General features: G+C 33.8%; 1 protein-coding gene across 1 annotated transcript; it reads left to right on the top strand.

Moving 5' to 3' along the window:
• Window positions 1-18,096: 18,096 nt before the first annotated feature.
• Window positions 18,097-40,580, top strand: LOC118190591 (uncharacterized). The gene is made up of 4 exons (XM_035361344.2): window positions 18,097-18,349; window positions 20,171-20,655; window positions 37,059-37,124; window positions 40,375-40,580. Exons 1-4 carry the CDS (start codon window positions 18,241-18,243, stop codon window positions 40,555-40,557), a joined length of 843 nt encoding a protein of 280 aa, XP_035217235.1. The 5' UTR covers window positions 18,097-18,240; the 3' UTR covers window positions 40,558-40,580.
• Window positions 40,581-60,948: the final 20,368 nt, after the last annotated feature.

Raw genomic sequence — 60,948 nt, 5'->3', positions numbered from 1 at the left:
TGATATATTTTGTGAAACTTTAACAAATCCCTTTCAACAGGGCAAGATCTCGTGATCCATAGCTGGCTAGAGCAGTCAGGATCAATGGATCACGATGATTCCATCGCATACTGATATATTTTGGGAAACTTTAACAAGGCAAGATCTCGTGATCCACAGCTGGCTAAACTAGTGAGGATTAACGGATCACGATTTTATCAATCGTATACTGATATATTTTGTGAAACTTCTTTAACAAATCCTTTTCAAGAAGGCAAGATCTCGTGATCCACAGCTGGCTAGAGCAGTCAGTATAATCGGATCACGACTGTTCCCTCGTATACTGATATATTTTGTGAAATTTTAACAAATGACTTTCAAGCAGGCAAGATCTCGTGATCCAGAACTGACTCAATCAGTCAGGATTAACGGATCACGATAGTTCCATTGTATACTGATATATTTTGTGAAACTTCTTTAACAAATGACTTTTAAGAAGGCAAGATCTCGTGTTCCAGAGCTGACTCAATCAGTCAGGATTAACGGATCACGATTATTCCATTGTATACTGATATATTTTGTGAAACTTCTTTAACAAATGACTTTCAAGAATGCAAGATTTCGTGATCCACAGCTGACTAGACTTGTCAGAATTAACGGATCACGATAGTTCCATTGTATACTGATATATTTTGTGGAACTTTAACAAATTGTTTTCAACAAGGCAAGATCCTGTGATCCACAGCTGACTCCTTCAGTCAGGATAACGGATCATGATTTTTTTCAATCCTATACTGATATATATTTTGTATATTTTGTGAAACTTTAACAAATCCTTTTCGAAAAAGGCAAGGTCTTGTGATCCACAGCTGACTCCATCAGTCAGGATAACGGATCACGATGGTTCCATCTTGTACTGATATATATTTTGTGAAACGTTAACAAATGACCTTCAAGAAGACAAGATCATGTGATTCAATAGAATTGTTCAATCGTATGCTGGCATATTCTGATAAAACAACAGAATGATCCAATTTTGAATACGATCCCAATATGTTTTTATAAAATCCATTTCATATTTTGTAAAACGTGAACGACTGACTTTCAAGCTGGCTGCATGGGTGTTTTTTTTCGTGGTTTTTCCCCATGTGTAACGTGAATACGAGCCAGTTTCCCTTCCAAAGTCCTCCACGAAGGCATTTCTTAAGGCAAATAGCCCTCAAATGCTTTACCGTCCTCCGAATCGACTTGACCTCTCTCCAACTTCCACGGTGTCATTTGAACGATCGAGTCGGCTGTTGGAAAAAAATGTCTGACAGCTGAAAACAATATCTCCGAACACCTTCACAAAACCTCTTTCCAGGAAGAAGGAGCGTGTATTCAGCTCCAGTGCACAGCACAGACTGATTTAAAGCTGAAACGCGAGTGGCTTAAATAGTAGATGAGAACCCTCTATAGAAATAATTTGAATATATCTGGTTTTGTGAATCAAGCCGACCTTCTAGACATGATAAAAATTAACTCCCTTCTCTTTTTGTCTGGGAATGTTGTCTCACTCTTTCTAAAAATAGACTATGACTCATTCTTGTGGAATTCAGTTGGGATTTTACTTTCGATTGGATTTTGACTTTGTTTCAATTCCCCAGTTATCTATAAAAGCATTCCTTCTTTCTTCGGAAAAGGGAAAAAAACTTTCCCTTTTCCGAAGAAACATTTTAGGGAGGGAAACAGGCATGGTGTGCCTTTTCGTGACACCCATGTGGCTGAACAACCTATCGGTCACCGGGGATATCTCTGGAAGGACCGAAAAAATCTATCCACTGTCGTTGGAACTGTGTTCACTGGAGGGTATTTCTTTTTCGCGATCTCCCTTTCAATTTTCTCTGAGATCCTTTAGGAATGGGTGAGGATGGGTAGCGTGAAGCGCGGGAAACCTGAATCAGCAGAACGAAAATCCCTTTGAACAACTATTTAAAAAGGAAATGTAAAAGAGGACCTAACTTTCGTTGAAAGCATTTCTGTGTAGACGAAAGTAGGAAGAGATTTCGAAAAATATTCTATCCTAGAACGATGAAGTCAGTCCATTGAAATCTTCTTTGATCCATCAATAGCTTCGAAATACGAAAAAGAAACATTCAGCTTGTCTAAGATTCAGGAATCGTAAGAGATTCTTAAAGAATTCTTCTTAAGATCATCATGGGTTCCAGATTTGGGTAAAGAGAGAGGGAGACATGTTACCTTTTCAACAGCCCACACTGTTCTGAACAAAAACGTGGAATACTTTTATAGAAAAGAGAAGAATTGAAAGTGAAAGGTCGAAAAACGAAATGGGATCGGCTGGGAAAAAATTTTTCAGAGCTCAGGAAAAATTCTGAGATTGAAAAAAAAAAAAACTCTTCCTTTTTCTTTATTAATTTGATGTCTTCACTCTTTTGACCTTGTAGAATGTCAAAAAGTGAAGACATCATATTAAAAAAGAAAAAAGGAAGGGTTATTATTATTATTATTATTTTTTTTTTTCCTGACTCAGAATTTTTTCTCGGCTCAGAAATTTTCCCAGCCGATCTGATTTCGTTTTTTTACTTTCACTTTCAATTCTTCTCTTATCTATAAAAGCATTCTACGTTTCTGTTCAGAACAGTGTGGGCTGTTGGAAAGGCAACACGTCAATGTTTTCCCCCTCGACTCGATGAGTCAAACGAGACCTATCTAAAGTGTTATTAGAACGAATTCATACTTGTGTATTGAAATCACTCCAGTTTCGACTTAACATCAGCCTGTGCTCTGTATACTGCTTGGATACATACTTTTCCCTCCTAGAAAGAGCTTTTGTGAAGGTAGGCCATCCATTCTTCTCAGCTCTTAGACATTTATTTACAGCTAATTTGATCGACGAGACATCACCTTAGTTTTAAGCATCCACTCTCTGGGATCTATGAAAGTTTTTATCGTTTTGTTTCTGTTGAGTCTGTGCTGTAGAGCCCCCAAATGTCTACAAGGGTTCTTATTCTAGAACGTGTGCACTGTTTTGACGTTTCATTTCATAGCTGGGGTGATGGGTGGGTCACCTTCCTTTCAAACTGCACCGTGGAGGTAGAGATGTTAGAAAGTTTCGAGCCTACGTGTTTCATTCATGGGTGAACCACGCTTCGTGAACAAAAGAGGACCCTTTCGTGGATCGTCCCTAGGAAAAAGCATAGAACTGAAATGGCTACTCGTGTTTTGTCTATTCGACTTTATTCAAAAGGATCTCTACTCTCTTTTTGGTTCGAAGTATGTCTCTACCTGTTGTCTTAGGTGTCTAAAGAAATTAGCTTTTCAGGAAAGGAGTTGTCTTAGGTTTCTAAAGAAATTAGCTTTTCAGGAAAGGAATGTTACTTGAGAAACAGGACGAGATAGGTTGAGAGAGGTTTCAAAGAAAAAAAAGAGAGATGTCGTTCATTTTTATTATGTCTGAAGACATGATAAAAATGAACAAAAAGTATTTATAATATATATTATATAATATATATATTTTTTATTTTTAAAATTTTTTTTCAAATCTCTCAGAAAATATTTTCCAGCTCATCTCAAAATGACCCTCCTACTCAGTTTCGAAAAAAGAGACTGTGTCTTACTACTCTCCATTTTTTCAACTTTCTAAGAAAAAAACTATTTTACCACCTCATCTCTCACCATGAGCCACCTTCATGCTTTCTGAAAAACGACACGTTGGTATCGTCTTCATGGGTGTTTCTCTGAGATCCTTTAAAAATGGTTTCACAATCCACTCGACAGGATTTGTCAAAGTATTCCGAGCTTCACTTCAGAGGGCGTGCGCTGCTAAACATACCTCATTTCAGGGAAAAGAGTTCCACGAGTCGTTGGAGGAGATATCCAAAAAAATATAACGTGGTTGTGAGTCAAAATAAACGAACCCTTTTCACTTGAGCCATCACGAGATTTCAGCGACCACGAGAGGGTGGAGAAGATATCCAAAACACATCTCGTGGAGATGACTATCTCGTAAGAAAGAAAGCTAACCGTCCCACCACACCTACACAAACACACATGTTTTTTTAAAAGGATCATGCTTTTGGAAAATCATTTCAACTTTGAATAGGAAAATCATGTTTTTAAGAGAGGGTCTCATCTAAAACGTAGAGTAAAACATAAGAATCATGTTGGGTATAGGTAGCCCTAAAACTAGGCATTGAAATTTTTTAATAGATTCATGATCAACAAAAAATGATACAACGTCTTACTTGCAACTATTTAAAAGAATCCTTTGAACCCATACTTGAAAAAGAAATGAAGAAATATCCAGCTAGCTCTTCTAAAGTTCAGAAAGGTTAAGAGATTCTCAAAGAATTCTTCTTTAGAACATCTTGGATTCCCAATTAATGTAGAGAGGGAGACGTGTTACCTTTTCAACAGCCCACAGTGTTTTGAACAGAAACTCGAAATACTTTTATAGAAAAGAGAAGAGTTGAAAGTGAAAGTCGAAAAACGAAATGAGATCGGCTGGGAAAATATTTTCAGAGCTCAGAAAAAAATTCTGAGATGTAAAAAAAAAAAAAAAAAAAAAAACTTTTTGTTAATTTTTATCATGTCTTCTAGACATGATAAAAATTAACTCATCCCCCTTTTATCTGGGAATGTTGTCTTACCGTTTCTAAAAATAGACCAGAACCCAATCTTTTCTTGGAATTCTATTCTTTAGAAAGGATGAGTCATAGTCTATTTTTAGAGAGTGGTAGACAACATTCCCAGACAAAAAGAGAAGGGAGTTAATTTTTATCATGTCTAGAAGACATGATAAAAATTAACAAAAAGATAGTTTTTTTTTTTTTTTTTTTTTTTTACATCTCAGAATTTTTTTTCTGAGCTCTGAGAAATTTTTCCTAGCCGATCGCATTTCGTTTTTCGACTTTCACTTTCAACTCTTCACTTTTCTATAAAAGCATTCCACGTTTCTGTTCAGAACAGTGCGGGCTGTTGATGAGGCAACATGTCTCTCTCTACCCAAATCTAGAACCCTAGTCACGAGAGAATATGAGACTAGAAAAATAGTTTAACTTATTGATTTAAAAAATGTCCCATGCTAGAACTCAGAATTATAATCAGAGCGGGGCTTTCCAGTATCCACTTCCAAGATTTTAGATTTGCCATGGGTGACATGTTCCCAAATTCATAAATTCTTCAATTATAGTCCCCTTCTTTGACAAATGGCTAAGAAATTCTTAAAGAATATCATGAGATTGGGTAAAGAGAGAGACGTGTTGCCTCTTCCACAGCCCACACGGATCTGAAGTGAAACGCGGAATGCTTTTATAGATAACTGGGGAATTGAAACAAAGTCAAAATTCAATCGAAAGTAAAATCCCAACAGAATTCCACAAGAATGAGTCATAGTCTATTTTTAGAAAGAGTGAGACAACATTCCCAGAGAAAAAGAGAAGGGAGTTAATTTTTATCATGTCTAGAAGGTCGGCTTGATTCACAAAACCAGATATATTCAAATTATTTCTATAGACGGTTCTCATCTATTTAAACCACTCGCGTTTCAGCTTTAAATCAGTCTGTGCTGTACACTGGAGCTGAATACACGCTCCTTCTTCCTGGAAAGAGGTTTTGTGAAGGTGTTCGGAGATATTGTTTTCAGCTGTCAGACATTTTTTTCCAACAGCCGACTCGATCGTTCAAATGACACCGTGGAAGTTGGAGAGAGGTCAAGTCGATTCGGAGGACGGTAAAGCATTTGAGGGATATTTGCCTTAAGAAATGCCTCCGTGGAGGACTTTGGAAGGGAATCTGGCTCGTACTCACGTTACACATGGGGAAAAACCACGAAAAAAAAACACCCATGCAGCCAGCTTGAAAGTCAGTCGTTCACGTTTTACAAAATATGAAATGGATTTTATAAAAACATATTGGGATCGTATTCAAAATTGGATCATTCTGTTGTTTTATCAGAATATGCCAGTATACGATTGAACAATTCTATTGAATCACATGATCTTGCCTTCTTGAAAGTCATTTGTTAACGTTTCACAAAATATATATCAGTATAAGATGGAACCATCGTGATCCGTTATCCTGACTGATGGAGTCAGCTGTGGATCACAAGACCTTGCCTTTTTTGAAAAGGATTTGTTAAAGTTTCACAAAATATACAAAATATATATCAGTATACGATTGAAAAAAATCATGATCCGTTATCCTGACTGATGGAGTCAGCTGTGGATCACAGGATCTTGCCTTGTTGAAAACAATTTGTTAAAGTTCCACAAAATATATCAGTATACAATGGAACTATCGTGATCCGTTAATTCTGACAAGTCTAGTCAGCTGTGGATCACGAAATCTTGCCTTCTTGAAAGTCATTTGTTAAAGAAGTTTCACAAAATATATCAGTATACAATGGAATAATCGTGATCCGTTAATCGTTACTGATTGAGTCAGTTCTGGATCACGAGATCTTCCCTTCTTGAAAGTCATTTGTTAAAATTTCACAAAATATTTCAGTATACGAGGGAACAGTCGTGATCCGATTATACTGACTGCTCTAGCCAGCTGTGGATCACGAGATCTTGCCTTCTTGAAAAGGATTTGTTAAAGAAGTTTCACAAAATATATCAGTATACGATTGATAAAATCGTGATCCGTTAATCCTCACTAGTTTAGCCAGCTGTGGATCACGAGATCTTGCCTTGTTAAAGTTTCCCAAAATATATCAGTATACGATGGAATCATCGTGATTAATTGATCCTGACTGCTCTAGCCAGCTATGGATCACGAGATCTTGCCCTGTTGAAAGGGATTTGTTAAAGTTTCACAAAATATATCAGTATACAATTGATAAAATCGTGATCCGTTCTTCCTGACTAATGGAGTCAGCTGTGGATCACGAGATCTTGGCTTCTTGAAAGGAATTTGTTAGTTTCACAAAATATATCAGTATATGATGTAACAATCGTGATCCGTTTTTCCTGACTAATGGAGTCAGCTGTGGATCACGAGATCTTGGCTTCTTGAAAGGAATTTGTTAAAGTTTCACAAAATATATCAGTATATGATGGAACAATCGTGATCCGATTACACTGACGGGTCTAGCCAGCTGTGGATCACGAGATCTTGGCTTCTTGAAAGGAATTTGTTAAAGTTTCACAAAATATATCAGTATAGGATGGAACAATCGTGATCCGATTACACTGACGTATCTAGCCAGCTGTGGATCACGAGATCTTGGCTTCTTGAAAGGAATTTGTTAAAGTTTCACAAAATATATCAGTATATGAAATAATAGCATGTTTTCTATAAAAACAGCTATTGAGTAAAACATTTCTAGCCTTGAAAAACAAAAACAGTAGCAGGGGGAAAAATATTACCCTACCTCAAAGTATTGAAAGGAAATAAGAATACATTTCTATAAAATGGGTGACTCAATAAATATTTGTAGTCTATGAAATACAAAAGAGCAAGAAAAAAATGTTCACATACTTTCACAGAAGCTCTTCCCAGGAGAGTGAGAAGCGTGTATCCACGTTGAGTGCACAGCACAGACTGAACTAAAACTGAAACGCGAGTGGTTTAAATACATTAACGAGTTGCTTCTAGAAACCGACTGGGAAAAATTCTCAGAGATCTGGAAAAATTTTAACACAGTAAAAAAAAAAAAAAAGAAAAAAAAACCTTCCTTTTTTCTTTCTTAATTTGATGTCTTCACTTTTTTTATTTCTACGAGGTCAAAACAATGAAGACATCAAATTAAGAAAGAAAAAGGAAGTATTTTTTTTTTAAATCTTTTTTCAGCTTTGAAAATTTTCTTCCCAGTCGTTAACATTTCGTTTTTCGACTTTCAGTTTCAATTCTTGGACCCATGATGTTCTTTTCTTGATGTTCTTGTAGTATATTCCTATACAAATTCACTCCTTTTCCCCAAAAAAGATATCTTTTTTAAATTTTTTTTACCTTCCTATTTGTATAGCTATATACTGAAAACAGGCATTAAAGTCAGTTTGTAGTATATTCCTATACAAATTCACTTAATTTCCCAGCAAAAAGAGGTCTTTTTTATTTTTTTACCTTCCAATTTGTATAGCTATATGCTGAAAACAGATTTTAAAGTCCGTTTGTAGTATATTCCTATACAAATTCACTGCCTTCCCCCCCGAAAAAAAAGATGTCTTTTTTTATTTTTTTTACCTTCCAAATTGTATAGCTATATGCTGAAAACAGGCTTTAAAGTCCGTTTGTAGTATATTCCTATACAAATTCACTGCCTTCCCCCCCGAAAAAAAAGATGTCTTTTTTAATTTTTTTTACCTTCCAATTTGTATAGCTATATACTGAAAATAGGCCTTAAATTCCGTTTGTAGTATACTACAAACGGAATTTAAGGCCTGTTTTCAGTATACAAATGTACTCCCTTTTCCCCAAAAAGATGTCTTTTTTTTAAATTTTACCTTCAAATTTGTATAGCTACATACTGAGAACAGGCGTTCAAGTCCGTTTGTAGTATATTTGTATACATGGTCTATTTTTAGAAAGGGTGAGACAACATTCCCAGACAAAAGGGGGTAGAGTTAATTTTTATCATGTCTAGAAGACATGATAAAAATTAACAAAAAGATTTTTTTTTTATCTCAAAATTTTTTTCTGAGCTCTGAGAATTTTTTTTCCCAATCGACAGCCAACAGAAATGTTTCCAGCAAACGCGATTTACTTTCACTTTCAACTCTTTTCTATATAAGTATTCCACGTTTTCTGTTCAGAACCGTGCGGGCTGTCCAAGGTGCAACATGCCCTTTTTTCTCTCTCTCTCTCTCTCTCTCTACCTCCTCTAGACCTAGGATGTTCTTTCTCAAGAAGAGGAATTCTTTTAGTCAATTGCGAGGGAGGAAGATGGATTTCATCCAGTGCGTCTTTGAGAAACAACACACAGAAATAGAATTCAATACCCACGAGCCTCCTTCACGGAACTCTGTAAGGGAAGCTGGGTGCACTGGATGCTGGAAAGCCACTCCTTTCGTGATTTGTGAGTCGGTAAAAAGGGATTGAATGTGATATCCCTTCCGACAACACCATAGACGAGCGGTCCAATAGTTCCATGAGGAAATATCGCTTTAATCTTTTCAGCAACATTATTGAGGATATTTTTCTTGTAAAAGAGAAAAAAAGGTATTGTTTTCTTTCATCTAGGGAAACAATCATACCTTGGATGTTTAGAAGAAGATCCGTTTAAGTAAAAAAGATTAGCCTCATCGCACAACATCATCATGGGTTCTCAATCTTATCCCAACAGCCCTGTGATCATTGTTTTTTTTCAAACGTCAGGCCAAAGTATTCCTTTTAAAACATTTTCTGTTCTTCCTGGGTGGGGGATTACGTACCGAGAATGTATTTTCCACAAACCCTACGGATTAGAACAGAAATATATTATAATCATCACGCCATCGTGGTTTTCGAAAGCCAAAACAATTCCTCATGAAACAACATCTTTTCTTCCTGGTTGTGGGATGAGGTAGAGATGTTGCATCGTCAACAACCCACACTGATCTGAACAGAAATGTGGAATGTTTTTATAGATATAAGAAATTAACTGAAAGTGAAAGTAAAAATGAAATCGTGTTGGCTGGAAATATTTCTTGGCTGTCGAATGGGAAAAATATTTCCAGAGCTGAAAAAAAAAACCTCTTCCTTTTTTTCTATTAATTTGATGTCTTCACTTTGTTTACTTTGGAATGGAGAAACCCAAAGACCATGACTCATCCTTTCTAAAACATAGAATTCCTAGAATGAGTCATGGTCTATTTTTAGAAACAGTGAGACAACATTCCCACACAAAAGGGGGTAGGGTTAATTTTTATCATGTCTGGAAGACATGATAAAAATTAACAAAAAGTTTTTTTTTTAGTCCAAAGGGGCATTGTCCCCGAAGGACTATTAGTTTCGTTTGGGCGTTTTGCGTTGACAACTGTAGACGGCGAATCACTTTTCAAAATAACGCAATTACCCTGATCCACTATCACCTCCTCCTCGCGCTCTTATCCTTATCCACTCTCTCCTCCTCCTCTTATCCTGCTCCTCTCTCTTATCCTCCTCGCTCTCCCATCCTCCTTCACTCTCTCATCCTCCTCGCTCTCCCATCCTCCTCCTCTCTCTTATCCTCCACGCTCTCCCATCCTCCTCCACTCTCTCATCCTCCTCGCTCTCCCATCCTCCTCCTCTCTCTTATCCTCCTCGCTCTCCCATCCTCCTCCACTCTCTCATCCTCCTCGCTCTCCTACTCGCTTTCCCATCCTCCCCCAAACTCTAATCCTCCTCCTCTCTCTACTCATCCACACTCTCTCATCCTCTACTCTTGTCCTCCATTTCCATATAGTTCCCATTTCCCGTTGTATGAAACAATAGAATAGTAATCATTCTCAATAAAACGGTAGTCAAGCAACCGCAGTAAGAAGAAACCATTCAAATAGACCTTAGTAAAAAAAACTATTGTAAAAATCATTTGCATTGAAAAACAAATATCATATCATTAATCACAATCAAAGTCCTTCGGGGACAATGCCCCTTTGGACGTAATCTAAAATCTGAATCCTTTCAGATTTTTTTTTTTCATCTCAAAATTTATTTCTGAGGTTTGAAAAATTTTTCCCAGTCGGCAACCAAGTGAAAATTCTCCAGCCAAGACGATTGGCCTTTTACTTTCACTTTCAACACTTTTCTATAAAAGTATTCTACGTTTTCTGTTCAGAACTGTGCGGGCTGTCCAAGGTGCAGCATGCTTTTTCTCTCTCTCTACCTCATCTGGACCCAGGACCACTGTTCTAGAAAGAGCTTCTGTGAACACAAGCTTTTTTCCAACTTTTCACGTCTTACAGAATAGAAATCATTCCTCCGTTTAGGGAAAAAATGTTTCCCATTTGAAAAGCTAGGACCCCTCGTTTGGATTTCATCAGCAACCGTTTATCAGGGTCTAGCGAAATTGGATGATCCATCCATGGATTAGAATTTCCCATCCGTGGTTTTTATGCATCAAGATTTCAACATAGTTTAAGAAAAATCTTTCAATCCTATTTGAAAGGAGATGACATGATATTGAAAGACATTTTCCCATGACGGACATTGAAAGACATTTTCCCATGACGAAATCTCTCTATCCCACACCTTCTTCTAAATTGAAGTTAAAGAGATTTTTCATACCGGGTTTTCAATTTTCACCTCAAATCATACCGTTGACGACGTGTGACACACAAACCGTGACATAAATTTCAGTTTCCATGACAGCTAAGAGTCTTGAGGTTTAAACAAATGTATGAAAGAATTTATTTTTGATCCGTTTCAGAGATTGAGTGGGCTGGGAAAAAAAGGGTCTTTCCATGACAGCTAACACGCTTGAGCTTTAAATATGTATGAAAGAATTTATTTTTAATCGATTTCAGCGATTGTGTGGGCTGGGGAAAAAAAGGCCCTTTCCATAACAGCTAACACGCTTGAGCTTTAAAAATGTATGAAAGAATTTGTTTTTAATCGATTTCAGCGATTGAGTGGGCTGTGAAAAGAAAAAAGCTCTTTCCATGACACCTAACACTCTTGAGCTTTAAAAATGTATGAAAGAATTTGTTTTTAATCGATTTCAGTGATTGAGTGGGCTGTGAAAAGAAAAAGCTCTTTCCATGATACCTAACACTCTTGAGCTTTAAAAATGTATGAAAGAATTTATTTTTAATCCATTTCAGCGATTGAGGGGGCTGGGAAACATTTTCTTTGAGCTCAGGGAATGTGTCTCCAGGTTGAATGCACAGCACACACGGATGGGAAGTCGAAACTCGAGTGGCTTAAAAAATAAATATACGAAATTTGTGTCATCGAGTGACTAAGAAAAATTCTCAGATCTCTGGAAATAATTCTGAGTTCAAGCATCGGACATGAGAACAGAAATATATTTCAATCATCATGTCCTCGTGGTTTTCGAAAGCCAAAAGAATTCCTTATGAAAGAACATCTTTTTTTCCTGGTTGTGGGATGGAGAAGACTTGCTGCATCTTGAACAACCCACACTGATCTGAACAGAAATATGAAATGTTTTTATAGATATAAGAAATGAACTGAAAGTGAAAGTAAAAATGAAATTGTATTGGCTGGAAATATTTCTTGGCTGTTGAATGGGAAAAATATTTCCAGAGCTGAAAAAAAAAAAACTCTTCCTTTTTTTCTATTAATTTGATGTCTTCACTTTGTTTACTTTGGAATGGAGAAATCCAAAGACTATGACTCATCCTTTCTAAAACATATAATTCCTAGAATGAGTCATGGTCTATTTTTAGAAACAGTGAGACAACATTCCCACACAAAAGGGGGGTAGGGTTAATTTTTATCATGTCTAGAAGACATGATAAAAATTAACAAAAAGTTTTTTTTTTTTTTTTTTTTTAATCTCAGAATTTTTTTCTGAGCTCTGAAAATTTTTTCCCAGTCGGCAACCAAGTGAAAAATTTCCAATCGGCTTTTACTTTCACTTTCAACTCTTTTCTATAAAAGCATTCCACGTTTTCTGTTCAGAACCGTGCGGGCTCTCCATGGTGCAACATGCTTTTTCTCTCTCTACCTCATCTGCAGCTAGGATGTTTTTCCTTCTTCAAGAAGTGGAATTTTTTGGGAATACCTTACAATTTCACGAGCTAGCTGTTTCTTATATTTCGAGGAGATTTCAATGAAATTGTTTATAGATGTCACCTATTGCAGATGGGGAAAAAGTCTATACTGGATCGCTGGAGACATGTCATCGAGGTAGGTCACGTTATATTTTTTCCCACACCTAAATAAATTGGACATGAGCCATCCTTTTGTTTTCTCATCCAACAAAGATAGACACTACAGACCGTTTTGGGTTTTCACTCTTCGCGAACCGAGACGAGCCGCAGCGACACTTTGCGTTTTCTATGAGCGCAATAATGGATCACGTGAGCAGCCATTTTGTTTCCCATCTCACCCAGATAGGTCATGTTGTATTTTGTTTCATGCACCTAGCCAATTTTGGACATGAGCCATCCTTTTGTTTTTTTTTCTATCGAACGAAGATGGACTCTGGAGACAATTTTGTTTCTCAACGGAAAAGTAAATTTTCTGAATGGGTGCCGGTGTTCGAATATTTTTGTGACCGACTGTACGATGTTTGATCTGCTCGAAAAGACATTGGGGTGTCATGTGTCCGGATTTGCCCACCAATCAAAAGAGCAATGATGAAAAGAATAAAGAAGAGGAAACACAAAACGTATCACTTGCGAGCACTAATTTCCTAGACGAAGTGTTTCTTCAAACACTATTAATTAATATAGACGCAAATAAAAAGCAGAAGACAGTAAGTGCACTTATCGATATAGGATCGCTACGTTCATACATATTAAAGGAGACTGCTGTAGACATAGGGTGCCACGCGATTGGATTTGAATCTTGAATCCATTAACTTTTTGGAAGAGTAACAACAAAGAGAGAAATTCACAAACGCTATGAAGTGAACGTTAGAAGCCTAAGAGGTGATTTTTCTAGACGACTAACCTTGTTGGAAGAGTCGAAGATTTGTGGACCAGTAGTCAGTTTACAGCCTGGGCCATGGATAGAAGAACTAAGACAGAGGAATATCCATGCATCTGATGTAGCAAAAAAGGATTTGAAAATAGAAGTTCTTATTGGAGCTGACGTCGCAGGTGTTCTGTTAACCTGAAGAATTGAAAAATTAGAAAATGGGCTGACTGCTGTGGAATCACTACTTGGATGGACAGTCATGGGAAAGATAAAAGATAACGTTTCAGAAAGAAACTCCTTGTCCATGTCTTCAACCATAACGTCGATGTTGACTCACAGCAGTGACATAGAAAACTTGTAGAAGCTAGAAGCACTGGGAGTTACAGATGCCAAAGAAAGTAAAACTGACTCAGAGTTAGAAGAAGCAGTGTGGGATCACTTTCCAAGACTCTGAAGAGGGTGGATGATCGCTATGAAGTCAGTTCACCTTGGATCAACGATAAAGAAGCTTTACCAAGTAACAGAGAAGTTGCTGAAAAGCGATTGATTTCCACGACAAAGAAGCTCATGTTGAAAGATAAATTTGAAACATACAATGCAGTGTTCGAAGAATGGCTCGAATCTGGAGTAATAGAAGAGGAACGAGTTAACAATCATTATCTTCCCCATAGACCGGTCTTCAAAGATAACTGTACAACAGCAGTAAAGCCTGTATTTGACGCTTCGTGCAAGCAAAAAGATTTCCTGTCACTTAATGACTGTTTAGCAAAAGATCAAAATTTAATTGAATTAATACCTAGATTGCTTCTTGAATTTAGGCAAGGAAAAATAGGGATTATCTCAGATATTAAAAGAGCTTTTCTTCAAATATCTATTCAAAGATCTGATCGTGATTTCCTAAGATTCCTATGGTGGAAAAACTCGGAACAAAAGGAAATAAGAAAATTTCGCCATTGCAGAGTAGTCTTCGGACTAAAATGCAGTCCGTTTCTTTTAGGAGCAGTGATCAACTCTCATTTAGACCAATGTGAACCTTCTTTGAAGGAAGTGGCTACAAAATTGAAAAATTCCTTGTATGTTGACAACTGTGTCACTTGTATGTTGACAACCGTGTGAATTCGAATGAAGAAGCAGAATACTTTATTCCAAAATCAACTCAGTTAATGGCAAGTGCTAACTTTGACTTCAGAGGGTGGGAGCAAACAGAGCTGAACAGTGGAAAATCTACAATGAGTGAACCATTGAACGTACTTGGTCTTCTGTGGGATAAATATGAAGATTCTTTGTTTTGTGACATCCCTAATATCAACTTGATTGATCTCTCAGTGACAAGACGAAACGTTCTATCGATTGTACAGAGAGTTTTTGACCCAATAGGTTTTATACTCCTTCCAAATACCCTTTTACACTCCTTCCAAAGTTATACTTGCAAAAGAGCTGGGAAACGAAATTGAGCTGGGATGCAGAGCCACCTGAAGATATTAAAAGAAAATTCTTGAAGTGGGTCAAAGAATTGCCCTTGTCATCCTCTGTGAAGATTCCCAGACTACTTTCATTGACAGAAGGACAATCTTTTAGTTTGCATACGTTCGCAGATGCTTCACAGGGATCTTATGCAAGTGCAGTATATTTGAGAAGTCAAAATAAAGAAGTGACCCTAGTGCAAGCCAAAGCACGAGTAGCTCCTTTGAAAAAAATAAGTATACCACGACTTGAATTGCTTGCTTGTCTTATTGAGGTGCGATTAGCATCATTTGTCAAGAAGAACCTTAAAGTCGAAATTTCAAAGGAATCTAACTGGACCGATTCGTCACCAGCACTGTTCTGGATAAAGAACGTAGACGTTTGGAGCACTTTTGTGAATAACAGAGTTTCAAAAATTAGAATCCTATCAGGTCGTGAAAATTGGCATCATGTACCAGGTGTGGGAAACCCAACCGATGTGCCATCAAGAGGATGCTCTGTGAAGAAACTCATTGAATCAAGATGGTGGGAGGGCCCACCTTGGTTGGCACAGCCGGAAGAAGAATGGCCTCGTTCTATCCCAATCGATAATAAAGAAGAGATTAATACTGAAAAACGCAACGCAGTTATAGTTTCATTAAGCAATGTTTGCGATATGTCTTCGCAATTCTTTGGCGAAAAAGTATAAGAAAATACTTAAATGATTGAGTGGATACACAGATTCATAGGAAATACCCGAAAGAGGAAAGAAGAAAGAGAATCAGGAGAGTTAAAAGTTTATGAATTGATAAGGGCTGAAAAATCTATCGTGAAGATTATTCAACACGATTCTTTTTCATCTGATGATATTAAGAAGCTGAAGTCAAAAAGTGTGTTCAAAGATTGCGAAGGCATTTTACGTGTCAGGTCTAGGTTGACTGAAAGAAAAGACCATGAAAATTTTATTTATCCGATGTTACTTCCGAAGAATCATAAGATTGTGGAGAAATTGATAATTGATAAACATCTCTCTATGTCTCATGCAGGAATTCACGTACTGATGTCAACACTTAGAGTGACGCTTTGGATCCTGAAAAGTATAGCTACAATTGGAAAAGCTTTATATGCATATGTCAGGTGCAGGAGACATGGACGTAAACGGCTACAGGCTGTGCCTGCTACTCTACAAGAAAACAGAGTTAGAGAGGCTCGTGTTTTCGAGATTGTCGGCGTTGATTTAGCTGGCCCATTAATTTTGAAGGATAAAAGAAAAGCTTGGATTTTACTTTTCACATGTGCTGTTTTCAGGGCGGTCCATTTGGAACTGATTTTGTCCCTCTCAACTCAAGGATTTTTACTTGGTCTTAGAAGATTTATTGCTTGTAGAGGGAGGCCATCGATAATTTATAGCGATAAGGGAAGCAATTTTGTCGGATCCAATAATCTCTTGAGTTCGATTATTTGGAATACCATTGAGAGAGAAGCCGCCACAAACAAGATCGACTGGAAGTTCAGTCCACCCACAGCACCATGGTGGGTTGGTCTTTTGGGAACGACTAGTTCAAATGATTAAGAAGCTTTTGCGTCGAGTCCTAGGCCAGTCATGTTTGAATTATGAAGAATTGATGAGTGTGCTGTGCAACTGTGAATGCCAGACCACTCACTTATGTATCAGAGGACTCAGATGACCTCATCCCTTTGACACCATCCTTGTTTTTAGGTGAAATTCCAGTCTTTGGAGTTCCTGACTTGGATCATCTTGATAAAGTTGATTTCAACAAGAGACTGAGACATTTACAGAATTTACGAGAGCTCTTGAGAAAGAGATTTAGAAATGAATATCTCGGCCTGCTAGTGCAACGTCCATCTACAGTGCCGATTTCTCAACAGATAAAAATCGGGCATATAGTTCTTATCGTATGTGATGACAAACGCAAGGTGTTGTGGCCTCTAGCAAAAGTAATTGAACTATATCCCGGAAAAGAAGGCAACATTCGAGTAGTTCGTGTCAAAACCATGTCTGGAGAGTTAGTTCGACCAATTCAGAGAATATTCCCTCTCGAAATACCTTCATCTTTGGAGTCAGATGAGGCAAATGAAACTGAGACGCAGGGTGAAGACAGTTTAGTCTCAAAATTACCAAAGAATAATTCAGCTGCAGATTTATCAAAGGACATTAAGACTGTCGTGACTAGAAGTTGACTACAAATTAAAATTCCATCTAGATTTCTAACTTGAACACTACTTGAGTTATTTTAGAGTAGAAATTTAAAAACTTAATTTTTTCTTTTGTTTACTATTTAGCCTTAATATTTGTATGGACAGTATTTTTTGTTATATTTTGTTTTGATTGATTAAGTATATGTCATCAATCAAAAGGTGGGATTATTGTTAGAACCCAGCCTCAGTTGTTATTTTTCTTTTCATAGTTTATCACTGTAAGAGTGGCAACCATCTGATCTTTGTTGTAGTTTCTTGTAGTTCTATGGATTTTGAAAATAAATATGACGCTGTAGAATTTTATATGTAAACTTATTTTATTTTAAGTTTAGTAGGAGAAAGGAGAACGGTTAGTTCTTGCAAATCCTGACAGAAGAGGTTCACCTGTCATATAATAGGAAGTGCACTTTTCCCATAATTCCTTTCGAAATGTTACCAGAATGAATCTGGCTGATATCTGAGACACCGACGAAGGGGGTGTACCGGATGTGTACCGGCCTCAGGCAAGTAATCTCAACTCAAGTGCAATTGCCGAATGAAGAGTTATTGTGATTGGCTATTTATCGCCGTATTAGTTATTTTTTCTTATCATACTTTTACGTATTTTGTAATTGCTATGTGAATGGGTTTGGGCGAAGTTCCTTAAAATATACATATGCATGCATTAAAACTGCCGAACCACCAAAAATAATAATTGCAGATGCCGTAAAATTTCCATGATCAACAACAGAGCTTATTTGCATTTTGCAGCTGAAATCTGATGGTGAAATATTGTTCATTTAAAATGTTAAAAGAATTACACTCCCCTACCACAAACATTAACTGGATCAAAACCTTGGCTGCTTTTGAACAATGCACTTGGCTCTAAAATTTATTCTGGTAACCTTAAGTTGTTACAGCAATTTCGAAAGGCATCATGGGAAAAAGTACACATATTCGGTAAACTTCCGGTATCAGGGTCTCAGTTATCTGTGAAATTCCTTTCCTTCACACCTATGCTTGATTTTTCCCCTATCGGGACAGAAAGACTTAGGGCGTGCAATAAAAGACCATTTCGTCTGCTTTGTCTGTCTGGCTTAAATGTAAATAATGGCGGAAGCAGATATTGCTAGACGAAGAGAGATTAGGAGACGTAAAATACTTGAAAGCTCTGAAGCAAGGTTGCAGAGGATAACAGGAGCGACTAAAAGTAGATCTGGTATTTAAGCATATTCTTCATAAGCATTTGAAATGAACATGAATTTTTTAATTAAAAAAAAATTTTAACTTATTGGGCAGAATATATTGAACCGAGAATTTTAAAGTATGTGTTTTAATAATTTTAATGTATTTCATTTATGACAGATGTAAATTTATGCTGGTATTGAAGAAGGAAATTTAATTTTTACTAAACATGTAATAGAATTTGTTTAAAAGCACTTTTTGAGAAGGCATTTTGTAAAAGCTACCATTCTGTAAATATTTTTTTGCAACTCATTTCTGTTAGTGTTGCATAAGGAATGTTGTTAGGTGCTTCGGGAAACATAGCCTCTTTTATTGGTTTTTACTAAGAACTGAAACTGTTTTTCTTAAAAACTGTACTAGAATTTTAGATGGAAATTATTTAAAATCGGGCAAAAAGGCAACCTGAGATTGGCATAATGTTGAATAAAACTCCTAACAATTTTGAGGGCATTCAGACTTTTCTGACGCACACAAGCATTTTAGCAGTTGTATTTACTGTACTTAGTTATTCTTGTCTCTACTCGATTTTTTTTTATTATTATTTTGTGTATTGTTTTGTAATTGTATTATGATATTCATTCCATAATCCAGTTCATTGTGATTCTGTTTTGATTTTTAAAAACATGGAGAAAACATTCTCCTATCTCCTATCCTTTATTAATTTGTCTTTTTTGAGAATTCCAGTTGAGTAACTTAGGTGCAGTGCATTTATAACATCTATTTTTAGTCTTATCAACCTCTTCACACCATTTAAACCTTTTCCTTTTTTTAACTCCAAAAGAATCTCTGCTAGTGTTCATGGTCATCAGGAAAGTATGTAAGTACTATTTGGTTTATTGCAGCTGTACTGTATATTCTTTTTGAGATATTTAAAAAACAAACTATGTGATTTTAAATTCTTTAGTAGTAAGTGTGAGGCAAACTAATTATATTTTTCTTGGATAACACCATATTCTTCATTTTTTTTTATTTAAAAATATGTGTAAAAGTTATTAATACTAGAAGAGAAATATGAGTATATAAAGTTATGTAATTAAGTAGATGATTGGTGAAGATTTGCCCAGCAAACAGTAAAATCACCTGCTAGTTTTAGCCAGGTTCAAATTGCTAGAAATGGACTGGCTGCATGGAAATTTTTTTCCCCATGTGCAATGTGAATATGAGGCAGTTGCATTTCAAGTCCTCCCGGAGCTTTGCTGTAATTCAAATAATCTGGTATGCATTGCATGTTCAATAAAACGGTAAAAGTTTATAATTGGGTGCCCCTTGTTTACTGAAGATTCTTTTTTGACGCCAAAATCGGTGCCAGGAAGACACAATTTCAAGATGGCCGCTACACAAAACCAAAATAAGAAGTCAAAGAATTGTACAAGATCTGTGTCCATGTACACATCAATCTGTTTTTACTTAGAAAAACATCCTAGAATTGCACAAACTAGGCATTGCGCACTGCTTTAAATATGTACATGTACACATCAATCTATTTTCATTTAAATAAAATCGGGAAGCTAAAACAAAGTTAAAACTATTGTGGTAACCAGAAGTGAGGTTTCATCGCCAAAATTTAAAAAAAAAATGTCGCCAATCGAAAGGGCACCCAATTCTACACTAGTGCCAATAAAACTGTTGATTTAAAAAACAATCAGACATGGATCTCTTCTTCAGGAGCTAAGAACTTTGCTTAAAATCTATGCTAATCAAAAGTTTCTTTTCTGCCTAATGTTAATGCTGTATAAGCTGTTACTTTTATTCATATTATTAATATAAAATCTTTCATTTTGTCTTCTCATTTCAGAAGAAAAAAAAAATGAATATTCTGTAAAAAAAACTGCAGTGAAAGAAAGTGTTGAATGCAGCTCTGCTCAGTACCAAGATAACGAGTATCAAGATAATGAGTTTATTGAAAATAATCTTCAATTTAGCAAATGTAGTTCTACATCAGTTGAGAAACAGAATAATAAAGAACCTCATTCTGGCATACCTCGACACAGACCCTTAGGATTAAGTAATTCACAAGAAAGACATTCAACAAATGGAGCTTTGCAACGTCCTAATGTGTCCGATTACTATACATTTCCAAAAAAAGTGTCAGATGCAGAAACGCGCTCTTTTGGCCGAACTCGATGTGACACTCGCCGTAACAGTACTTGCACTCAAATGGTAATGGAAACACTGCAGTTCTCTTTCTCGCTGAGCCTTTTAAGACCGTGGTTAGTTATTATTTTAGGATTTGTTGTGAAAGCATACTTTCTAATGGTAAAAGATGCCTCATTTTTTGAGGTAAGCATTATTATATATTCTTTACTTTAGCTATTTCATGTCTGTTTAATTTATGCTTTCTATGTTGCAATTCTTTCTCAGAAAAGTTATATTATCATATTCAGAGCCTGATTTACAAAGCCTGCTAGTAGCCAAGTGATAAAGTTATTGAACAGTGGCAGTTTGATCTGGGTTCGATTACAGGGGTAGAGGCTGGCTGCATGGGTATTTTTTTTTTTTTTTTGTTTCGCCATGTGTAACATGGATAATGAGTCAGTTTCTCATATAATGTCCTCCACAAAGTCATGCCTGTCTTTATGCAAATAGCCTTTATATACTTTGTAATTATAAAATAAATTAAAACTTGATTTACAAAACTGGAGCCCCAAGCTAAAAGCCTGTTCAGCTTGACCGTCCTCCTTTTATTGGGAGTATAAATAATAAGTCTTTGCTGTTTGACAAAACATGGTGCCACCAATAAGTTATGGTTAAAATTGTCTGATGGAAAATGACATATTGTAAGGTTGGACATCTGCTAACAACATAACCTTGAAATATTAATGGTTTCGTATTAGCATCATATTTTTTTCATGTAAAAATGTTGTTGTTTTGAGCCGAATGAACATCATTTGCGGGAACTTTTGACTTCTATAATTTGAAGAAATCTGCAGTTGAGGCGCATTAATTGCTTGCAGAAGTATATAGTGAGGCTGCCTTAAATGAGATAAGTTGTCTTGAGTGATTTCAAAAGTTTAAAAATGCTGAATTTAATGTCGAAGACAAAGAACATAGTGGGAGGATTAAAGTTTACATATCAAACTTAAGTAGAAATTGCACTTTCATTAGGATTGATTCAACAAATAATTTCACATCATTGAAAATCACTGGGAAATGATTTAAAAGCAAGGAAATAGGTTTCCATATGATCTGAAGCCAAGAAATGTTGAATGCCAGTTTTTTTACATGTGAAATGCTGCTTGCCAGGCATAAACAAAACGGTTGTTTTACATCATATCATCACTGATGAAGAAATATGGATCCACTCCAATAACCCTAAGAAAAAGAACTCATGGGGACCACCTGGCCATGCTTCAACATTGCCAGCCAAGCCAAATATTCATGTAAAAAAACATGTGCATAAGGTGGGATCAACTCGGTGTCATGTATTATGAGTTTCTCATACTGAATGAAATCTTTATTGGGGTTCTATATGGAACACAGTTGATGACATTGAGCTTAGCACTCAAAGAAAAATGTACCCACTACTAATGCAGACATACCAGATATTTCTCCTTCCGATTACTGCTTGTTTCAATTGATGACACATGGCCTGTCTGAGCAGCACTTCACATCATATGAAGATATCAAAAATTGGGTTGATTTGTGGATAGCCTCGAAAGATAAAGCATTCTTCTGACACTGTATCTGTATTGTGCCAGAAAGATGCGAAAAAGTAGTGGCTGGAGATGGTCAATACTTTGAATAAAACATAACATACCGTTCTTTCACAACAAATGCCCAGTTTTTGATAAAAAAAATGGCAGAGATGTATTTATATTCCCAATAAGTCTTTTCAGTTTAGTAGATGTCACTCATATGCATTATATGAAGTATTTTATGAGTGTGATAATATAGTAATTTTTCCATTTAAAATTGTTTAAATTAAAAAAAAGTCATCTTTCTGTATACTTTCTTTTTTATAGTTTGTCTTTATTGTGTGGAATATAAACTTATGCATTTTAAACCACAATGTTGGTTTTCTTCCTCCATATGGCAGGGAAGGTCAACACTCAGATAAAAATAAGAGGTTAATCTTTGGATTATGGTAACTTGGCGAAAATTTGGCGACCAACCCTGCTACACCAACCCTGCTACAGCAACCTGCTAGTTTTTGTTTGGACGCCATTTTCTTTTCACAAAGTAAAGGCATGTTTTTTTTTAATCAAAATTTTTTTTTTTTTAACAATCTGCTAGCCGAATTACGCTTATGCTAGAACTTTTATGGTACAAAAGTGCTTAATCATGACGAAGATTAGGTGCGAAATTGGGAGAAAGTGCAGAATCGCAAACTGCTTGCCGTGTTTTTAAGAATTGCACATACATGGTATCCATGTACACGTCGACCTATTTTCACTTAAAAAAAAAATCCCAGAATTGCACAAAAATGGCATTGCGCACACTCTTGACTTTATCCATGTACACTGCTAAAGTCCTAGCTAGTAATCTTTATCGCCTTATCAAAATGTCGCCAAACTACCTGTTACCATATTCCAAAGATTAGCCAAATAAGAATCTAATAAATTTTTGCAGATTTTGTTACCATAGGTAATTAAAATGCAGATATAAGATCAAAATAATGCAATTACGTTGTTTATAAGTTTAATTATGAAGCATGACTGCATCTACAATATTGAAAAGACCTACATATTTCTGTGACATCATGAGCTTCATATGTGACCACACAATAGCAGAGATTGACTTCACGAGTACGAAATTAAAAATTTTTTCCCTGTTTCTAACTTTATAATTTTTAAACATAGAATTGTTATCATTAAGGTATTCAGCTTTGTTTATCATTAGGGGTCTTTCCATCACAATGGAAGAGAGCTTGGGTTGTTTTGATCCCTAAAAACTTTAGATGCAAGAACTCTTTATCTTGGCAATATTAGATGTATTAGCCTATTACCTACTTTGGGAAAATGTTTTGAAACTCTCTTCATTAATAAAATAAATTGGTTTTTCAGACAGAAATGTTCTTATAGTAATTCTCAGCTCAGATTTACTCAAGTCACCTTAAGATGCACTTATTTGCCTACTTAGTAGAGTCTTGCAGTATGGAAAGCAAATGAAGTTTACAGCAGTTCTTATTTTTATGGATACCAAAGGGGCTTTTCATAATGCTTGGCCATCTGTCTTACAAATTCTAAAAGATGCTGGTATATGACATAATATCTATACTTTGCTTTAAAAGCTTCTTAAATTGGGAGGACTGCTAAGCTTCTGCTTGCGTCCTCAAGGCTGTGTCTGATCCTATTTTTTTAACGTAATAATGTGAGGGTGACGTCTTATCATCAAACAGAGATCACACTCACGATACAAAGCATCAGGTTTTATTCCTTTTTTATAGAAGAAAAGATAAACGGAATGAGTATGTACAAATGGATTAAATATGTTTAGTAGAGTAATCACAAAACTTGTATGGAGATGTAAAAGTCACAGCAGACCACCTATGTGCGGTCCCTTTAGATAAGTTTAAAGTCCGATCGCCTACGCGCGACCAGCAAGCGTCTAGTTGTAGCTCCTTCGCGAGCGTTCTGTTAGACTGCCTCTGTCGGACTTCTCGAACCAACTGAAGATTCTGGAACCTGGAGAGTTCGTACAGAGAAGTGATAGGTAGCGACATCTGGAGCTTCGTTGAGGCACTATTCCCACACGCTCGGCCATCGACAGGTGAGGACCTCCGAACATGAATACATCTGTAAAACACAAAATACAAAAAAAAAAAGAAAAAAGAAAAAGAAAAAGAAACACTTGAAAATAGTTTGCAAAATGCAAAACAAGTTGCGATGTCATCAGACCAAAGCTTCATGTGGTCTGCCGAAGTGAAAGTTGCTTCAGGTCCTTCATGAGATCCTACTTTGGCTACATTGTATCGATCACGTGGCTTAATCTTGATCACTTTATAAGGTCCTAAGAATTTAGGTCTTAGCTTGAGACCGCCTCCTAACTGGGTTCTTTTAATGGCTACTAAGTCGTTGACTTTGTAAAGTGGAGCGGTTCTACGACGTCGATTGTATTGTCGTCGGTTCTCCTCCTGCAGTTTTAAGATATTCGCTTTAGCCTTTTCACGAATAGACTCTTTCTCCTGGATGGTGGAGTTCAGGAATTCTTCAGCGAGAATTTCTTTAATTCTGTGGTCTGCCTTATTTCTCATTTTCACGCCTGTCATCAGCTCGAAAGAAGTGAATTTCGTTGATCTATTGACGGTGCTGTTGATGATTCTTTGGACGTCAGGCACAAATTTGAACCATTTGGCAGGATCATCTACTAACAGTTTTGCAAGCACTGGGATAAGGGTTCCATGAATTCTTTCGTTCTGGCCGTTGGCTCTTGGAATGCCTGTTGTGATTTGTATGTGCTGAATTCCTTCATCTTTACAGTATTCCTCAAAGTCCTTTGAAGTGAAAGCAGATCCCTTGTCAGAGATAATTCTTGAAGGATTTCCGAAGACAGCTTGTTGGATTTTTAGTTTCTGTACAGCTTCTGCCGTTGATGTTGTCTTGACTGGGTAAAACCAGACAAATTTTGTAAAAGTATCTACCTCTGTAAAATATGTCGGTATCTCTTATCTGTAGATGTCAGGGGTCTTACAAAATCTATGTGATATGTGCTTAACGGAATATTGTCCTTTGGGATTGGGTTCAATAGACCTTCTGCTTTGCCTCACTTTTTATTACAGAGGATGCACTCGACACAGTTCATTATAATGTGCTCAATTTTCTTTGTAGCATTCGAAATATGAAAATCTCTTTTCAACAGATCTTCTGTCTTTTGTACAGCAAAGTGTCCTTTGTTATGTATGCCATGTATGATCTCGAATTCCATCGCTTCTGGCACAACGATGAGTTCTCGACCTCTCTCCTGCAGATACAACACATTATCTTTTAGTAGATAGTCATCTTTAAGTCCTTTCTCGACCAGAGTTTTCAATAATTGAAGTCGCTCATCAGCCTGTTGCGCTGCTGTGATCTTAGTAGTGATTTCACTTTGCGAACGAGTGACCATGCACACAGCATGCCTGCTTAATGCATCGACATGTCTCATCTGTGGATTGGGTCTGTGAATAACTTCATATTCGAACTCTTCGAGTAGCAGTGCCCATCTAGCTATCTTTGGTGTCAGATCTTTTTTCTGCATTGTCTTCTGAAATGCATCGCAGTCTGTGACTATTTTGATTTTTGTGCTTAAGAGATAACTTTGAAATTTTTTCAAGGCTTCGACGATCGCTAGCACTTCGAGTTCATAACTTGACATTTTTTCTTGTTGAGGTGATGTTTTCTTGCTCATGTAATGGATTGGATGCAGCTGTCCATCATCTGAGCGTTGAAGCAAAACTGCACCGAAACCATGACTACTAGCATCCGTGTGTAATTCCAAAGGTTTTCCCTGCTGAAAGGTGTTAAGTACAGGACTTTTGGTCAAAAGTTCTTTAAGGTGGTCAAATGCCTGCTTCTGTCTTGGCCCAAATTCAAATTCTACATCATTGTGAAGCATATCACTCAATGGTTTGGCTATTTTCGAATAACCAGGTACAAATTTTCTAATTTCTATTAATAATTTCCTGCAAGACCTAGGAAGCTTTGCAATTGCTTAACGTTCTTAGGTTGAGGAAAATTTTGAACTGCAAGGGTCTTATTTGAAGATGGACGAATTGTACCTTCTTCAATTAAATAACCGAGAAATTCAATTTTTCTTTTAAGGAATTGACATTTTTAAAAATTAATTTCTAGTTCATATTCTGAAGCTACTTTTAAAACTCGTTTAAGTTTTTCTGATCTCTCTTTTTCATAACGGGAAGTTATGATAAAATCATCCATGTAAATTACAACTGTATTATCCCTTATTAATTCCCTGAATACATTATAGATAAATCGTAAAAATACACTAGGACTGGTGGTCAAACCAAACGGTGCTCTTAAAAATTCAAATACACCTGCATGACAAATGAATGCTAAATATTTGGTAAATCTTTCATTGACTGGAACGTGGAAAAAACCATTTTTCAAATCCGAAGTTGAAAAAACTTTCGCTTCCCCCAAATGATCAAGTACTTCCTCTACCTGGGCCATAGAGAAAGAATCTTTTACTACTTTTTTTTTATTTAACTGTCTGAAGTCTATGTGTTTTATCACGTTTCTTACATAACAGAATTGGAGATGCGTATTCGGAACAAGATGGTTTAATTATCCCCTTTTGCAACCACTCGTCTATCCGTTTATCAACAATTTTTTGCTCAGCAAACGGTAATCTCCGAGACCATTGCGATACTGGAATATCATCTTTTAACACAATATTCATTTTTAAATTCGTGTCTTTAGTTTTATTTGGTTTATAATTATGAATCAATAACGATTAATCCTTACGAATGTTCACATCAGTAACATGCAAGAAATCCACATCACATGCGTCAATCACATTTGCAAAATTTAATAAAAAACACTCTTGTAATGATGATTCACTTTTAAAATCATTTTCGGTATCAGGATTAGATGTTTCATGTTTTTCTTCCCGACTTACTTTTAGAAGTTGAGAATAAATGTTTGGTGTTAAAATTAAAGGAACAGATCATTTATTTACGCCTGCAACAATGATTTCTAACCTTGGTGAATTGCTATTTAAAGATAATCCTACTCTAGCGACATCTGCCTCTTTTTTTCATCAAAACATGAGCTAAGTATTATTTTACCGTCCAGCGTTGTCTTTATTTGAATTAATAATTTATGACCGGAACTTCATCGCCTGAATCGATAAGTGCTTTTATTTTCTACGAAAATATCAGCATATTGCAACTCGTGAATAAAACTGACGTTATTAAAACTTGTTTTGTTTTTTCTTTCTGTTTGCCTATGCGATTCGCTTTGTTTACGTTTTACGCAATCCCTAGCGAAATGAAAATTTTCACCCCTTCCCCCGCAGACGTAACATGATCTCTCTGGCATCGACAAAATGACATCCTGTTTATTTTTAGATTTGCTACGACGGAATGAGTCATTTTTAATACTTTGGTTTTGAACACTTGGTACTTTCGATTCATTAGACTGAAGTTTAGGGGTATGTATTTCAGACAATGATTTTCCTTGGGATGAAAAATATAAATCACATTCTTGCCCTAACTGTGTTAAACCATGTTCTGCCCTCGCGAACACCTATGTATTCTTTCATTTTGAAATCCAAAGTTTCATACAATTTATCTGCAACAATTAAATCAAATAACTTTTTAAAATCCTTTTCTGTCTCCCTAACCTGACAGTAGTATTCAAATGTTGCGGTTAATCGCTATGCAAATTGAACATGCGACTCGTTTGCTGCGCGTTGAGCATGTTTAAATGTGTTCAGAATCTCTATTGGTGTCGGCTGAAATTCAGCTAAAAACAACTCTTTTAGTTTTTCTTAATTCGACAATTCTTCTTCAGTTGCATACTTTAAAACATTATTTGCTTTAACCCCTAACAAATTAATTAGTATCTCAGCTTGTAAGACTTTGGTAGCAAAAGCCTTTTCCAATGAAATGAAAAACAAATGCAATGTCTCTGGCCGCTCAGGAACAGAAATTGTAAGCGTTTTAATGCTTTTCAGTAAATTTTTAACACTAGTCTGTGCGTTTCTTCTATCACCCGATAATGATTGTGATTTTAAATTTTCTAGCTCGATTTGCTTCTCAATTTGGGCTAATTTAAGACGTTCGATTTCTAACAGATAGTGTTCATTACTTGTCTTAGGCATCCGATCCTCAGTGATCGATTTCACGACGCCCCGAACAAATTCAATGTTTGTTTTGAAGACATCAGAATTTTCTACAATTTTTCTAATGTCAGCTTTTTTAGCATTTTCTGGAACATTCTCTTTAATTCTTTCGGCAATTAATTTTAAATCACTCTTGTTTGAATTATTTAAGAAACTCATTTTAAAACGAAACACAAGTATCACTATCTTAAAGAAGGTCGGTTTTCACAGTACCTTTTTTGAAGTTCGCCGGCTTGGAGCCCCCATAGTTGTGAGGGTGACGTCTTATCATCAAACAGAGATCACACTTACGATACAAAGCATCAGGTTTTATTCCTTTTTTACAGAAGAAAAGATAAACGGAATGAGTATGTACAAATGGATTAAATATGTTTAAAAGAGTAATCACAAAACTTGTTCCAGTATGGAGATGTAAAAGTCACCACCTACGTGCAGTCACTTTAGATAAGTTCAAAGTCCGATCGCCTACGTGCGACCAGCAAGCGTCTAGTTGTAGCTCCTTCGCGAGCGTTCTGTTAGACCGCCTCTGTCGGACTTCTCGAACCAACTGAAGATCCTGGAACCTGGAGAGTTCGTACAGAGAAGTGATAGGTAGCGACACCTGGAGCTTCATTGAGGCACGATTCCCACAGTAATAAAGGAGTTTTTGAACATTGTTTAAACATTGCATATGCAGATGACTTACTTTTAGTCTTCCAACGAAGTGGCCAATATTCTTTTGAGAGCATGAGCAGTGCTAGATTTTTGTCTGCAATTGGGCAATCTCTCATAATTGCTTTCATTCCTTCAAAAAGTAAAGTTATGATTGTTTCCAGAAATTTTGATGACTAAAATATTGTTGCCTTGACTTTGTAGTGATTAGCCCTTGGACTTTGTAGAAAGTGTTAAGTATTTGGTGTTGTACTTAACCGCAAATTAACATGGAAAAAGCACATTGAATTCCTTTCCATTAAATGCAAAACAATTATTAATGATTTTCATGGAATCGCTAAAAATACTTTTTGAGTGAGCTGTGGGGGATATGAAGAAACTGTTGTATAAGGAGTGTATTTTGCCTTTTATTTCGTAGGATTCTCGTGCTTGGGAACTTGTTTTTGTAAAGAAGATTAATAAAGGAAATGTGAAAAAGATTCAACAGAAAATTCTTCATGTTGCTAGTAGTTATAGAACATTAAGTTATGAGACCCCTTTTTATTCTTACAGGAGTTTCACCTATTGATTTTGAAACTGTATGTAGGAATAATATTTTCAAGGTATTGGCAACTGATACTTTAGAAGACTGAATAAATGGAAATTTCCCTTTGATAAATGGAAATTCCTCATCCAGCTATTTAGAGCCTATAAATTTCTGTGATTATAAAGAAATCATTGAAAAGTGTTTTCATATGGTTTGTTTTACAGATGGCACAGTGGTGTAGTGAGCATAACTGGTGCCCAGAGCAAAATACCTTTTTGGCGCCCCCCCAAAAAAAAAACACTTACAGTAATATAATGCTTGGAATATATTCGTAATAAGAAAATAATGCAAATACAGGGTGATCTTTTGTAAAGTGAGTGTTTGGAGCGCCCTGTAGCACGATCTAACAGCCGAAATGGCACCAAACTTGGTATTTAGACTAATTCAAGACATGGGAAAAAAGATTCCGTAAAAAAAAATTTTAGTTCCAAAATCGCCGCTAGGGCATTTTGTGGCGCTGCTCTAGCTTACAATAATGAGAATTAGCACAAAACACAGGTATCAAAGAAAAATGCAAATGTTGTGCGATGACAGCGCCAGTAATAGGGCCTATAAAAGCAAGTAGTAGACAGCTCCGACAAATAATTTCAGCTGAAGTAAATGAGCTCCAGACATGCCTCTCACGTTACTGAAACGTGTGTTACTGGTGAAGCTGTATTACATGAATCAATGGAATGCATCCGCAGCTTTTTGGGAATTTCGAACCAGAGAAAAATTACGAAAGGGGCCTTTATTGCTGAGTGGTCTTAAGAAAATGATTAAGAAGTTTAAGGAAACGGAGTCACTGATCATTCGAGCTGGGAGAGGATGTAAACCAGTATCAGAGGATGTAATAACTGATGTGGCAACTGCAATTGTCGAAGGATCGCAGGGAACCATTGCTGGTACTAACAGCACCCGGGGTGTAGCTCGATAATTGGACATGAATTCTTCCACGGTATGGAGAGTTTTGCGGTGCGTTATTGGATTTTACCCCTACAAAATCATCCGCTTGCACGAGTTGAAACCAAGTGATTATGATAAGCGAGTAACATTCGCTCTATCGTTTCTTGCCAGGGTAGAAATTGATGATGCTTTCCCATGGCACATTCTGTGGGGAGATGAGTGCCATTTTTATCTCAATGGGTCTTAAACATACAAAATAGCCGAATTTGGGCTTCTGAGCAGCCCCACACCGTGCACGAAATCCCATTAAATTCCACGAAAGTCACTATTTGGTGTGGATTCACAGGTGAATTCATAATTGGGCCATTCTTTTTTGAGACCATCACTCCGACAGGACCCCAAATGTGCACCATAAATGCAAAAAGGTACCACAAAATGCTGCAAACGTTTGTTATTCCACAACTTCAGCAAAGAAACCGTCTTGAACAGACAATCTTTATGCAGGATGGTGCTCCGCCACCCATTAGTAATAAGGTAAAGCAGCTGTTGTGCCAAAACTTCACTGATGATAGAGTCAAAAGTCGCAGTTTAAAGTCACAGTCAAAAGTCCAGTTGCATGGCCACCTCCTTCCCCTTACTTCACGCCATGCGATTTTTGGCTCTGGGGTTATTTGAAATCTCAAATTTATGTTGGTGGAGTGTCAAATTTGTCTATTCGAAAGGACAACATAACAAAAACAGTGTAGAATATTCCTCGTGATATGTAACATACGGCCATGGAGAACATTGTGCACAGAATGCACGGTGTTATTTCTGAGAACGGTGTTCACATTGAATGTGGTCTAATTCCTCACCGGAGAAGTTAATGTAGTAAATAAACATTAATAATTTAACTGTATGATTGTATGTCTTGATTAATCTAAATACCAAGTTTGGTGCCATTTCGGCTATTAGATCGCTTTATCTATTAGATAAAGAGAAAGCTTGGAATTGAAAAAATAAAATTTTATATACGTTAAGTTTTCATACTTTCTGATTATCTGCAGACCCAGAGAAAAGTCACAGATTTTTTGATGGAGTGCATTTATGCTCTCATTTAGTGAAAAATATTTATTTGGGTATCCCTACATCTGATTCAATGATGCATTCAGCAATGGCTATCTTTTTTTTTTTTTTTTTCATTCTTCTTTTTCGGCGGAAGACATGCACGTTTCTTGGAGGTAGTTACACTAATCAGTTTGGGGATGATCCCAGTTTTTTACAGTATTTCAGTGATGCATATTCTTTTATGAAGCAGTAAATGAACCAGCAGTATTTAACCCAGTTTCCTACCTGCTTTTAACTACTTTTTAATTTTTCATATTGCATTTCCATAAAATTCATTTCTTTAAGAAACTTTGCACTTCACGGAATACAAGTCAGAATTTCTGACATAAATTTTTTCATTCTCTATTGTTGGGCAAATTATCATATTTTTGAAGTAATTCAACACTTTCTTCTCATCAGCCAGTAAACTCCACAGTTCAATTAGGATTCATTAGTGCAAAAACAAATGTATTCAATGTTGAAAGAATTACTTATTAAAAAAAAATAACTCGTTGAATTTCAAATGTGCGAATCCATGTGTATTCAAACACACATGTGCATTTGCCAACATGGTACATTGCCGTATCAATACTTTTTCAGTGGGGAGTGAATAATAAAAAAATACGTATATTATATAGAAAAACTGGAGGCTCTCTTAAGTAGAAGGCCTGCTGGCACCTGTTAAAACTATTCTCTGTCCATTTTATGAATTATTGACAAATGTTATTATTTAAAATGCAAAAGTCACCAAAAGCCATTTTAAAGAAGCCATTTGGCTGGTAGTTGAACTGGTCTTCTTGTTTATTAGTAATGTAAATAGATCAGATACGATAAAAAGTGTGTTTTTATTTGAATATGTTCCTTCCTATTATCTCAGAAAAATGCCTCTCAGAAAAAAAGTAATGATTTATCTTTTGACTGTTGAAAGCTTTTAAAATTTTATTTGTTGACTTTTCCTTTTGCTTAATAGTTACATTTAGCAGTGTTCTGTAATCTAACACCAAAGCTTTCATAAGATGTTCTGCTAACAGGATACAGTCAAAAGTCGTTAATTCGGACACCCATAATCCGGACCTCAAAGCTACAAACTTTCTGCGCATGCGTCGCGTTCACGCATGCGCACAGGCGTTTACGAGAGCGCGTAAGACCCTTACGGCTGCGAATATGTTTGTGCGCATGCGCGTTTAATGTGTAACGGAGTTATACGAAGCTAAAGTTATCTAATTCAGTTAATGTTGCAGATTGCGTTGTTCCTTAATCTTCGAATTGGATCCAGCTTATTATTTTTTGCAGACTGTTAGAGCAATTTTATAAAAGTAAGCTTGAACTTTCGATTATGTCAAATAGAATTTCCGATATATATTTACTACAAAGCGAAAGTATGTTTTGAAATCCGAAATCTGTTTATCAATTTCACGCTGCTCTGCGGCAGAGGGGGGGGGCAGAAACGTCATTATTAGATTATGATAGATTAGAAAGATTATGTCAAATAAAATTTCCGATATATATTTACTAATTTGTAATTTGTATCTACAAAGCGAAAGTATGTTTTGAAATCTGAAATCTGTTTATCAATTTCACGCGGCGGATTGGAAGTTAATCTGTCAGCACTATCCTTATCTTCAGGGCAGATGTTTTTATTTTATTTGGTTTATAATTCCGTACTAAGTGTAGTATTTTATCTCGATGTACTCCGTCTTTGATATGATTTAAATCAAGTTCCTGGTCATTATAATTCGCTTCCGATAGTGAAGAAAGTGACCCAGAGGTTATTGAAAACGAAAACATTTCGATTGACAAATTAGTCGGTATTCTCAACACAGCAATTATAGGACTTGAACAGCGGAACTTTGTAACTAAACAAGAAATTATGTCTGTTTAATAGAATTAAAGAGAAAGTATTATCACATGAAACGAAGCAACTTACATTGAAGGAAATGTTTAATAAAGTAAACAAATAAATATTAAGCTTCTTCTTTTTGTAAATTTTGATACCCTTTAGATCATAATTGTTCTTTATTTCATAAATAACGGTTTCATATTTTTAATTTTGTAATTTCTGCATGCCAGCTTACCAGATTTAAACTGATGATCTATAATCCGGAAAAATCGATAATCCGGAATCGCCGAAGTCCCGAGTAGTCCGGATTAACGACTTTTGACTGTAGTACCTATATTTTTTATAATTTTCTTGCCTATGCAAAGTGAACCGGCCTTAACATAATTCATATGTATAAACAATGGATTTCAAATAGACCTTCTGGCATAGCATTTTTTTACCTTGTAGAGGTAGTATTATTAATGGGAAAATACCATCTGCTTTAGTTAAGTGATCTACCAGCTTAGGCTTCTATGCAGCTTCTATAGAGGTTACACAGGTTAAAATCAAAATTTCGAAGACATTTTTTTAATACAGTTCAAAGTCCGTAATCTGGACGTACATTATCCGGACCTCAAAGCCGCAAACCTTTTTTTTTTTTTTTTGGTGTGCTTTATGCATGTGCGTAATGCGCATTTAATGTATAACCGACGGTATAAGCTAGGCTAAAATTATCTTTACTGATTCTAAGGCATTTCAGTTAATGTGGTAGATTGTGCTGTTCCTTGAATCTTCTAATTAGATCCGGCTTATTCTTTTTTGCAGACTGTTAGAGCAATTTTATAAAAATTAAGCTTGAACTTTCGATTATGTCAGAAAAAGTCTCCAATTCTGGAGTTGCCAAAGGATCTACAAAGCGAAAGCATGTTTCGATGTCCATCAAACAAAAAGCGGAATTGCTGCAAAAAATGAATAAAGGCATATCCGTCTCAAAATTATGCGAGGAGTATGACATTGGAAAGTCAACTGTATATGACGTAAGCAAAAAGAAAAAGGAACTGTTTGAATTTTTTGTGGATTCTGACACCCCAATTGCAATGAATAACAGAAAAAGGGTTTGTTATGCTAAAAGTGATGATCATGAAAAAGTGATGATTGAATGGGTCAGACAACATCGCAGTGAGGGCGTGCCATTGACAGGTCCAATGCTAATGGCTCAAGCCAAAATATTTCATGAAGAAATAAACTTAAACACTGAGTGCACATATTCGACAGGTTGGTTAACCAAATTTAAAAATTACCATGGTATAAGACAATTAAAAATTTCAGGTGAAAAAGCTTCAGTTGATACTGAAGCTGCTGAACAATTTGCAGATGAATTAATTCATTGAACTCATTACTAGTGTACAATTATCTCCTGAACAAATTTACAGTGCTGATGAAACTGTTCTTTTCTGGCAATATGTACCAAGAAATACCTTACAGAAAAGGCTCCAACTAGTGTCAAAGATTCCAACATGAGACTAACAAGTTTAGCATGCGCAAATGCTGCAGGAATGCACAAATATATGTAAACTTTTCGAAATCCGAAAAAATACATAACCTGAGGCATTTAAAGGAGTAAAGAGTTTTCCATTATATATCATGCAAATAAAAGAACACGGATCATACAAGTGTTAATGAATGATTGATTTGAAAATCATTTCATATCCAAGGTTCGGCACCATTTGTTTGGTTTACCTGACGACGCAAAAATTGTTCTGATTGTAAACAACTGTTTGGCTCATACTTAATGTTTCAGAGAAAGATAATGTATCCATATTATTCTTTCCTCCAAATTGTACGTCCATCATTCAGCCTATGGATATGGGAATAGTGCATGCGCTGAAATGCAAATATAAAGTAGCATTTTTAAAATCTATGTTAAATTTCTTGAACATTGGCAAGACTATTTGAAATTTTTTAGCATAAAATCTGCTGTGTGGAGCATTGCAAGATCGTGGGATACATGAAAAAATGCTTGGCATAATTTATGGCCAGCTACCATATTTCATGTTGAGGACGATGAAGATGATAGCCACGAATTTGAAGGTTTTCAGACATTGCAAACTAAAGGTGAAATTTCAGTTAATTGGAATTTCACAGTTATTGGAATTTCACAGTTATTGGATTCCAGTTATTGGATTTTGTAAAGAAATGTGGAGAAGCGGTAATAAATGAAGATGATATAACAGAAGTTTTTCATTGCAACGACAATGCCCCAATCATTAATCAATTAATGGACGGCGAAATCTGTAGTATGATTCTAGATCCAGAAAATACCGCAATCGCCGAAGTCCCGACGAGTCTGGATTATGGACTTTGTACTGTATCATGGACTGCATAACTATCTAAAATAATTAAATAGGTTTTGTATCAGTTATTATTGTTACTTAAAGTAATGTAAAATACATATGTTTTAACAAGCAATAATTGCAATGAAATGGTGTTTTCCCCCTCCCATTTCTGACATAAAATATATGGATTATTGATACACACCATTAGCCATTAAAACCTTTTTTTGTTAAACCTTTCTGCTTTGTCTCACAAGCTCTCAATAGATTGACTATGACACTTTATGTCTGGATGAATAAAATGACAACGATTTAAAGTCACAAGAATGATATCCATTGTAAAGAAAAAAGTTATGATTAGATGAAAAATGATATGGCATGAGCATTAGCAATAAAGACAATTGTCACCAACATAGAAGTCAAATCAAATTGGCAATGTTTAGCATCAAAGAAATATACTAAGAAAAACATCAAGTAGACTTTAACAAGAAAAAATCAAAATTACTAGCAATTGTATGTGCTTTTTAGGAAACTAATAATAAGAAACAGGAATTAGTGTAACATGAAAGAATTTGCTGGTCTGGAGTCAAATTAACCTTCAATTTAAAATTGGGAAAAAAGGAAAGCAACTTTAGTTTAGTATAGATTTTGAATAAAATTCTAGTGATTTCAAGAGTATGTAACAGAGTTCTTGAGAAGGGGGAAAAAAAAATTCTCAGGAGGAAACAACTTAGTTTCTTCTATAAAAACATACTTGTTGAGGATTTTTCATAAAGAAATGTCTTTTAGGGAATTAAGACAAAATAATTTGTTGTTGGGCAACACAGGTAAATAAGGTTTCTAACATATGGATAGCAGAAGCATCTTTCGTTAATTACACAATCTTTCTTTGTAGTAATGATGCAGATATTCATAAAAATTATAACATTACAAATTACTCCCATCAATGGTGCTATTAAAAATAAAGATATGAGTTGTGATATTGTTTTTAAATTAGAGTTAAGTAGGCAAGAAGTAGTTTTAATTTATAATTTTAATTTTTAAGCATAAATTAAGGTAAGAAGTAAATATAATAGATTTAAAAAATTGAGATTAAGCTGTAGAATGTAATGCTAGAAATGCCCCAACAGTACCAAATGTTAAAATATATTAAATAATTGTACTTTCAAAAGGGAAAAACAAATGAGACTGATGTTTAAAGAATATCTGTGAAATTTAATAAGGAGGGAAGTAAGACAGATGGAAAGCTAAAATAAGGAAGCAATTTGAAGGCAAACTATGCATTGAAAATCTGAAAAAATGCTTAAATAATGCAGTTGTAATATTTAGAAGTGCTGTATGTAGTTATGAGCAGAGATCATGTTTAAAGTGTTATTTTTCTGATAGATCAAAGCTTCTAAATGTCTAATGTTTAATTATGCTAAAATATGTATTTAAGTATGTACTTTGTGTTTAATGTTTGCCATATTAATTATGAGAATTTTTTTAAAAAATATTATTATTATTAATTTTTTTTTTTTTTGTTTTTTTTTTGTTTCAGAGTATATTTTTACCATATCTAATATTAGAATTGGGATTTTGTTTGTGGACAAAATTTGAATCACAGGTAAATCTGTATTAAATTTTCATATTTTTATGATTAATGGTTTGCACTAAAATATATCGTTTGATATTATTTGGTCTTTCATTAAAATTAAAACATTAGACCCCCAAAGAAAAGTCATTAGACCTCTGTCCAGTGACATCCTCCATCACGGTCACCTTTAAAAATAAAATAAATAGTATTTTTGTATATATCTCAGTTAAAGTAAGAAATCCAATAATAACCAGCTGTTATTAATACTAACCATGCCTTTTGCAAGTATGATAAATAATGCATTATAATCACATTTACTGTATTAATACTGTATTAAGTATTAATAATGACCAAGTTTAGTCAGCATGATTAATTAAGCATAATAGTTTGAAACCCCAAACTCTTATATAATTTCAGTGTCATATGATATGAAGTGCATAACATTTCATACATTAACAGCTTTATTAGCAATGAAATTTGGTCCCTACATTAATAGAAATAGATCAAGTTTCTCATTTCATTCATCTTTGTAGAGCCAAAATATTTTTAGTTCGGTTGTGTTATCTCTATTTTGGGTTCTGATTAGTAATGTAGTTTCTCCAGCAAGTAATTATTTACTACTATATTTATTTATATACTGTTAATCCTGTAGCTTAATTCTTAGCAGCAGTTTATTTTAAGAAGTATAAAAAAAATTAAATAACGATTGTTGTTATTTTAAGATACATTCATTATTTATTACACTAAATAAATTGCATTACACATTAAGTTGTTTGCAAGGACAAAACAATACAAATGAATTACATTACAAATACAGCAGTATTATAATTCTAACAAGCAGAAAATTGGAAACAAATTACATTACAATTGCATTATTAAATTTAAAAAAAATATTTATTTTGGCAGAAACAACCTCTGTGGCATTTGAAATTACAAAGGGTTTTTGACTTTTTACATTTGTAGCAGTTTGAGTTACAACTGCTTTTACAATTGCAGTGTTGGGATTCTTGACCACTTGAGTTAAATTCTCATGACCACATTCTCTTGAATGTATTTTAATACATATTTTTTATCTGGAATTTAACTGACTCAAATTCAACATTTGCAGTGGATATTTTAAGTCGTCAACATATTTTTCACTTTCTTGTTTAATGACTGTTTAGTAGAACTTTGAGCTTCTGGAATATTTTTTGAGACATTAAAGAAGAGCTTTGTTTTCTTTGAAGTCTTCCATATCCACATTTTTGAAGCCATATGTGTTTTCTTTCTATCATTGGTCTTCTTTAGTTCAGAATTATGTTATTTTTTTATTTATTTATTTTTCCCTTCAACACTCTTATTTCTGTTTTTGGTTGGATCTGCAACAATTATTATTTCAATTAAAGTCTACTCCAGTCACCCAGTTCCACTTTCATATTTTCATTTATTGCACCTATATTCTCATCATTAGTTGAAATTATTATCTGAGTTAGGTATCATTATTAGATGGATTTCTTAATATAGCAAGATCTTTGTGTAATGGGAGTATAAGTCAGTTTCCATTAGAAAGGCCTCCATGAATGAATCCCTGCCATTAGGCAGATAGCCTAAATGTTCTTTGCCATATTAAATAAACATAACATTTGGTGATTTGCTAGAACTCTTCTTTTGGCTTTCAATTTGAACATGTCCTATTGATTATTAAAATGTGGCTTAAAATGTGAGCACTTTCATCTTAAGATTATCAGTTCATTTTTTTTCTAGTTGTTGCTAACAAGCTGAAACAAATTCATGTACTCATTGCAGCTGTCATACTGTTACAAATTTTGTGTGTATGTAAAACATTTTAGTGAAATTATATGTAAATTATATACTATCTTTTGTATAATGTAACATACCTCAGAAATGTGAAGCTTAACTAGGACAATATGGTTACAGAGTTAAGTCCATTTAAAATTAAGATAAACAGCTAAGCTGGTGATAGTTATGACAACTAATTTTTGTTACCAAACTTGGTGACATTTGTAATTGTAAACTGGTCTGTTCCCTATGTAACTGTAACTGGCCCTATGTAATTCTATATATACCTTCCAGAAATTTCGAGAAATCAAAGGTACTAGAAATTTGTCAGTGGATGGAGACCAGAGAGAGCATCAGTTTAGTTTAGCTCAGAGTGCTGAGCATATTCAGGAATCACTGTGCGAGCTAATGCATTCTTAATAGTTTGAAGTGATAATTACTGATTGTGCTCTGTCATACTGAGAAGTGCTGTATGAGTACATATACGAAAAGTTCCAGGTACTGGAAATTTCTCAGTAGATTGGAGAAACTATTAAAGACCAGAGAGGTCATCAATTTAGTTTAGCTCAAGTACTGAGAGATCACTGTGCACATTGAGGCTTTTTATATTGTTTAGTGTTTAATGTTCTTAGTACTTTGAAATGGTAATTACCAATTGTGCTCTGTCATACTGAGAAGAGCTGTACATGTACTTTTAGGGAATAATTCCAGAACCATGAAGTGTTTCTTTTGGGAAAATAAATTTTATCAAGCTATTTTTGGTTTTGTGTGCATTCAATCCATTAATAACCATTATCCACATAACAATACAATTGCACATTAATGAGCCATTAATGCAAGAAAAACATATGCATGCATAATGGCAAATATCAAGCTGAACACAATGAAAATTATAACATTTACTAATCATTGTTGGAAATTATTAATAATAACCTGCTCATAAATTCTCAAATTATCCACTTTAGCTAGTTTATTTGGCTGTAAATAATAATTGATTAATGGCATTGACCATAATATATATATTTTTAGATTTCACCATATTGTTGCTAGCTTATATTTTTAGTAATTAAACCAAATAAGACAAAGAAAGGGACTGTTAACTGAAATAAATCGCAGCTTGCACAAAAAAGGAAGTAGCTATAAATAGAAGAGAAAACGTAAGGCAGGCAAAGTACTTTTCATATTCATTGACTGTTTCAGTGGCTGACTAATGGTAAAAACCAATGGATGAAAGAGTAACAGATATTGAATTACCTAGACTATGTTATATTTAACGATTATGTGTATATAAGCAGTATGTTTACAGTTATCTAGTTATTAACAACGTAAGTTGGATGCATTGTTTTATAAAATAAAATATATGCTAGGTAATTTTTGGAAATTTTCCTTGAAAAGCTACTTGTAATCCATCTTAACAGTATTTTTCTCTTTTACTTGAAATTTTCATTGCTTTTTTTTATGCTAAAGAAGTCTGTGTCTGAATAACTTCCTTTGTTCTCAGGTCTGTTCAAGGTCTGTTGTATCGTCTCTCATTCCTGGGTTCCTGTTTATTTGCGGACTACATACATCAGCAATAACAGCATTTAGTTCTGTGTTGAATATTTTGCAGTGTGTTGTACAGGATCTTGCTGTATACATATTTTCATTCATTTTTTTGCATTTTGTTTGTGAAATATGTAAATAAAAATATTTGATTCTTTTTTCCCACCTTGTTGTTGTTTCAAGTTTAATTTATTAAAAATGTTTATTAGGATTGAAAGTGTTTTAGGAGCTCAGGTGTGTAACTTTAACTGTGATTCAAAATTAAATGATGAAATGAGAAGAGGAATGGTTTTACTTAGAATGATTGTCAAAAAAAATTTTTTTTTTGTACAAAGTACTATACTTAGTAGGTATTTTGTCTGCTTTGTCAACTCTAATTGTAAATCAACAAATAATAATGGTAAAGTAGATGAAAGGTCTTTATCTAGGTAAGCATGCTTACCTAAATTTCAATTATCTTTTTGACTTGTCGCTGTATGTGTTAGATATAAATACGTGTGAATAGTATTTTCATATATTATCAGTTTTATTATGATATTGTTGCATTTTACAGCTTTGTGGATTTGGAGTAATTGATAACATGATGAAGGATGATAAACATATAATTAATATATATATATATATATATAACATAAGAAATATAAAATATATGGTGGCATAACAAAAAGCTAACAGGAGCAATTTTTAAGGTTCAGAATAATTTTTTAAAATTTATTAGTGTTATTACAAATAAAAACACTGGTGTTTTTAATTTAAGTTGTTTCTTTCTATAGCTTTTAAACATTGCTTTGGACTGGATTATTTTGGTTATGGCAAAGCATGTGAAGGCTGTTTGCCTAAAGAAAGGAATGCCTTCCTGGGAGACTTTCTAAATGAAACTGGCTCGTATCCACATTACGCATGGGGAAAATCAGGAAAACTCCCATGTAGGAACTTCTTTGAAAATTTGAACAATGGTTGATCTAGCAAATTTTACTGTTTGGCCACTGATGGGTCTTCAGAATTGTTTTAATTATTAAACAAATGCCAGGCCAATAAGCAACAGGCTGTCCAATATAATAATTAACAATGCAATAAAAATTATTTAGTGTGGAACATTCGCCAAGATGAGCATCAGTCATGCCTTGTCTGGAGTCATACATCACGTATTCCGGTTGAATTATTCAGTTAAAAAAGAAACAAATAGGTGCTAAGACAATCATATCCAGTCAAAAGTGGGCCACAGCAGCAGATCCAGAACACTGTAAACACCACAAAGCACAATCCAGGGCCGCCAACAGCAATCTGATAATGAAGGGAGTATAAAAAAGGGAAAATAGATTTCAGAGTTCAACTCCTTGGTTATTTTCAATCTGTATGCTCTGCAGTGGATGGCAAGGGACGAATATCTGTTTATGCATGTTAGCCAGCAGGTGTGCTCGTCCCTTCGTTACTTGTCATTTGTATAATCTACCTGTTCTAAATTTAATTGTAAATTAATAATTGAAAGTTAATTTAACCATACAACCACATTACACAAAAGAGGGTGGAAAGAAGAAGGGAAAAATGATAGAGATAAACTGTACATCTTGAACAAATAGCAAATGAAAATTAGTTAAGTATAAAAACATTACACAAAACTGTAATAGATTTATGTCAAGTGTAATTTTATTGCTTGCTTCTCTTCTAACATGCACACAAAATAAAAAGAATTGTACAAAAGCGCTTTTAGTAGGTCAGTTCTTAGTTCATGCAAGAAAATACTTTTCTCTTTACCGTGTAGATATTTTTCACATAGCAGTAAAAAGTATATCAGTTATCAGGGGTGTAGCTGTCCCCGGGCGCAGAATCCAAGGGGTGCCAAACTGATGTTATGACATTTTAGAATTAAATGTTTTCCATTCTTGGCAAGCAGTAGGGGGCACGAAATCTTCAGCTGTCCCTGGGTGCTGAAAACCCTAGCTACGACTCTGTCAGTTATCAATGTATTACTCCTTTTGGAAGAGGAGCAAAGGCCAAACAAAACAGCTTTTTCAGTAAACAAAAGCATTATTGCTTATCTCTAAATGCCATGTATATATCCTAAGGGGTGTAGGGGCAGTTCAGGAAAAAATAGAACTTGTACAGAAATGCATGATTCTCTTTGCAATTTAAAATGCACATTGGTGCATTAAAGCATCTTTTGATTGCAGAAGCTACTTTACGAACTGAAAATACTCCACAGAATATATGTAATCTCATTTCTTTATATTTTCGTCATCAGATTTTGCATTCTAATTTTTATTTTATTCTTAGGCTTTATATTTTGGCTACTGTGTTACTATTACTATGCTCTAATTCCAAAATGAGTAGATGTGAAGGTGAATCTAAAAGTAATCATGAAAAGAATCTAAAAGTAACTCAGTGCTTTAGAGAAAGGATATTTAATTTATTCTTTGAGAACTTTTTTCTAGTTATCATTATGCACAAGGGAGACACCTATACTATACTATACCAGTTCATTCAGGTTCCAAATCATTATCTCCTGTTCTCCTGAGTTTTGATTTCAATATATTAACTAATGCATATCTCCTCTGAAAGAAACTCTGCGTTTCTTAAAAAGAGTTAATGTCTTCTACAGTATTCTCTGTGAATGAAGAGTACAGTCAAAAGTCGTTAATTCGGACACCCATAATCCGGACCTCAAAGCTAAAAACTTTATGCGCATGCGCCGCGTTGACACATGCGCATAGGCGTTTACGCGTGCGCGTAAGACCTTTACGACTGCGCATATGCGTGTGCGCAAGCGCAGAATACGTTTTCGCGTGCATGTTTAATGTATAACGGACGGTATAAGCTAAAATTATCTAATTATCTATTGCAGTTAATGTTGATGATTGCATTGTTCCTTAATCTTCGAATTGGATACGGCTTATTAAGCAATTTTATAAAAGTAAACTTGAAGTTTCGATTATGTCAAATAGAATTTCCGATGCTGGAGCTCCCAAAGGATCTACAAAACGAAACTATGTTTCGATGTCCGTCAAACAAAAAGTGGAATTGCTGCAAAAAATGGATAACGACATGAAGAAGGTGACAGAGAGGTTAGTGAAAACGAAAAAATTTCGATTAACAAGTTAGTCGATATTCTCGGCACAGCAATTACGGGACTTGAACAGCGGAACTTTGTAACTAAACAAGAAATTATGTCTGTTTTGTTTATAGAATTAAAGAGAAAGTATTATCACATAAAACGAAGCAACTTAAACAACTTACATTGAAAGAAATGTTTAATAAAGTAAACAAATAAATATTAAGCTTTTTTTAAAAAAAAATTTTGATACCCTTTAAATCATAATTGTTCTTTATTTCATAAATTACGGTTTCATATTTTTAATTTTAGAATTTCTGCATGCCATCTTACGAGATTTAAACTGATGATATATAATCCGGAATCGCCGAAGTCCCGACGAGTTCGGATTAACGACTTTTGACTGCATTATGTATTGAAATATGCTTTCAGTTCTTTCAAAGTGCTGAGTCTTAGTGCTCTTGGGAAATTATATTTGAGACTATTTTCTCGTTCTCATTATGCATGAGAAATACGTACATATTGTGCCAGTTCATTCAGTTTCAAAATCATTGCATCCTGTTCTGCTAAGCTTTGATTTTTTTTATTGAGTAACTACATCTCCTCTGCTTCTGAAAATGAATAATCTTTGCTTTTCTGTTAATAATTGATACTTCTAAATTTTGCTTTGCAAATGAGAATATTACACATTGAAATAATTTTTCAAGTCTTCCAAAATCCTGGAACATAGTCCTTTAGAGAAAGGATATTAGTTCTTTGAAACTTTTCTTCACATTTTCATTATGTACAAGGAAAATACTTATCATCTGCCACTTTCAGTTGCTAAATCCTTACAACATGAGGTTTGATTTTATTAGGGAATTGGCGTATATATCATATGCTTCTCAAAATGAAGAAGCCAACTCGGCATTTCTTATAACAGCCGAAACATTTTACAGTATGTGCTATAATGAAAAATATTGTACATTGAAATTTTTTCTATAAGAACTAGAACTACTAATGAAATATTTTTACTAGAGCTAGAATATAAGTACTAAAGCGTATCTGTCAAGTTGAGGTTTGGAAGATATCTGTTTTTGAGATCGTTTTCACTGGTTTTTGTTACACAAAAGAAAATGCTTATGCGTTGTCTCCTTATTTCTTATTATGTCTTAAGGTTCATCTGTTTAATGAAAACTAGCTTTCAAATCACATTCAAGATTCAATGAAAAAAATTACTAATATATATACAGTATTCTCTTGATTATCCGGGTGCGCATTATATGGTTTGCGGATTATGCATGCATACCCACGCATGCACACTTAATACTATGAGCGAGAGTATGTAAAAAACAAACAGGTGCAAAGCTAGTCATGGAAAAAGATTATTTCCAATACAGAAATCGGAGATTTATCTAATTGTGAAGAAGTCGGGGCATTAACTGAAGTTGTTTGCCAAAAAATTGGAAATGTATAATTCTAGACACCTGGGGAAATTTAATGAGAATTTTGCAAATGAGTTTTCTCTTTTATACTTCCAAAACGTATAATATATGAAACATTATGTTATACATATTTCTAATCCTTTTTTCCATTCATAAAAACCAGTCAAATTCTGCTAATGTTATCAGCTTTGCTACAAGAGATACTGATTGTAGTTTTAAATGTTATAAGCTATAAATACATTTTTTTCATGAGAGGAACTGCAAAAAACTCCCATACAGACAGCTCATTTGCTGGGATGTTTCAGCAATATTACTGTGGCCCGCTGATGGATCTTAAAAATAGTTTTAATACTGGTAGAAATTTGAAGCTAATGCATGATTTGCAACACTGCCTCGTACAGGCTATTTATGGTGCATAAGTTGCATATCAATCGATAATTGGTCCGAGAATTCCCTGTCATAGGTGTTATAGCACGTAGCTTAGGAACATTTTCTATTTTGAAAAGAGTAGAATTTTAATTCTACTATTTCAGTAAAAATAGTAAGACCTACTTCCAAGTGCTAATAAAGAGTTGAAATGGAGAAATCAGAACTTAAATTTACGATATATTTACATGTCTTATAATTTAGAGACACATTTTTCAAATAATTTTCTTCCATTTTCTTTGTATTTGTCTTATACAGTTAATTAAGGCTTTTAACTATACTAAAATTTCATCTATATATATATGTCATAACTCACATATATATATAAATAACACCTTCAATCTCTGATTTATCATTTAAATTGAAGAGTTCATTTTTTATGATGCCTTATAAGACATTAAAAATGAACAAAAAGAAAGATTTTTTTTTCTTGATTTAGATTTTTCTCCGAGAGATTTTCCAACCGACCATTTTTGTTATGAATAAACTCATTATTTTATCTATATAAGAACTCTATGCATCTTTATATTTATACCTTCTCAGACATGAATTACTCTACAGTTTATATTTAACCTACTATGAAACTCTTTCATGTAAACTACGTTATGTTAGCAAATAAAATTTGACACCATTAGTTTTCACAGGACCTTAATTAGCAAAATAGATCTTGTTGATGAAAGCTTTGGGAATAAATCTAAAACCTGAAATGTTAGAACACCTCTTTAATGAAGTATCCGGAAAATGTTAGTAACATTGCAGACAAAAAATCTCTCCTATCCAGAAATGTTAGAATTCTTACAGAAAAAGACCTTGGTATTCTACAAAATAGTGTTCTAATGAAATTTAAGACTCATTTTTTAGATAAAAAAAGGCTATACAAATATACCTTCTCCTACTTGGGTTTCTAGTATATTTACAAATTTTGGAAATTTTTTTATTAAAAAAAATCAATTTCTATACAAATATACTGAAAAACCTTCTTCAACATGCGTTTTTAGTATATTTGTATAGAGTTTGGATTTTTTTAAAAAAAATTTCTGTATAAATATACCGAAAACCTTCTCCAACATGCGCTTTCAGTATATTTGTAGTTTCGAAATTAAAAAAAAGAAATTGTCAAAACATTTCAAATTCTATATGTAAAACTGTCTCTGACATATGTTTCCAATATATTTGTATAAAATTTGGAATTTTTTATACTTTTAATTAAAAAAAATTTTTTTTCAACTTTTATATAAATATATAGAAAACCTTCTCCAATATGTATTTTCAGTATTTTTTTATAGAATGTTCCTCTTTCAGCTTTAATGATTATTTTGTGTTTTCTCTTTTAACCTTTAAAGTCTGACCAAAATGGATTTCCTAGAAAGTCTTGTCTTTCGACTTTTTTCCTTTAAAAGATAAGTCTGATCAAATTTCTATAAACTGATTACTTGTAAAAAGTTTCCAAATTTAATTTAGTGAGTTGTTAGGGGAAACAAAACTTGAAAGATGAAAAGACCTTTTTTATTATGCATCAAAAAATGAACAAATTATTTTACATCTACTGGACAGTCCTCCTTCTAGGACCATATGTTTGTAGACCATATGTAGTACTTACTTTTAGGATGCTTCTCTTTCTAATCCCAATATCCTTTGTTTTAGTGTTCTTAAGATATTGATGAAACCAGTATTCTTTCATCTCCAAGGAATCCCAGCTCAGACACTCCATAGAGGGTTCCTCATCACTAGAGTCATAAGACCTGTCATACTCTTCCTCCTCCTCCTCCACTTTGTACTCCTTCAGTTCCTTTTCACAGAAATGTAATTTTCGGAGAATGCAATCTCCATCTTTCAAAAGGCATCGAAAATTTGTAACTTTATTTTTGACACAATGGAGAAGTTTGTGGAAATACTGATGCCTCGCACATTTTGTTTTGTAACACCAATGTTTTTTCCCGGAAATATAAACATTCCCAAACGAGACATTTACAAAGTTTTGCAAAAAAGTTGAATTTGTCATAGCCATTGACATAAATAGTCTCAATGTGGTTTGTTAAAAATTCCATATGGAGGGTAAGTTTTCATATGAAATGTGTCTTTCGAACCAACGAAGGCCATGTCTGTTATGAATGATCTAATCATTGGTGTTTTGATCGCGTAATGATAAATCTAGGTAATCGAAAAGAGGGATAAAGATCCACTCAGGGCTAAATCCTAAGTGATCTTTGTGAGTTCTTTTAAAATATATGTAAACGTTCCTTCCTTTTGATCATAATATTGAAAGGACTCCATGCCAAGTATAATGTAAAAACCAGTTATAATAGTCAAATTTTTCCAATTCTAACCTATTATTTTAAAAAAGAAAACAAAAACTTTATAAGAATGAGAAGAAAATTTCATTACTTTTAAAAGCATATCTGCTCCTTTTAAAGATTTAAAAATCATATTACAAAAAATCTGCTTCTTTGAAGAGTTTAAAGCAACAAGAGCAGTCATATTATAAAGTTTGGAGAAGCATTTTTAAGATTTACAAAGTTATAAAAAAGAGCCTAATGAAAATAACATCAAACAAAAAAATATCACTTACCAAAGTCTCTAGTCCTGAAGGAATGATACAGCTTCTCTGCGGCACCCTCTTTTATATTTAGTGGATCACGTGAAACTACTCCCCCCCCAAAAAAATGAAGGTCATCCAATCATGTTATGAGAAAAGGTCACATTTTTTTGTTTGAACAATAGAATAACATAATTCATAAGTTGACTGAATCGATAAGATGGAACGGCTTTAAATAACAAGGTCAGCTTGAAAAAAAGGGGATTGGAGCTCGTGCATGACTTTGAAGGTTTCTACAATCCTCAAGGATCCTTCATTGTAAAAGAATTAGCTTACATTAATTTTTTTGGAACATCACGAGGGGTATTTGTTTCTAAACCCCTTTTTCCATGGGAATGCTAAACAAAAAAGAATGGCTGTTTGGGCCAGTGATTGCTATCACGGTTTATCGTGGTATGAAGGAGATATACCTTATTGCTACTTCCCATGGTTGTTACACCGGTTAACGGAACCGTTTTCCACCATTTGGATCAGAGAAGAAGTGAAATCACAAAATATTAAGTGAACTTAATCATGAATCAAGAAACCATAAAGCAGTTAAACAGACGTGATATGAACCACAAACTTTAGGTTGTGAATGCGATATTTTTTTGTCAGAAACCAGAATCCCTTTTGCAAAACCATTTTCAGGTAACGATAATAAAAGAGGCGATGAAAATTACGTTAATAAATATTGTGATTATAACTACAAAAATATTTCTAATATATCTATATATGTATCTGGAGCAAAAGATCAAACATGTATTTTGTGTAAAACTAATCAAATCCACCTGTTACAAAATTCTCCTAATTTTAAAAGGTTTTCAATAAATGAACAAGTTGAAGTTATTAAACAAAATAATCTTTGTTTCAAATGTGTTTCTTCGGGGTGTAATTGCAACAAAGTGTACAGCCAGAAATTGTTTCTGTGGGAAGGCTGATCATCCTATGATTCATTTTCCTAAGTAAAATAAAGCTCTTTTGAATACAGAGAACGCTGAGGCCACACAAACTCAATGTAATTCTTCAATGTGAAGGTCAAGCCCAATACATAAGCCATCTGTGCTGCTACTCACTTGCAGTGTATACATTAGCTCTGTTGATAAAACAAAATTCAATAACATAATGCGCATTTTATGCGATAATGGCTGGGAAAGAAGTTGGTGTGCAAAGTCCCTTCCAAATTGCTTAGAATTAAAATCAATCAGAAAGGTTGTCAGTTTTTTTCCTCTGGCTCAGCAAAGGCAGCCCAGAAATTGTATGAAGTAGTAGCATTAAAATTATCTGGTTGATATAACACTAATCAGCATATTCAAATTGAAGTGCTAGTGGCCCATACTATTAGAGTGACAGACCAAGTTTAGTTTAGTTTAGTGACGGAGGACGTGGGCACCACCCCTTTACCATTATGGTTAATTGGTTTAGCGCCACGTCCACCCTTATCTAAAGCTGACTCATGTTAGAGCCACACGAGATCCACTCATAGGGCACATTGATTAGTGTTACAAAACATAGATATTAAAAATGGTTACATCTGTGTGAACACAGTACTTATGAACAAAACTTTAGCAAGTGACACATAAGATTACAATTCAATACCCTATCAAGTAATTTTAGCAAGTTACATATAAAGTTTACAATTCAATACATAAAGAAGATATATCATACTTAATGATTATATTATACTGTTGTGATTGATAAGAACATGAATCATGGTCAACATGAATTTACTAATGCAAAATTCAACATTTAAACTCAGTATACAAAAACCCAAGAACATACAAATGCTTATATTTCATACATTGCCAGCTTAAAAAAATTTATAGTGGAGAAGTATAAAAATACTCAGATCTCACATAAGTCTCTAATGTTCTGAATGTCATTGTTAACTTTTATATTACAGCTTACTACTAAAGACACAGTTATTATATTAAAATTGAAAATTAATACAGTTAAATGAATAATTGCACTTAGACTATAAATACACTATAAAAACATTAATTCTTTACAATTTCTAAAATGCAATGATTCAAAACAATGATTATATGCGAATATTAGAACAATGATTCACTATAAATATACAATGATTCAATACTATTACTTAAATTAATGATAATACTATTCATATTATTAATCATATATGCCATGTTGACATCAAAATAATATTTTTTTTTCATACAGGTGCTTATTACTGAAATGATGTTACATATTACTAGCAAGCAATTCAAAAATAAGACAGTACAATTTTACTTGCACATTGGAAATACTATACAAATAAATAATTCAATACAATGATTCCGTACGATTACTCATGAATAATTCAATATTATGATTCTATACGATTATTCAAATGCAATTCAATACAACAATTCTATGCGCTTATTAGAACAAAAATCTATATAATTATTCAAAATTTCAATATTATTGCTCAAATTAATAAAAATACCATTTATATTATAAACCTCACTACCCGAGTGACACGAACATTTAAATTACACCATTAACTAATCATTACAGCAATGATATTACATGTTACTTGAAAGCAGTTAATTATAAATTATGTACTGTACAGTTTTACCTTGCACACTGAATATTATAAATAATGTAATGATGCAATACAGTGATATTATACTGCTTCTTTAGACCATGTACCAAAGCAATAATTATATGCAGTGACTGAAGTATAAAGATTACGATACAAGTATTCAGTGATTTAATATATATATTCAGATTTGTAGTAATACTACATATGGTATTAATAACATTTAAATATATGGGTATAATCATTTAAGTACCTATTATAGTATTGATGTTACATTTACTTGTAAAGAAATCAATTGTTAAATATGTACAGTACAGTATAACTTGCACTTTATTTGTTGATTACAATTCAGTGACAAACTGCAAATCCATGAAGTTTTACATGAAACGTGTTATAGGATTGCAAATCCTCTCACAAGAAAAATTTTCAACATGTCTGGGTGTAGATTGAAGCAATACATAACTTTTGTCCACAAGTGGCTGCTTTTGAGGATCCAAACGATTTTTCTTTCATTACATCGGGGAATTTCATTAACGGTTCTAAGTTAAAAAGTATTCCTGAATTTGAGTTTTCAAATGAGAAAATGAACAGTGGAAATTAGTCACACAGATTTCCCAATCATTTTGGAAGTCATGGTCAAAAGACTACTTGACTCAGTTGCAAGTGGAAACTTCCCAGTGCCGATTTATGTGTGAATGACTTAATGCTAATCGAGGATGAAAACTTGCTGTCACTTAAGTGGAAAATGGTAAGAGTAATTCACACTTATGAAGGAACTGACAACAAAGTAAGAGCAGTGAACTTAAAAACTGTCTCAGGTGAAATGAAGAGACTGGTCTGACTTCCTGTGCATGACTGATTGATTTGATTTATTTTTTCATTTTTTTGTCTTACATTTAGTTTGTTTAATTTTATTTAGGCTGATAACAATGTCATGGGGGACCCAGTGTGTTACGACATCCACTGCCCGCTGAAAGAAGGCACTGTATTATCCTTCTTGTTTTCTATATTATATGCGTGTCGTGAGTAGGAATAAAGCTATTGTCCGAAATGGCACTGTTAATTTTTACTAAGTGTGGAGTTTGATTTCCGCCCCCCGCCCGTACAAAGAGATTTCATTGATCAAATGAAGGGGAAAATGTTGGGCCTAAGACAGATAAAGCTAGATCTGAAAGGCAAAGATTCATAACATCAAAGCAGTTGGATAAAATATAGTCAAGACTGTAAATGAAGTATCATCAAATGATTCTGCCGTGTGCTCATATATCCTTGATTTGAAAAACTCCATCAATGTATGTTTTTAGAATAACTATATACATTGCATGCATGATAAAATTATTCAGATGTAAAGTTTTCTATGTTTTGCAGCTGACGCAGTAAAGCAGCAGAATCTTTCAAAATATCAGAGGTTAGTTAAAATGGTCTATTCCAATTGCATCATAGTAAATAAATGCAAAAAGCATACATAACTGAATCCTAATTGAAAAAATCCTCTGAAGCCTTATTGCCATACTGTCAAAATATTAAGCAAAAATTCATGATTTAGTGTCTCTTTTACCCTAATTTAACACATTTAGGAAAAGGTCTGAATTTTTCTAACAATGAATTTTTTTAAGCACTTTTTTTCTGAAACGCTCATATAATTTAGAGGTTACCTTAGAATTACATATGAACCCTGTTTATATGCAAGTTGAAATAACCACTAGAAAACTCAAATAAATGAGGTGGTTTTTGAATCAAACAAGTGAATTACAATTTGCAGATACATGAATTATTTTATTTTATAAAATTAAATAGATATAGTTAAAAATTTATTAGACTAATAAAATGAAAGATTCAGTATTTAAATCTCAAATTATAACATTTAAATTACAAGTTCTTGATGCAGTAAGTGTTATCAGACTTTCAGAATGAGTATCTCATCATGCAATAGCAATAATTAATTTTAAAAAGTTGAAGTTTTATTAGAAAAGGCAATAACATGTGAACTAATTGCTGTCTTAGAACAGCAACAGTCAACTTCTTTCCTATTTGGAATCATATTTAATATTAAAATATATAAAAGTTTAGGCATCACCATCACCTGTGAAAGTTTCTACCTTAGAAATATTTAAATGTAGTTTTAGTGTATTTAACAGGTATTATTTTACAATTTCCTTTTTAACTTCATGTGTATTTTAATTCCTCACCACACTCACTATTCACAGAAAGTTCAGTCAATTCAATATTTAGAACCCCTTAAAACAGCTAAGAAAGTTACCAGCATTTAAGGATTCTTTGGATATGTTCCTTTTTCCATTGATTTCGCCAAACTGATTATGAAATTAATAAGTGGAAAGGGTCTGAATGTAATACATTGGGAAGATCAGCAGGAAAATTCTTTCAGAAAACTGGAGAAAGCCACCTCTGAAGTTCCACCATGTTATATACCAGACAAATACAAAACATGATCGTATGTAGCAGTTGCATGCTTAACACAGAAATGAAATTAAAATAATATAGATAACTCCAGTGAATTACAAACAGAAAGTTCTCTGAATCACAAGAAAATTATACCATGATAAAAATAGAAGCATGTGATTTTACTTAGGCCCATATCACGCGACGTTTGTTTCACTCGAACAACTGTTTCGGACAATTTTTTTCACTAGTTTACTATTGATAGAAAGACGTGCGACTTTTTCCTTCCTTTCCAAAAAAATTGCAAGTTGTTCCTTTTCAACCGATCAGCTATGAGCTTCGAATGCTATCAGCTTGTTTTTAATGGGGAACCAGTTTCCTTTGTGTTAACCCCAAAGCGATCTACGGTGATTGGCTGTTGTGACATACCAGAAAAATTGTTCCAAACAGTTGTTCTTCCGAAACAAACCGCCGTGTGATAGCTGAGATTTCAATCATCATTTTCAACACTTTTCCAGAAAATATAAGAGGTCACAATCTATACAGTTTTTAATTAACAGTATTCAGAAAATGTTAGGTTACTAAGATGCAGTTTCACTTTAAAGAAATTTCAAGCCAACTTTACTTATCAGAAGGAAAATATCATACAAATACAGATTATCTTTGGAACTTGATTATCAAACTATAAATAATCAAAACTCTAAATAATAAATAAATGTTGCAATAACATGTAATCATAATTGAAAATATAATGATTTATTTCAGTTAATTTAACACACCTTTAGAAATATTTAGTCATATATAAAAGTGAACATTAAAAAATGTTATATTGGCAATTTGTATACTTTTGTTTAAAATATGTCATTAGAACATAAATGGTAATATTTGAGCAACTGTCAGATGTTACGGTTAAATAATGGCAGTACTCAAGTAACTAAGACAACTTTAAAATAACTAGTAACTATTATTTTAAGAAAGATAATTACAACTATGTAACAAATTTCTATCTATCTAAGTCAGGTGACTTCATGTAAAATCATTAATAGTAAAAGTGACAATGAAACTGCCATTATAGATAAATGAGGACTGATCTCTTGAAAGTAAACACTACTTTGAACAAATATGTAAATTGTGATGAAAATGAAATGACTTTTAGACTATGCATAATTTAAAAACCTATTTTAAACTCAGCATTTAAATAGCAAAAATAAAGAAGAAAGTGAAGAACTAACTGAATCAGTATATGTAAAAAGGGGTTATGTTGCATTTTTTCAAAAATGAAATTAGTGTAAAAATTAGACTCTTAATGTCTAAATGTGTAAGGGATGAAAGGGAACATCAGAATTGGTAGAAATTAAAAATGGGGCATGTGTGCACTCACATGACCCATTTTTACACTGTAGTTTGTGACACATCAGAGCTCCCTCCCCTCATGGACCTGTTCGCTTGTCTGTGATCCATATTCTCACTGGCTTGTTGTTTATGTCACAAGTACCCATTTCTAACTTATTTGTAAAGCTGCTATTGATTATTATTCCCAACAATTTTTTAATGTGATCCAGTTCTGAACCAACTCCTGAATCAAATAAAATCTTCCAAGTGCAAAAACAGCATAGTAGTCAAGACCTTTACAAGAAAACTGTAATAAAGAGACCAAGGATAACCAGAGTGACCTATGTAAATCATGCTGGTAAGAATCTTTATTTACAAGCATGATTGTAAAGTGGGTAATACTAAAGACATTTGCTTTCTACATGATTTCCATAAAATTACCATTCCCCTAGAATGGTCAAATTTGAAATATGTGAACTTCGCGTTCTACGTTCTAGTTATATATATTTTTTTCAAATAAGAAATCACTACTCTATGTATTTCTATTCAGGCCATTCTAGAGGGATTTTTCTTCTTTTTTCCTCCTTTGGGAAAAATCACCAATTTAGGCATTTCAAATGAGGACTACTTGGGGGTTGGCCTACATTTTATATAGTTGGCATAGGTGGTAGGCATAGATTAAGGTGTGCTCTGTATAGACCGTGGACATCGATGCACACATAATTGAAAGCCTTTTTTCAAAAGATAATCAGTATAAAGTAAAACATAAGTATAGATCTAATATCATTTTTTCACTGAGTTGCTTTTATTGTGAAATATTTTAATATTTTTTGCAAATAAAGGTGTCCAACCCCAGGTCTTGTCCCATGTCATAATTCCCATGTTCTCCTAGGAGGTTTGTGAGCCAGATTGTGTATTCATCGTCTTTTAATTATGAAGAGCTTAAAAATGAAACGTAAAAACAGCTAAATAAAACGAGTAGGGCACATATCACTCAATTTTATGGAAATCATGGAGGAGGCAAGCATACTATAGAATTGCCATAATATGCATTTATAATGAAAAGAAATCTGATGTTTTTATAGACGTAACAGTAATTTAGTTTTAACAGAGAATATCATTAATGTGGCATTTCATCATTTGTGACCCATGTAAAGTCAAGGCATCTCTTCTCATATATGGTTTGAGATAAGGTACATTTACCCTAAGGAAATCTTGCAGCAATCCCGTTATTCTGTCAAACCAAGCAGCATTTAGTGAAGGAAAGAATCTGATAAATAAAAAGTAGATTGCGAATGCTTAAAAGGGCATTCAATACATACTGGCTGAACATACAGATTTGTAAAATGTCATGCACTGGTAGACGCAGGAACAGAAAGCAACGAGGAGAATGGTAAAAAAGTCAATGAAGGTTTTATTATACAGTCAAAAGTCTTTAATCCTGACATCCATAATCCGGAAGGATCTATAATCCGGACCACAAAGCTACAAACTTTCTGCGCATGCGTCAACGCATGCGCATATGCGTTGACGCATGCGCATAATATGTTGACGCATGCGCGTTTAATGTATAACGGACGGTATAAGCTAAGCTAAAATTATCTATTTCAGTTAATGTTGCAGATTGCGTTGTTCCTTAATCTTCGAATTGAATCCGGCTTATTATTTTTTGCAGACTATTAGAGCAATTTTATAAAAGTAAGCTTGAACTTTCGATTATGTCAAAAAGAATTTCCGATTTTGGAGCTGACAAAGGATCTACAAAGCGAAAGAATGTTTCGATGTCCATCAAACAAAAAGTGGAATTGCTGCAAAAAATGGATAAAGGTATATCCTTTGTTTCTCTAACCATTCCTAAATCTGTTTATCAATTTCACGTTGCTCTGCGGGGGGTGGGACGTCGCGGCGCGCAATGAAGTGGAAGTTGATGTGTCAGCACTATCCTTATCTTCAGGGCAGATGTTTTTATTTTATTCGGCTTATAATTCCTTACTAAATGTAGTATTTCATCTCGATGTACTCCGTCCTTGATATAATTTAAATAAAATTCCTCGTCATTATAAATATCACGAATACGCATCAAATAGTTTTCTGGTTGCAATTTTCTAATTTCGACTCTGCGTAATGTATGCTTTACGCATGCTCTGCGTAATGTATGCTTTACGTTGAAAGAAATGTTTAATAAAGTAAACAAATAAATATTAAGCTTTTTTTTTTGTAAATTTTGATACCCTTTAGATCATAATTGCTCTTTATTTCATAAATTACGGTTTCATATTTTTAATTTTATAATTTCTGCATGCCATTTTACTAGATTTAAATTGATGATCTATAATCCGGAATCGCCGAAGTCCCGGCCGAAGTTAAAGACCGAAACCGAAGTTAAAGACTTCTGACTGTATTAGGAATGTAGCATAAAAGCATGAGTGAGGAAGGCAATGGCAATCTAAATCATTGTAATCTATATATATAACATTATCAGTATCTGCTATTAATTTCAATACTGCTGAAAAAATTATAAATGAATTATATTATAAATCACATGAACTCATTGCATTATGAATTACAACAGTTAGAAATATCATTAGCGTGATTTAGCCACCATGTTTGTTAACAAATAATTTCAAGTAATTAATTTTACAAATAATTCAGCCTGAAACTAGGTTCGAAAATAAGCTACATGCTGAAGATTAAGCTTCGCCAAGGTGTTAGAAACATCTTCTGTTAATTAGAGTTGTGATGCAAGAATTTGCAAAAATTATCATTTAAATATAAATTGGCATAAATGCAATACAAAGTATATAAATTCTACATACATGAAAACTTGTGTACAGTGCAACAATATGTGAAAAAGAAATGGATTAAAAGGGAACTGAAAATTCCAGGATATGAATATAAGGGAATTTTTTTTTTTTTTTTTTTTTTTTTTTTGTTAATTATGAAAAATTCTGCTGACGCTCATAATTATTTATTTATTAATTAAATGTGTATTAGAAATTAAATGCATGCCAAAATACATCAGGTGGAAAACAGAATAAATATTTAAACGTTTCTAGTATTAAAATATGAAATTTGTAACAAAATTAAATAACCTTAAAATAACTTCAATGACTAAAAATGGAAAGCTGAATACGGGAATATATTGCAATAATATTAGTGCGAATTTAGAACGACTTAAGAAGTCCAGTTTTTAGATTTAATAAAGAGAATTTTTTAAATTAAATTAGAACTGTTTACCTATAATGGTAAATTTGAAAGTTAAACCATTCTGCTATCTAAGAAGATTTGTTAATATTTATCTAGACAAGAAACTTATTTAAGGTGAGCTACAAATCCGATATTTGATAGGTTGATTATGTATCAGTTTTGTGTATCTACAACTTGGAAAGTTTTTAATTCTTACAGAGAATAAAAAAGATCTGGCTTCCTTTAAGTATCATAAAACTTTAAAATGAGTGTAAAAGAAATTTATTTTTACTTTAGCACACGCCAGACTTTAAATTAATATTTGTTTTGCATGCACAATTTTTACAATATTGATAAACGAAAATAAAGGCTTGCAGTCTCAATAGAATGTTCCATTAATGGCGATAAATGACTTTTTGTAGCACCCAATCTTCTTGGGAAAGAAATAGGGGATAGGAAATGTCGCGCAATTCGTGTATTAGATAAGAGGGGACGGGGATCTTCGATCAAATTTAGCGCAGTTCGTACCCTACCCGTTCCATACAACTTCTGCATTGCGCACAGGTGAAAACACATATGTGCTATATGCATTGTTGTGTTGTCACATAAATACTTTTTAGTGACATAATAGGCTGCCACATTAATTACTTGGGAAACATACTATACCTCATAAATACAGTTTTGTGACTTTATGGCGGACGCGCCAATAATTGGACGTGCCAATATTGGGAAGTATCAAAGATTGTTTTCTTTTGGTATAACATTTTTTATGGAGAGGGGAAAACTTGCTTCCCTCCCCTTTGGCAGATAGTTCTCGAGACCTTTGCCCCAATTAAATAAACTAATATAAATATAAAACAATAATGTTGAGTTTAATTAAAAAAAAATATAAAGTAATACTGATTTTTCTATCTCACTTAAAACATGAAATCGTTAATACAATTTTATTTGATTTCAATTAATTAAAGAAAAGCATGTAGGCGTGCTCAACAGTGTAGTACTCTTTTTAGTACTTTAAATGCAATATTTTAAAATCATGCTCTCAGTATGTTTAAAAACTGAGATTTAAAAATTGTAACTTATATTTTTTCTCACAATTTAATTTCTAAAATTTTGCAGGTTATGTGACTCTCCTCCCTGCCTTTCACTTGTCATGGTTATGCTTCAGTAATGTATTAATTTACATTAACTCCTATATCACTGAAGGTGCAAAAATTGTAATTCATATAAATCTGAAGTTATGAGACTGACGTGCTGCCTACTGCACTATAGAGGCTTCAAAAATCTGAAGTTATCATTCATGGAAATTTTTTATTAATAATTTTTATTTTAGTATTTTGTATAAAACTGTTAACTTTTCACTATTTAACATTCCTTGCCAACAAATTCTACTAAATACCCTTGAAATACGAAACCAGTTCGCTTTGCTATAAAAAAGTGTAATTTTCCCTTTAATGGATGAATTAAAGCACATATTAGATGTCAGTCACCTTTCGAATATATTTTTATGTAAAATATTTATGCCCTTAAATTTATAAACGTAAAATGTAACACAAAATTATCAGAATTCTGGAAATGAAACAACATATTCCCAAAAGATGCTAAACCGCCTGTAGCGGTTGCTACATCATAAACGTTATTTTTCTAATTTAAGAATAACTTTACGCTACTAAATTTAAAAGAAAACTATTTATTATTCACTTTTCAAAGATGTTCTTTTTTAAGCATCAATCTAAAGGAATTCGTTGTTGACAGAAGTGACACTCTAAAAGACTATTTTCGTTTCTACTGTTGCCACTCACAATCTAATTTAAGTTGTACAAAAGAAAAGATTATATATGATTTTTAGACAAAAGTCAAAGGTTAGAAGACAAAAGTCAGCAGAATATTACTATTATCAAAAGTCAGCAGAATATACAAAATGAAAACGTTCGTAATATATGTGGTAATGCGCTCCTACAACTCAACCTTCCTCCTTCCTGCACCTGGCAACCGCATCAGCAGCTAGATGATTCTCGAAGCTGTGTGATGAATTGACTTCTCCACTTCTGCGCGTGAGAGATGCTGCGACAGCAACGTGGTGAACGGATCCTAAAAACTATTACGTGGTAGTTAAGAGACTTTCAAACATCCCCATTTGGTGTGAGGATTACCACTATTGTAATGCCACCCTATGCTATGGATCTAAATTTTTATCTTACTTCTTTTCATCTTTGTATGTTTCTTTTTTTTTTTTTTTTTTCCATTAAAATACTAAATCTTAACATTGGTGTCATTCTTAAAGTAAAGTAGAAAGACACCCACATGGGGGCTATTTGATGAAGTAATGCTAATCAGGAAGTAATATTCTTTCAAGTTATTATGAATATTTGATGACGCCTTTTTATGAAGTTTATTTGATGAAGCGAAAGTCATTTGATTTTGATGAAAATTCATTTTATTTTTGAATGATTATTACTTTGAAGAATTAACACTTCCGTTTTCGAATTTGATGTTGATGATAATTAATTAAACAGTTTTGATGAAGTTTAATTGAATAAACTAAAGGTATTTGACCTTGATGAAAATCCATTACTGACTATTTACAGAATTGCGATGTATTAAAAAAGTGACTTTGAAGAATTACTTTCGTTTTTGAATTTGATGCATAAATTTCTTATTTCTTGTAATGCCTATATTTTACAAGGACTGTAGAATATTATTCGAAGTTAATAATATTGATATCATATTTTAACGTGAAATTCTATTTTCCATTCTTAACATAGTCTTATATGAAGATTTGTTTGATGATATATTTTACCATTTGTTTGAATCATATATTCACAATTTCATTTATGATTTTTGAGTGTTTTAACATCATAGTTATTGTGTAATATACTAAGAAGAATTAAAATTATTGTGAAGAATAAGAAAAATTAAGAATATATTTTGGTATATTAATTTCTAATACCAGATAAATAATATTTGATGAAATCGAAACATACATATTTTGTGGAATTTCATATTTGGTAAAAACGAAACTGATAAATAATGGTTACACTTAACGATTATCCCAACATTGCACAGTCATTAAAAACCGCCAGTACCAAGCATATCAAGCTTTTACATCGTTTAGTTTTTGGCTCAGATGGTGATCGGCAGAATCGTGCTAGGTTACGCAATTTTTCTGGTTTTCCCAAACCATTTAACTTTGAAGATACGAAACAAAAAATTATCAAAGAATTTTCTCTTACAGATTTAATTGCCATATGTAGCGTACTATATTTAGAATTTTCCACCGATATTGAAAACTGTGCTAACAATATTCTTACGAATTTAGCTGATGTCTCATTATTAAAATCGGATTCCGCTGACTACAGCGACCTTGAAGAAGACGCTTTGGTGCAACGTTCACCCTTGACGCGTAGCGTCGCCCAAACAGCCATTAATCACACTCCAGGTGACTCTTTATGTAAAAAATCGAGGCAAATATCTCTCTTGAAAGTGCGCCTGCAAATTTATTGGTATCAACTAACCCGCAAACACAGACTGTTCCGTTTCAATGTTTCGGCTTAAAGGACATTGTTGATTTGATCAAACCCTTTTCTTCTCGGGATAAT

The sequence above is a fragment of the Stegodyphus dumicola genome, chromosome 2, assembly GCF_044657685.1.
Source record: "Stegodyphus dumicola isolate Sdum_Otavi_A_Nest chromosome 2, ASM4465768v1".
Lineage (NCBI taxonomy): Eukaryota > Metazoa > Arthropoda > Arachnida > Araneae > Eresidae > Stegodyphus > Stegodyphus dumicola.
This window is presented reverse-complemented; position numbering and strand designations above follow the sequence as displayed.

Coding starts and splice junctions, on each gene's coding strand:
- LOC118190591 (XM_035361344.2), top strand. CDS start 18,241: ATGGCGGAAGCAGATATTGCTAGACGAAGAGAGATTAGGAGACGTAAA. Junction 20,656..37,058: donor AAGATGCCTCATTTTTTGAG/GTAAGCATTATT, acceptor TTTTTGTTTCAG/AGTATATTTTTACCATATCT. Junction 37,125..40,374: donor GGACAAAATTTGAATCACAG/GTAAATCTGTAT, acceptor CTTTGTTCTCAG/GTCTGTTCAAGGTCTGTTGT.